This window comes from Cibotium barometz, chromosome 31 (assembly GCF_041138505.1).
Source record: "Cibotium barometz isolate CiBa-2024 chromosome 31, ASM4113850v1, whole genome shotgun sequence".
Taxonomy (NCBI): Eukaryota; Viridiplantae; Streptophyta; class Polypodiopsida; order Cyatheales; family Cibotiaceae; genus Cibotium; species Cibotium barometz.
Genome location: NC_141076.1, coordinates 42,870,540 through 42,942,628, shown reverse-complemented (window position 1 = coordinate 42,942,628; position 72,089 = coordinate 42,870,540). Strand labels below are relative to the sequence as shown.

At 40.0% G+C, this 72,089-nt stretch overlaps 2 protein-coding genes and 1 pseudogene across 3 annotated transcripts; 1 reads left to right on the top strand and 2 right to left on the bottom strand.

Annotated features, from left to right (window-relative positions):
• Nucleotides 1–5,819: 5,819 nt before the first annotated feature.
• Nucleotides 5,820–6,738, bottom strand: LOC147620890 (uncharacterized; annotated as a pseudogene).
• A 6,670-nt stretch (nt 6,739–13,408) lies between these two features.
• Nucleotides 13,409–18,485, top strand: LOC147620889 (pentatricopeptide repeat-containing protein At2g39620-like). 2 transcript variants are annotated; one of them, XM_086825156.1, is made up of 3 exons: nt 13,409–13,845; nt 13,948–14,008; nt 14,297–18,485. In XM_086825156.1, the coding sequence occupies exon 3, from the start codon at nt 14,405–14,407 to the stop codon at nt 18,278–18,280; it is 3,876 nt and encodes a 1,291-aa protein (XP_086681282.1). In that variant the 5' UTR covers nt 13,409–13,845; nt 13,948–14,008; nt 14,297–14,404; the 3' UTR covers nt 18,281–18,485. The 2 variants fall into 2 exon arrangements, with proteins under 2 accessions (XP_086681282.1, XP_086681281.1); XM_086825155.1 differs by having other exon boundaries at nt 13,438–13,845; nt 13,944–14,008.
• Nucleotides 18,486–62,997: 44,512 nt separating this feature from the next.
• LOC147620888 (protein DMR6-LIKE OXYGENASE 1-like) lies at nt 62,998–68,402 on the bottom strand. Its single transcript, XM_086825473.1, has 4 exons — nt 67,497–68,402; nt 66,762–67,003; nt 66,049–66,379; nt 62,998–63,580 (listed from the first exon to the last, which is right to left on the bottom strand). The coding sequence occupies exons 1-4, from the start codon at nt 68,034–68,036 to the stop codon at nt 63,311–63,313; spliced, it is 1,383 nt and encodes a 460-aa protein (XP_086681599.1). The 5' UTR covers nt 68,037–68,402; the 3' UTR covers nt 62,998–63,310.
• Nucleotides 68,403–72,089: the final 3,687 nt, after the last annotated feature.

Below are 72,089 nucleotides of genomic sequence, written 5' to 3'. Positions count from 1 at the left end.
TTGAATTTTTTGATGGAAAGTAGAAAAGTTAGAAATTGAACATGGAACTGGAATACTGAGGACTATGATAGAAACACTATGGTTTCACTCCAATTCTGTCTTAAAGAAGACAACTGAATCTGTGAAAAAGGTAATTTCATATTAGGTGTGTAAGTGGTGTGTCTATTTTGTATTTTGCTTGAGTACCGACTAGGGGGCCTGGGAACTCTTTTCCCTAGTACCCAAGACAAAACATAACCAAATTTTTATAAAGGATTCTTTCAATACAGTGGTTGGGGGGTTAGGCTGGATTGATGGATTCCTATAATAAAATTCAATTCTGTTCAAGTTACGATAGTTGAATTAAATCACGGATAATCCTTGTTTTATGGAAAAGAACTAGCAGCTTTGCCTCTTTGTGAGACGAGGAAAAAAGCGTTGGTCTCTATGATCCAAGTGCAAGTTCCTCCCTTGATCCAGCCATGTGACCCGCAGGTTTGGTCGGAATGCAAAAGGGTAGTTAGGGCTCTTGGTGACTACGTTAGAAGATTTTTCCTGGAGGAATCGCCTATGCTTTTTGGGCGAGTGGAGTTTTTTCTAGGTTCGTCGGTTTTGGAAGAACCGAGGGATTACAGTGATCCCTGACTTTGATATCTTTGTCTTTGAACTTTTTATTAAACCATTCATTCCTTGCACCTCAACCTTCAGCTATCATTCTATAGACAGTGCGCAGTTTGGCTTCTTTTAAGCGTTCAAGTTCAAACAATCGATTGGTAAGTATATTTTCTATCAATCTTTTCTTGACGGTGATTGTTAATCTGGGTACAAAGAAATCCATAGGCATGATGTCATTTGTTTCGTATATCAAGTTAAAAAAATGTCATGTGGACCAGCAAGGTCAATCAACCAGATCCATGCCCGAATTCAGAAAACAACTCTTACTCCTTGTTCCAATATCTTCCACGATGCACATGTGGGAATACAAGGATTCTTCAACAGTAGCAAACTTGGACGCTACTACAGTCCTTCAACTATGAACGTCTTAAAGGCTATAAATGTCATAAAGGTCAATATTGGACCATTCCTCGTGTGTAAACTCACCCCGTAAGGATCACTGCACTATGGAAATACAAGGATTCTTCAAAACGGTAGCAAACTTGGATGCTACTATGGTCCATGATGAAGAGATATCAAATTATCCGACTTCCCAGGCAAATCTGTGATGATTGTTCTTGGACGTGTGCCCGTATTAATGTGATGGACTTCCATGTGGCTTAGTGGTGCTACCTTATAAATGAATGGATTAGGTGGCATCAGCCCGTTGTACGGTCGCAAGTGGTAGAAGTGCTCACCTGTGAGTGTCTCGAGAGGAGGAATGTTCAATCGTAGAATTTTTCCATAATCCAAAAGGGTCCACTCCACCTTAGCTTTAGCTTCCCCGGATGTGGACCCACATCCGTTGACAGTTATTCTCTCTATAACAATCCTAAAACTATGCACTACATGCTCCATTGGCATCACAACATCAACTCCGTATGATGTTAGAAATCGGAATGGTGTATATTCTATTACAACTTTGTCCAATGTCAAGAGCACAACTATAATCTTATTTTCCCACAATCAGTTTGGATGGTGTTTCCCATGTTTGTCAATATAACACATAATATCTTGTTTAGTGCTCTCGGCCTTGCCATTTGCTTATGGGTAGTAAGATGAGGAGTGTTGATGTATTATTAAAAAGCCTCTCAATAAATGTTCTTGATGACCTCATTGACAAACTGTGACCCTTGGTCACAATCTCCAATGGGCATCCAAATTAAGAAATAAAGTGCTCATACAAGGAATGGTGGCTCTAGCTTTTGCCAACTTGGTAAAGTAGTCTGTAGCCACTATGATATATCTTACTTGGGTTTTGTGGGTGGAAGAACTGATGAGTCCCACAAAGTTAACTTCCCACATTCCTCAAAAGGTTGTCATACTATGATGGGAGAAAGGGCATCCATTCTTTTTGCCGAAGAATAGTAAATCTTTGGGATTCATTGTAACTCTTGATAAATTATGTGGCATCACCAAACAAGGTTGGCCACCATAAACCTATGTATTGCTATAACTTCTCTAACAAAATGCCCTCTCGCAATTCTAGAGTGTACATCCTCCAAGACATGTATAAATTCATATTGGTCCCAATATATGTGTTACCCAAAATTAGCATTTCAATGGGTTTAAGAATATTCGATACATTCGACACCTTAGAAACACCTTTCTTAAGCATGAAAGATGATCTTACATTTGGAATAAGGTTGAAATATTGTTATAGAATTTGTGAGTCCAAAGGGCAATTTTACGCTAATCTTTAGGAGCAATAGACACTTGGTTTGTAACCTAAGAAATTTTCCACTTCAGCTCTGGTGACTCTTTCCAACACATGCTCTATGTAAGGTAAGGGTAAATGGTCCTTATGTGTGGCCATTGACATTGTTTAATTCCACACACACCTTTAGCTTCCCATTCTTCTTGGGGACAATGAAAATGGGGGATACCTACTCAATATGCTCATTTTCATAGATGAACCCAATCACAATGTGTTATTCAATTTCCTCCTTTATAATTGCTAAATATTTGGAGTTCATTTAGTAAGGCATTTACTTGGTTGGTCTTAAAATCTTTGATAATAGAAATAGTATGTTTCATCACCTCTGGTGGTATCCCCTTCATATCGGTGTATGTCTATGTAAAACAATCCTTAAACTCCTTAAGAAGTTCCACTAATTCTTTCTCCTCTTTTGGAGTCAAATCTTTAGTTAATGAATACTAGTTTGGGATCCTCCTCGCATTTAGCTATGTCTACTTCTTTCACATCTATGAGGCCATCATAGGTCGTTCCTTTATTCATTGCCTTCCTTAGAACATTATGCTCTAAGGCAAAAAATAGGCGTGTTGTCAATGATATAAGATTTGGAATTATCAAGAACCAACCCCATAAATCTGACCCATCATCCTCTCCTTCTTCCTTTTTTAGGCCATGACCCTCTTGGCTTCTCTTTTTTCTTAACCAAGGCTCTATTTCTTCTTTGTCTTTTAGAGTTGGAGAGACATGGTTCAAATTTCTCTTATGGAGGGCATACTTGTTGGGTCTTGCCTTTGGCAACATGACTTTGTTCAGCTCTTCTCCCTAGTTATCCATGAAATCCTCATGAGTCTTACTGGCTTCAATGCATCTCAACCATTGAGCAACATCAGTCGATTTCCTTCATAACAAGCCATCACACTTGGAACAATAACACTTACGTGTCACTTACACCTCAACCATCTTCTGAGATGTTTTTCTTTTGGTTTCACCCCTGTATTTCAGATTCTATATTATAGAAAATGGTCGGCATTGTTAGGTTCAAACTCGTGAGGATATTCTAGCACGGATATTTACTTTCCTTCAGTAGTTCTTTGACCAAAATGTGAATGATCAGGGTAATATTTGGTGGAGGTGGTTGTGGAAGTAGGACTGGGCATGTCACATACCCTATGCATGCCCCATTCCTACTTTTGTCATTGTGTTTGTATAGGTCCTATTGTTGCCACATTGTTTTATACATATTTTGTAGATAAAGCTAAGGTAGGTCTTGCCACTATGGTAATTATGCTAGCAGTTGGGGACTGTATCTACCCATAGGAGTGTCATGGTTACCTAAATGTGTATAATTTGCACAATAAAGTAATGGCCTAGGTCTTAGATGAGGGCATTATGTGCATGTATCTGTGCTCATATGATTTTGTCTACATATTAAACACCAGATAATCTCTCTTCTTGGATATATGTTCCCTTACCTCCTTTAGCTTAACCTTTTCTATGATGGCCGAGGTTAATTCATTGATTGTTATGTTCTTCACTTTCTTCTTCATAACATCAACATCAGCATCATGATGATAGTTTTTCACATGTAACCAACTTTACTTCTAAAGTGCATATTTACTTGTAAGTGCATATTTACTTGTAAGTTCATATTTACTTCTGCTATCCTCTTATCCCTTTAATGATCTTAATCTCAGTGTTATTTTGGACATGATTATCTCAAGTTAATCATGTGTGATCAACTCCACTTGTTTTTCACATTCAAAAACTCTGCATATAAAGAGATAAGATTCCATTTACCACAAAACAAAGATTCATCTTTTCGATTCAAAATGGTTGACATATCTTAAACTCCAAAACTTCAAAATGTCATTGCTTAAATGAATCCTCATAGCATACATATTGAGACATTGAAATTTTTTCTAAGCTCCATGGCAAGCTTTGATTGGCATCCACCACCACCAAAAAAAGATCCATCTTTTTCCATTTGAAAGACATTTTACAGAAGTGAGATTGTAGTACAACTCTTACTTTAAAAAACAAAAGGCATAATCACACAACAATTAAATACAAACTAAAATAAATTAAAATCTTTTATTGAATCAACAATAAGAGCTGAGATTTGTCACCTGAACAAAAAAGCTCCTATTAACTTTTCTAATTAGACAAATGTCTTACACTATCAACATTCATTAGAGGTGTATCATGTGCTGCTCTTCTTTGGCCGCTAGATTGCCACATATCATAAGCTTCTTCATATGGAAAAAGACCCTAAATGAGGCTTTGTAACATAAAAGGCTGGGACAAGTATCTATATTTTATTTAAGCCTATTTGGCAGCTAATTTCATATGAAAGCCATGCTGCTAAAAACTCTCATTCTCAACAAACCCAACTATCATGGTTTGATACAAATACACAAGCTTAAAGTATTCAAACGTTCCATCTTGCAGAAAGACATTGAGGGTCAACTTGTCCCATAATCTTCTCATTGCACCTAGCTTTGAAGTCTCTTCCACGGTATTGTATTGTTGCACATTGTTTTTGCAAAAAGGTTTGCTTGATGAAGCAATTGTTTGGGGTCTAGCAAACCATCAACTTCAATACCATGTAGTGTTATGGGTTTTCCAAAGTGTTGAGATAATGTGTTTAATTTGTTTATAAAGTCAGCTTGCAAGCTCTTTCTCACATTCTTGTTATTCTAATATAAGGGGTGGACAATCGCCACCATAACTCATCCCTTGGAAACATATCCTAGATCTCACTTGTTAAAGTTTGGCAAGTTCTTATAAGCTCCTTTTTCACATGTGAAACGACCTGTTGAAAGTTTGACCGTTTCACATTCCTAATCTTTTTCTCTTCCTTTATTGTTCTCACCACATGTAGTTTGATGAGCTTGCCTTTCCCTTCCATGCAGACATCCCTTATTGTCATATTTCGAATAGCTTTCATCACTTTCATCATCAATACTCAACTTTCGATCCTTGAAATCTTTATCTTCAAAATCAGAGACTTCACTGTACAGAGACTCTAATTGAAGTGTTTCTTGTAAACTACATTTCCTTCAACCCTCTACAAAACACAGACTTTCTGAAAAATGAACTGACAAATTTCTCACTCAAACACAATCAGAAATAACTCACACATGCCAAATTACTCTGTGAATAGAAACTCCATTTCATCCTCAGAAATTCATATTGCAGAAGTACATCAAAGAGGAAACACTTGACTGACAAATAACTTGACAAACAAAAAACTGCCAACTGCTTACAAAACATCATTCTTCTTCCTCAGCGATTACACGTGTCTTCCTTAGCGATTACATGTGTCTTCCTTAGTGATTACATGTGTCTTCCTTAGCAATTACATGTTTAAGATTAAATTGAACCTTTGACAGCAAAATCAAAGATTGAGACACTTCAAAACCAAAACTTTGACCCTCCCAACAACTTTTGCAACTTCCCATTGATGAATTTGGCATTCCGCTTGAATCCTTCAACCATCAAAATTAGCATCTGGAAACTCCTCTGGTATTCCTACAGCACCTGAAATGTGACCATAACAATTATCTGCAACAACAACCATGCCTTGATGTACAAGAACGGATTTTTCTCTTGTTCAGCCATATTCCTCTGAAATACACCTGCTTGCTGGAAATTCTTCCCACTGGTTTTTTGATTGCAAAATCCGTTTATAGGGTTCAAATATCAATTCTGCAATATCTTTTGGCTGCAAATCCTCCTGTGCGGATCTTTCTGGTGGAAATTCTTCTTGAACTGACATATTTGCCAAAAATTCCTCTTCAGCAAATCTGATTTCAAGGAATTCCTCCTGAGTTGATTCTTTATCTGTAATTCCTCCTGAGTTGATTCTTTATCTGTAATTCCACACACATCATCCATGGAACCTAAAAACAACTGAATCACATCCTCCTCTTCATTCATCTTGGTATCCGCCTCTTCAATTGCACTTTGAATGACATGAATAACGTCATTGCTATGTATGATCTGCTTCTTCTCACAACATTCCTCAGATGCAAGTGACATATGTAACCTAATGTTGAGCAATGAATCTTCCTCTTCCACTCCACGAGCATACTCTAGTGGTAGGTTAGGGGCTCTTCTAGGCTCTCTTGGCCAACCTCCTTTTGCACCTCCTTCTCCTCCATCTTTGGTATCCCCACTTGATGGATTTCAATCTCCATGCCAACCCATCTGTCATCATTATCACTCGATTCCCCATTGAACTCATCCTCATGTGCATCCCTCAACTTCTCACATGCTCTTTGTAACTTCCCAATGCTTTTCCTACTTGAGCATGACCTTCGCCTGTCTCCTTTGTGATCAGCTAACCATTCATATGCATTCTCTAAGTCATCCTCAAAATCCGCCAACCTTTCAAATGCAGTCTCCATTTCCTCCCAAGATGATGCTTTATGCACTTTATGGATGATTTTATGAAACTTTGTGCATAGGTCAACCATACACCATTTCCTACATGCATCTTTATTTGAGCACTCATCAATTGCACATGGAAAATCATCCACCTCATGCTTCCTACTCATGCAAATCTTGCACTTCTTCTTCTTCTTCTTTTTACCTCCCATTATGATCACGTCATTAAAATACAACAATCATATTCAGCCCTCAAGAAAGATACACCACACTAATCTGAGACCCATTAAATTTGCTAAACGGAGAGCCACCGATGCTGTACCGGGATCCGCAAAGTTCATTTAATTGGATGCTTAAACTGATTGAAATATTTTAAGTTGATGATACTTTAATCATTCTTGAAAGATTTGCCATAAAAAGTTACCCCCTTTAACTTTGTGCATGTTGAATAATAGTCATAATCTGGACTTCTTGTTGCTGCTATGGTGACTTCTGCCCTATTAATTTCTCCAAATCAGGTTGTTGCTGACAATTTCTCTGCTGTTTGCTAATCAATTTCTCCACAAATCAGACTGTCTGCAAATCAAGTTTTGTCCGCAACTCAGATTCCATCTATAACTCACATTTGTCATTCAGCATTTGACTTCCAAGAAATCGTAACTGCTGCTCGGCGTCTTCTTGGCACTCATCCCCCTTACAGAAGAAAGCAAACTCGACCTTGACATTGCATCACAACACCATGAACGTTCACAAATTTGACTACTGCTGAGATTTGCATTGACAAATTAGAATCCATCTTCAAATCAAAATCTGCCTTCAAATCAGAATGTTTTTAGCACTCGCCATCAAAAGAAGAAAATGAATTCGACCATGACGACTTGCCAACAATCACCGTGATCTCGCCAATGTTTCTTGTAAACTACATTTCCTTCAACCCTCTACAAAACACAGACTTTCTGACAAATGAACTGACAAATTTCTCACTCAAACACAATCAGAAATAACTAACACATGCCAAATTACTCTGTGAATAGAAACTCCATTTCATCCTCAGAAATTCATATTATAGAAGTACATCAAAGAGGAAACACTTGACTGACAAATAACTTGACAAACAAAAAGCTGCCAAAAAACTGCCAACTGCTTACAAAACATCATTCTTCTTCCTCAGCGACGATTACATGTGTCTTCCTTAGCAATTACATGTCTCAACCACCTCAGCGATTACATGTGTATCAACTTCTACGCCAAAATAACTATATATCCCTAAAAAGTACTTCACACGACTTTCTAACTTCCAACCAGATTTTTAAAGGACACTTCACACTACATCCGATTATGACAAGTTAAAAGACTAAGGTTTTAGACAAAAATATCATCTAATATTCAGCCCTTAAACATGAAGGCATGCCATTTTACGCACAGATATATACTCCATGACATAAAAATATCTCATTTGAGCAACCTTGATCAAAAGGTCCATCTTACGTAGCATTAGTAGTAGACCCCCCCAAGTACAAGAATGTTTCCACATCTATAAGAAGTTGCATATGTCTTGCTCTTTGTTGTCCTTTGTCCTTTATCTGAGCCACCTTTGTCCTTTATCTGAGCCACCTTGTGAACGCTACCAACAACTAATCTGTACTTGCTAAAAAGCCTTTCCACCATACCAATTAGTGAGATCCATCTAGTGTCAACATGCTTCAACACATTTCTTCCTTCTGTGACTCCTCCCTCAACAAATGCGTTGAAGTAATTCTGTCGTTTTGTACTATTTAAAAAGAAGTGATAAGATTTACGTACTAAATCTTCAACTTTCTATAGTCCATGAAATTTCTTGAGTATCTTATATGCCAAGTTTGTTCTATGGGCCATGCAATGTATCCTAAGTGTATCTGACAATAAGAAGTATGTAATTGTACACAAAGTCATGTTCAATTGCCATACATTACTGAGCAACCATCAACCCCAACACACACAACCTTTTTGCATACATCCTCTAGAGTCATTCCACCAATACTTGCCAAGTTGTTAATTTATAGACTTATAATGGTCGCACTGTTTTTTAGTTTGAAGATACCCAAATACATAACCTAGCGCATGTGCTTTTCCACAAAATAGACATTCATTCATACCCATAAAGTGGTGTCATCCAAAGAAACAATGATGAAATTGGATTCTAATATTTTCTTTCACAAATTTCCTTTTACTATTTTAGCCACCATGGACCTTGCAAACTCCCATCCACTAGGCTCGTTCCAGTATTGGGTTGGAAATGTTGGAATAGAAATGCCAATGAATTTTAATGGTCCCTCCATTTTGGATAGCTAGATTGGGTTTCCCATACTCAAAATATGAAGCACTATCACAAACTTAAACATAGTAGCTTGGCCATATTTGATCACCTTTTCATCGAAGCGTCGAATAGATGCCCCAACCTTCTAATCAGTTTTGGTTTTTTGTAGATGAGCCTCACAAAGGGCCATATACTTCACATGCTGACACTCATCTGATTTCCATCTAATTGATCTAACTATTTTCTCATCAATTTCTTGCTCTTTGTACACTTTTCCAATATGCTTTTCTATTGTATCAAGTTTTAGTTCTAGTGTTACCTCTCTCGACCCAACTTCAAAGTACAAGCTAAGCAAGATGTTGTAGGCTCATTGTTTGGAGTTTTTGCTAGCAAAATGAAAGGAAACCTAGATACCCAATCAGCTTAAAATTTTCTACCCACAATCCATTATCCTTTTTCTAGTCTTTTTCTCTTTTCATCATCAAGTGCTTCTCCTTCATCTATATCCTTTGAACCTTCAGAGCAAAAATGCTTTTGAGTTCAAATGACTGAGTGGAGGATGATACAGAAGTACCTTGGCCTTGCTGCAATACACAAAGGGACATTTGATGTATTGGGAGCCCTAAAGACATTGCCCGCATGTGAACCATGTAAAGGGTCCTTGTGCAAATTACCACTCTTAAAGAAATTTGTCAAGCATCCTTTGTTTGATGCTACTTGTATCTTGTTTTTTTTTTGGAGGGATCGGAGAGACATAAATCACTCCTACGTTGAATAGAAAAAAAATCAAATGGGTAGAAAATAATAGGTTGATGGAAAAAAAACATAATTTTTCTACTATAAGCATAGAAAGCCCAATACCTTCCACAAAAAATTGTAGAAGAAGAAAATATATTTTTTCTTTACAAAAGGGCCTCTTCAAAGTTGAGCTTTGGGATGCCAGCTAGTTACAGAAAAAAAAACACCAAGTGAGAAAATGTAAGTACCCTCACCGATTTCACCCCTACTTTCTAGAGTCAACCAAAAACGAGCAGGATGCAAATGAATCACTATAGGGTGTGCCCTTGTCCAGGCTTAGTGCTAGGAGTAGAACCTCACAAAGACTACTTGAGATAATTTGTGCGAGGGAGATCAATATATATTCGAACACACACATACCCACGTCACGTAGCCCTGATGGCATCGAACCCAGGTCCTCTCGCTGGAACGCAACCATGGTCATTTAGGTCAAGGAGGAGGAGCTAAAGAAATTGCTAACAAGTCCACATACAATAAACACTAGTAATGCAATGAGAAGAGGAAGATGTGTGTGTGTGTGTGTGTGTGTGTGTGAGAGAGAGAGAGAGAGAGAGAGAGAGAGAGAGAGAGAGAGAGAGAGAGAGAGAGAGAGAGAGAGAGAGAGAGAGAGAGAGAGAGAGAGAGAGGAGACGAAAAAGGAACTAGAATTTTATGCTTCCAAGTGAGTGAGTGAGTGTGTGTGTGTGTGTGTGTGTGTGTGTGTGTGTGAGAGAGAGAGAGAGAGAGAGAGAGAGAGAGAGAGAGAGAGAGAGAGAGAGCCTGTGCGAGGTGTTAGGCCCTCGTCTACCTACTTGGAGGCACACTGGAGCTAGGCCATTTGGCTAAGCCTCAGCGAGATGCTCGAGATGTGGTTTTCATACAGACTCCATTTCTCATATTTTATGGCACTATCCTTATTCCAGAGCACTACTGGACAGATTGATAAGCATGTTGAGAGCCCGTTTTCCTTCACACTCTTTTAAGAGGAAATTCTGGATATTCGGTTGATATGGTCGCTGCACTTAGATTGAAGGTAAATTCTACCTGTGGGTTTGTTTCTGGGTGCTTTGGATGCTCTTGAAAGATAGAAACCATCATGTTTTTTTTTCAGGGATCACCACTTTTGAAACCCTTCATCTTTTTCCGTAGATCTTTGTAGCAATCATTATTTGAGTATCTACAAGTAGGAGATATAGATCAGCTTTCATATGACACATTGTGCCATTGTTTTTGAACTCCACTACAGTTATTCTACACATTAATTGATTAAACAATAGTTCCCAAAAAATGTGTGTGTGTATGCGTATGCGTGTGCGCATGACGCAAGCACGCACACGTGCACGTGCGTGTGTGCGTGAGAGAGAGAGAGAGAGAGAGAGAGAGAGAGAGAGAGAGAGAGAGAGAGAGAGAGAGAGAGAGAGAGAGAGAGAGAGAGAGAGAGAGACACTCCAAGATCCACCAATTGTTGCTAGCTCCACATTTCCAAGCCTCACCTCTTGTTGTCACTACACCACCTTGCAAGGACACACCTCTCATTCTCTACACCCTCTCTCATAAAAAGCATAGGGAGGCACATGTACTAAGAACAACAAGCTAATCCTTTGAACTCTTATAAAAAGCATAGGGATGCACATATACTAAGAACAACAAGCTAATCCTCTCAACTCTCTCTCTCTCTCTCTCTCTCTCTCTCTCTCTCTCTCTCAAACACACACAAGAGCAGGGAGTCAGAAGTACACAAGAGCTCAATTGGCACATTTAAGGAGGATTGTGTCTTTACATTATGACTCATGTACAAGTGACCCTTATTCACACTTGGGCACCCAAAACATAAATAACTGACCAGGTAACATGGACGTGGCTAACTTTTCTCATAAAGCTTACAATGTGTATGGTGCCTTTCATGACACTTATTGCTAACTCTCTTAGTGGTGAAGAGTGCTTTCTTAATCCCAAAATGGGGGCTGATTCATCCTAATCTCACATGATGAACTTATGTGTATACTTCCAAGCTTTCTAAAATAAGCCAAAGGTTGTTGCAATCGGAGTGTTATAGATATAGTTATGATTGATAGAGATAAAATTGCCATGGATTTTTGAAGCTAGATAATGTAGTTTGGGAATCATTTGTAATTAATATTGAACTCATCTTGGGATGAATTAGGCTTTCATAAAGTCTCTATGGATTTTTTGAAAAGTATATATAGATTATTTTAAAGATTTTGAAAAGAACATGTGTTGACGAATTTGTGAGGGAATCTTTCCCTTGGCAAAATTTGGCACAGTCTTGGATAAATATATATATGTTGTTATCAACAGTTTGATAAAACCTTTTTGTGAGCTCTCTTTTGGGGATGTTTTTTGGTTCATCAAGAGAGTTTTTTTTCCAGGATTTAATTGATCCAGGCTTAAAAATGGCATCTAGAATCCATATATGTGTATAGTTTGAGGGATTTACATGTAGTTTTGAGTAGAGCATTTCCTAAGTTCTAGGCTTACTTAAAGCATGCCTTTGGGGATTTTATGGGTTGGAAACCTTTGCTAATTGATGTAAAAGGTTTGGTCCTCAAATAATTTACATGGTAAAAGTACCTAAACTCTTAGGTATCTTATGAAGGGCATTTTCTATCATATAAAAGGTCTTTTCTATCTTATGAAGAGTCTTTTCTATCATATGAAGAGTCTTTTCTATCATATGAAGGGGTCTTTTCTATCATATCCCCTGTTAGTAAAGTGATTAAAGCACACTCAAATAATATATATATTATGCACACCTAAATTAAGAGTGAATATGTTCATGATCTTTTTCAGAGCATTAATCAACAATCGAGATTCCACTCAGGTTGAATGAAAAAGGGCCCCAAATGCTAAGGTTGATATAGTCGAGAATTGAAATCTTTAAATTTAGAAGTAAGTCATTGCCTCCTCAATGTGGCAAGCATGCAGAGTCTTGGTTGACACAAAACCACATGGTGTTTTGCCCTATAATAGCATTTCTCTGCACTCAACACTTGGAACTCTTGTTGTTTGTTGTCTCAAGGAGGGAAAGGCATGCACCTCTCTTTAGATCAATGCTTCTCTATCCATCTCTGGAATCACTAATGAAAGACAAATTGTCTGTCCTATAGCACATGCCACATGCATATCATATGTTGATCTCTTTCTTTGTCTCGCACTCAGAGAGAGAGACATTGTGTCTAATCTCTGTCGTAGCTTTCTTGGTGATAAGAGACAACCATGGCAAGAAGTGAAGTAAGATACAAGAGGAGGAGGGGGAGTTGTGGGGAGGTCATAGATTGTGAAGAGGGGAGTTGTGAGGGCTGCGAAGAGGAAGGCATTGAAGGAGCAGGGGTGTCTTGCTGCATGGCGATAGGGCTGAAATTTGAAGGCCTATTGTAACCTTCAATTTAAAGGCCATAAACTAGGTTGACCTTCAAAATATACATGTTTATATGTAAAATTTAGAGAAATTTTCAAAATAGTAGCCTTCTTTGGCTTTGATGCCGTCTCAAGGCTTCAAAATTGAGCACTCAGGAGGCTTGGTATGTTTTTACCTTGGCTTAAAGCTAAGGTTGTTTGATCCGGGCGGCAAATACATACAAATGAAGTAGTATTCTACCTTAGCAACTTAAACTCTCGGGAAAATATCGCCTGCTCACGCGATTGTCTCCCAGCGCTGAGCCTCAGCGCACAGAGGTAGGTCTGCGAGGAGAACGAGCGCAAGCTTCAAGGGTGGAAGGAAGATTGGTGTGGTATGGAAGCGGTGTGGGGACGGACAGAAGAGGAGGCGTTTGGTGTCATGTGGCGGTGGTGGTGGGATGGGGGGTCGGCGGTGGCGGCGGAGGGTAGAGGGGGGCGCTGCTGAAAGTGGTGGTTTTCACTCCCAAGTGTGCCGTGTTAGGCAACTCAGGGACCCAGTGGTTTAAGGACAAGTATCAGTTGCAAAACAGTTGGATTTGCTGCAACATGAGAGTGATCAGCCCTCCAGGCTTTTCTGCGTCTGCTAACAGTCTCACACCGCAGCAGGCAGTGCAGCGATCTTCTCCCACCTCAGGTTCTTTGCTTCTTCTCCTATTCAACTCCATTTCATGTGTTTGAATCTCATTCCATTGTATTTCGTCCTGCAACTCTTACCTGCTGTCTCTCCTGTAGATAGCTCACGTTCAAATCGGTCATGGCAATCTTCCAGGGACACGCCACACAACCGAAAGAGCAAAGTAAGTGGCCAATCACATCTAGTAAGTCAAGTCTAACTCTAAAAGCAATTAATCAGAGAGTAATTAGCTCGTTCCAAGGGAAAACCCTAGGGTTTTAGAGCAAGGTAAAGGCCCGTTTATAAGTCAGGTAGAGTGAACCAGGTTGAAGTTTAGGGGTTTGTTTTTCAGAGACACCCTAGCGGTTGCTTTCTTAGAGCAAGGTAAATTGCACTTGATAGTACTTCCTGCATCAGTCTAACCTGAAGGTCTGATTGGTTGCTCTGATGGGTCCATGATGATTTTTGGCAGGAAACCCACCCCAGGGTCATAGGTCTCAATTATAAATCTGCGGACGAGTTGCTTCCGGCAAACGGCAGTGGACAACACGATTTTAGATGGGTGAATGACATTCTTGACATGGGAAGCAAAGCATTTGAAGATGTAGATATAGACCTTTTCCTCATGGATAAACTAGGGTTTAGAACGAATCAAAGGCCAAACTCTAGGTCTATAGAAGAATTTTATGCCCCTCCACTGCAAAAGAATACTGATTGGGAGATGCTGAGCATAGAGGACGCTGTAAATTCTCTGCACCATATTGTGGAACCTCCTTCCATGGAGAATCTAATCTGCATTCTGCAAAAATGCAGAAAAAAGCAAAGCATAGCACATGCCAAACTGCTGCATTTGCATATATGCAAGCATGGGCTGGAAGTGCATATAGCCCTTGGGAACCACCTTGTCTCTGTGTTTGTGGAATGCGGAAGCATGCCGGATGCATGTCGGGTTTTCAACATGTTGGATCGCCGGAACGAGCATTCTTGGACTTCTCTCATACAAGGATATGCAGATTGCTGGGAATTGAATTCCGCTGTTGATCTGTTTTGGGAAATGCAAGAGGCTTGTGCACATCCTAGTAGCTACACTTATGTGGCCATGCTGAAAGCTTGTGCTAGGATGAAATGTTTGGAGAAAGGGCAAACTGTACATGCTGAAGTTTCAAAAGAGGGACATGAAGGAGACCTTATTGTTGGAAGCACTTTGGTGGATTTCTATGCCCGATGTGGCTTGCTTGAGGAAGCACAGGAGTCCTTTGATGCGCTGAAGGTCCGAGATGTAGTGTCTTGGACGGCTCTAATGGCAGGGTATGCGGAGGGCGGGCTTGGTGAGGAGGCCCTGAGCTGTGTGGAGCGCATGCAAATGGAGGGTGTTTCTCCCGACGCTCATACATTTGTCTGCAGCTTGAAAGCCTGTAGCAACTTAGGGTCCCTTGATAGGGGCCGAGAAGTACATGTGAAGATTGTTGTAGATGGGTTTGAAAGAGACCTTTTCATTGGCAACGCGCTGGTGGATATGTATGCCAAATTTGATTTGCTTTTAGAGGCCCGGGAAGCATTGGATGAGCTACCTGTTCGAGATTTAGTCTCTTGGAATACACTTATTGCTGGGTATGCTGAATATGGGCTTGGCGAACAGGCACTAAACTGTTTCAAACAGATGAAACTGGAGGGCATATCTCCCAACGCCATCACGTTTGCTTCCATGTTGAAAGCGTGTGGCAGCCTAGAAGCTGGCCAAGGAATACATGGTGAGATGGTAAAAAAGGAGTCTGAAATTGATGATTTTGTGGGCAGTGCTTTGGTAGACATGTATGCCAAAAGTGGCTTACTTGCAGATGCACGGGAGGTGTTTCATGAGCTTCCTGGTCAAAATGTGGTGTTGTGGAACACACTGATTGCTGGGCTTGCTGAACATGGGTTTGGGGAAGACGCATTTGATTGTTTGAAGAAGATGCAGCTGGAGCAGGTATCTCCAGATGCTGTCACTTACATATGCTGCTTGAAAGCTTGTAGCGATGCATGCTCCATAGTTAGGGCTCGAAACATACATGCAGAGATCATAAAGCAGGGATTGGAAATTGATTGTTCTTTGGGCAGCACCTTAATCAATACATACAGAAAATGTGGCTTCTCTACAGAAGCAAAGGAAGTGTTTGACAGTTTACCAGTTCGAAATGTAGCCTTGTGGAATGCACTGATTGCAGGGTTCACTGAACACAATCGTAATGACGAAGCCCTGAACTGTTTAAAGCAGATGGAATCAGATGGAGTTTCTCCGAATGCTGTTACCTATGCTAGCTGCCTGAATGCATGCAGTAAGATAGGGGCCTTACAGAGGGGCCGAGATGTCCATGAAGACATTGTGAAGGAGGAGCTTGAAAGCGATCCTTTTGTCATATCTAGCTTGGTGGATATGTATGCTGATTGTGGATCACTCATAGAAGCATCGGAAGTATTTGATGACCTTCCAGAAAGAGATGTGATAGCGTGGAATGCGCTTGTCAATGGATACATTAAACATGGGCTTGCCATAGAAGCCCTCAGTTTTTTAGACCTGATGCAATCAGAGTGTGTGTCCCCTAGTGCTGCCACTTACGTGTCCAGTTTGAAAGCCTGTGGCATCTTAAAAGCCATAGACAAGGGCCATGAAATGCATGCAAAGATTACCAAAGAGGGCTTTGAAGTAGATATTTTTGTTGGAAGCACCTTGGTTGATATGTATGCTAAATGTGGCTCCCTTGTGGAAGCACGAGAGGTTTTTGATGAGATGCTGGTTCAAAATGTTGTATCGTGGACTGCGTTAATTGCAGGATATGTTGAACTTGGGCTTGGTGAAGAAGCATTGAGTTGTTTTGATCAGATGCAATTGGACGGCATGTCTCCTAATGCTGCTACATTTCATTGCAGCTTAAAAGCTTGTGGCAGCATAGGGTTCATATGCAAAGGGAGGGAGGTATATGCTGATATTGTTAAACAGGGTTTTGAAATGGAAAGCTCGATTTGTAGTGCTTTAGTGGATATGCATGCAAAATGCAGCTCAGTTGCTGAAATGCAGGAAGTTTTTAACAACTTGCCTGTTCGAGATGTAAACTCTTGGAATGCATTGATTGCACTGTATGCTGATTACGGTCTTCAGGACAAAGTGCTTGACTGTTTGGAACAAATGCAAGTGGAGGGAGTGTCACCTGACACTGCCACCCTAGTGTGCAGCCTGAAAGTATGTGGGAGCATAGGAGCCACAGAGAAGGGTCAAGAGGTAAACAGCCGGATTGTTAAACAAGGTTTTGAAAGCGATTCTTATGTTGGGAACACATTGGTTTACATGTATGGTAAATGTGGCTTACTTGAGGAAGCACATGCAGTGTTTGATAAGCTGCCGGCTGCAGATGTAGTCTCATGGAATGCGCTAATGGTAGGTTATGTTGAACACAGTTTTAGTGACAAAGCTCTAACGGCTTTCCAAGAGATGCAACTGTTGGGCATTTCTCCGAGTTTGGTCTCATGGAACATTTTAATGTTGGGTTATGCTGAGCAAGGAGAAGGTGAGAAGCCTTTCATGCTCTATGGACAGATGCAAGAGCAGGGTCTATTACCCAATTATGTGACGTTTGTGATCATCTTAACTGCTTGTGGCAACACGTCAACCCTTAGAATTGGCAAGGAAATACATGCTCGAACTTGCAATGGACCTTTGTTTGCTGAAGTTATTTTGGTAAACGCCATTATTGACATGTATTGTAAATGTGGAAGGATGGTTGATGCTCAGGAGGCATTTAATGAGATGCCAACAAGGAACCTTGTGACATGGAATGCATTGATTACTGGATTTGCCCGCCAAGGAGAGAATGAACTCATTTTTGAGTGGTTTGAAAGAATGAGAGAGGAAGGGACTCGACCTGACGAGGTCACGTTTCTCAATGTTCTTACTGCATGCTGTCATACAGGTCTCTTAGATAAAGGCCAGAAATATTTTGAGGAAATGAGCAAAGGGTATGGCATCATCCCAACTATTAAACACCACAATTGTATGGTTGATCTCCTTGGCCGTGCAGGCCGGCTTGATGAGGTGTTGGTGATGTTAGAGAACATGCCTGTTCAACCTGATCTTGTTACACGGAATATTTTGTTGGCCGCTTGCTGCAAGTGGGGTAGTGTGGAGCTTGCTAGGCATGTCTTTGAGTCTGCAGTGGCCTCAGGTGAAAGACATACCTTTGAGTCTGCAGTGGCTTCAGATGAAGGATTGCCAGCTGTGGCATTCACCTCAATGTATAACATCTATGAGGATGCTCAACTGTGGGATAACGCTAAGGAGGCTGAGGCCAAGAGAAGTAACACACAAGCATGTTTGGAGCTAAGAAAGGTGCACAGTGAGCTTGGTGGACTTCTTCATACATCTGTTTTTGCTGATAAAAGACACCTAAGTAAAGAAATATACACACATTTGCAATTATAAGTGCCTCCATAAATCTATTTCATGAACAAACACCTGTTTTGGAATACATCATTATTAAAACATCATGAAAGCATTGTCTATTCCGTCCAAAACAAGGAAGCAACATTGTTATAGTATTTGTTCAAGGCGAGCAAGAGTTAATGAGAGAATTATAATACTATGTAATTATTCAAAGTGTATTAGCCTTCTCAATTCTTTTCTTTTAGTTCAGACTAATGTTTCTATCTATCACTTGCACACCTTAATCCAGTGCCATGTAGACATGATCTTTCTTTGCAGCAGCCTCAGAGAAAAAGTAGGTTGACAGAGTTGACATTCCTATAGGTGCTCAAGGCATGCACCAATGGTGTAGGCAAGTATTTCGCACAATATGGACACGTTTAATAGCATTTTTTAATGAATTTTCTTGCTTGAAATGGGTTGGCTGACTTGAATATGACTTGCTATCACAATCCCCATATAAAGGTAGGTCGAGGGCCATTCATGAGCATTCAAAGACAGAGGTTGCAAAGCCAAGACCAAGGCTAAGAGAGCCAAGACCAAGGACATGTAATCAAGGACACCTCCAAATTATCAATTTTTATTAACGCATAGAGGAGGACAATAAGCATTAGTTCATGCATAGCATCAGTCTGACATAGTGTTCAGAGCTCATATTTGATTTGGATCTTTGTCAACCATTGTAATTATTTATTTATTTAGTCTATAGAGAAGAGAAATATACACTCATTAACGTGGAGTACACACGTGTGCAATCTCATATGGGAGAAGGACACCATGGAAGCTTGTAAGAAGCAAGATGTGTAATCTTGATTAGTAAAATGATTGATACCAAATTAGGCTAATAGTTCCCTTTTATACTTGAGCCCTCATTACACACTACATTATTGTTGTCCACCCTTGTGGCCTTGGCCCTTAGCTAGCTCTCTGTCCATATGCATTATTAATGACCCATGACCTTTGGCCCATATAGGTATATATAAATCAAGAGTAACCACGTTGCAAACCATCTCGATATAGTAGGAGTAGGTTAAGTAAAGAGTCTCTCTCTAATTCTCTCTACTTTTGTGTCATCATTGTGCATGTGATTAGTGTTAATCTTTGTTGCTTAGTGTTAATCATCATTAAGCATATTTTTGGATAGAAGTCATGTTACATTGGTATCAAAATTAGGGTTTTCCTATTTTGCATTAGTTCAACCCTTATATTAGTGTTTTCATCCTTGTTTCAGCTTGCATAGCAAATTAGGGTTTGTGTTTTTGCATAGGAAACCAAATTAGGGTTTGTGTTTTTGTGTTAGGGTTCTTTGCATATATCTTGCATGTAGCATTAGTTTGCATGTAGAAATAGGTCAATTCTTAGTGGATAGCCTATCAAAGGTGCTTCTCTCTTCATGGATCCCATAATAGAATGGTATCAACAACAACGAGAAGACCGGAATGAACTATTCCACTAAGAATGAGAAGGTGGGTGAAGTTTGAATCACATGGGAAGAAGAAGAATGTAAAGCTCGATACACATGGAAAGATGAAGCAACCAACAAGGAGCAATAAAAGGAATGCAAAGCTCAACACACAAAAGCAGAAGTTGAGCATCAAGCAGCATGGCAAGAACATCTTTGAGCATCTGAAGGCCATAAAGCTTTATGCCAGAAGAGGAGAGAACCAAGGCAGATTCCTGAAGTCGTTGGGAGAACATAATGATAGCCATGAGGCCAAGTCCAATAAAGAAAGAAGTGCTAGTAGTAAAAGTTAATAAGAGTGCCGTAGTACTCCAAGTTTAGCAAGAAAGGATGTCACGCGCACATGTCATGTAGACATGATTAGTTCTTATTAGAGGTAAAGTTTAGAGGCCGTATATGGGTATTTGGAACAAATTTGATAGCCCTTTTGATTCGCGGGTAACTATATGCCAACAAAACTTGAAAGAAAGAACCAAAATAACACGACCCACATACTATGTGGGTCCTATAGGTAAATGCACATACTTTGACGTGCCCTTTTCAATTGCATACTTTTTAATATCAGGGGGAAAGATCTTTCTATTCATCTCCATAAGCTAATCCCTATATTTCTCAAATCTTCTCCATATAAAATACCTCTTGCCTAATAAATTGGGCATACTTTGGAGTTCTACATGGAGTAAGTGGAGTACAAGACAACCTTGAAGGATCATTGAAGCAAATATCAACAAGGAGGAATCAACAGAATTGTTCTTCGATATTATAAAACCAAATGAAACAGATATGCAAGATTTAGACTTTAATGATTATGAGGATATGGAAACGAAGGAGATGAAAGAAAAAATCTCCAGTATAGAAAAAAAACTTGAGAAAATGACAGGTCTTCTTAGCTCCTTGATGGGAGGGGAAGAATTGGAAGTAAAAGATATGCAAGATTTAGACTTTAATGATTATGAGGACATGGAAATGAAGGAGATGAAAGAAAAAATCTCCAGTATAGAAAAGAAACTTGAGAAAATGACGGGTCTTCTTAGCTCCTTGATGGGAGGGGAAGTAAAAGAAATATCTAAAAGTAACATTGGTGAGGGAAGGAAAAAAGCTCTAGAAAAAGGATTGAATGAAACTATAATTGAAGAGGGTCCCAAAACTAGAGACCAGGATATAGTATTCGAAGATTTAAAGGAATCCACTCTTAGCGGAGAAGAGGAGGACATAAATAAAGAAGCGGTGCATATTTTTCTACAAAAATGGCAAGATTTGCATCTTTTAAGAAATGTGCCTAATCATAACCGCCCCATATGAAAAGGGAGTACAAGAAGGAAGTTCACTCCAAAGAGCCAAAAAAACTTAGATGAGGCTATAAGATTTGTAAAATTTTTTGACGATACCATGGGTAATGATAATCATAAAGAAAAAGATAAATTTTTTTGACGATACCATGGGTAATGATAATCATAAAGAAAAAGATAAAATTTTCATATAAATCTCATGCAGAAAATTTTGGCTCTAAAAAAAGATAGGGTTTTTTCTTTAATAATGAAGAGCCTTCAAAAAAAGCAAAAAATCCAATCCTAGTAAGTTTCTAAAAAACAAGATTTTGAGAGAGCAATTAACTGTGTTTCTCTTGTCTTGAGCTGGGACATGATAAAAAGCATTGTTCTAAGTCCCAAGGACAAGAAATTATTGGGAATGGTAATGATAATCCTAAAGGAAAATCAGTGCATACTATTTAAGTTTTGACAAGTGCACACTATTCAAGTGTTGGCACTTAAGGATTCTCCTAACTATAAATCGGTTGAGATTTGTCATTCTGATAAAAAGCATTGTTGTATGGTGGCAAACTCTACGTGGGAACCATCATTTGGACCACATGATTGGGTTCGAGTGCATGTAAATATTAAAGATAAAAAAGTTAGAATCCTCATAGATGATACGGCCACACATAACTTTTTAAATTACAACTTGGTTAAGAAACTTAAGTTGCCTCAAGTCCCAAGTTCTCATAAGTATATAGTATCATTAGCCAATGGCTATGATAAATATGAGTGGAATAATATGGTAAACCAAGTTGGGATAAAGATTCAAGAGTATGAAGTTCTTTTGGATTTTCAAGTGATGCGTCTATCAACCGCTGGCAGATATAATTCTAGGGAGAGAATGGTTATTTTCACTGGGGGAAACACTTTTGAGAAGCTATTTGCATAATACACTAACATTTGAGCATAAAGAAAAATTTATTACATTGTAGGGAGAGCTCAATTTACCATCTTCTCCTTTGATATGTAATATTGAGCTCCAAAAGCTTCATCAAGATAATGAAATAGAACAAATGTTTTTGTGTTATGCAATCCCTCAATTAAAAAACTATTGTGAAAAGTTTGATTCAAGTATTTGTGAAGTAGTTAATTCTTCTTTGAACAATTTATTACAAGAATTTAGAGATGTTTTTTTTGAAAACATTGCCAAAAGGTTTATCCCTTCGGATAAAGGGATAAATCATCCCATAGAAGTTTTAAAGGATTCAAAGCCAATTAGTAAGCCACCTTAGAGAGTAAGTTTGACTGAAAGACAAGAAGTTGAAAAACAATTGGTTGAATATTTATAAAAAGGCTTTATTAGGCCAAGTAAGTCTCCTTGGGCTTCACCAATATAATTGGTGAAGAAAAAAGATGGATCTATGTGCGTGTGCATAGATTATCGTGGATTGAATGCAATCACAAAAAAAATCTATTCCTAGGATAGACGAGTTGTTTGATCAACTCAAAGGCACTAAATATTTTAGTAAGATTTAAGTTATATATATCATCAAGTAAGAATTAGAATTGAAGATGTGCCTAAAACAACATTTAGGACATCTTTTGGGCACTATGAGTTTTTAGTTATGTCGTTTGGTCTAATAACTAATGCTCCCATTATCTTTATGACCATGATGAACACTATGCTTCATCCTTATTTATGAAAATTTGTGGTGGTTTTTATTGATGATATACTAGTCTTTAGTTAAAATGAACAAGAACATATTGAGCACCTTAGAAAAGTATTTCAATTATTGAGGAAAAATAAATTATTTGCTAAAAAATCTAAATGTGATTTCTTCAAAAAAGAAGTGCAACATCTTGGACACAGTGTGTCCGAGGAAGGGATTTGTATGGATCCTGATAAAGTTGAAGCTATATTGAGATGGAAGGCCCCATCTAATATAGATGAGTTACAAAACTTTTTAGGACTTGCAGGGTTTTACCGAAAGTTTATAAGGAATTATGCTAAGATAGTTGTTCCAATGACAAATCAGCTTAAAGGAAAAGGAAAACAATTTAGTTGGACTCATGATCAACAAACTAGTTTTGAAAAATGGAAAGTAGCAATAGTAGCTACTGCTCCTATTTTGCAAATAGTGGATCCAAACAAACCATTTGTATTGGAAATGGATGCTAGCAATTTTGCTATAAGAGTAGTATTATTTCAGAAGGGAAGGCCAGTTACATTTGAAAGTAAAAAGTTGGACAAAGCTCAAAGTAACTATTCAACTTATGAAAAATAACTATTTGCAATTGTGCATGCTCTTAAAAAGTGGCGTCATTATTTGTATGGTGCCAATTTTGAAGTATTATCTGACCATGAAAGTATTAAATGGTTAAATACTCAAAAGAAGTTAAGATGTAGGAAGGCTAGATGGGCTAAAATCCTACAAGAGTTTGATTTTCAAATCAGATATAGAAAAGAAAAATTTAATGTCGTGGGGCAAATGCTCTAAGTCGAGCATCGATGATAAATGAATTGAGTTTTACTCAACTAGAAAGTGAATTGCTGGCTCACTTAAAATATGCTAATGACCCCAGCTATCAAGTAGTTTGGAATTACTTGATTAAAAAAGATAACTCTCAAATAGAGAGTAAAGAAAATGCAGCTTGTGATATAAGGGTGTCACTTAAAAAAGATAGTGGTTCAAAGAAATCACTTAAAGAAGGATCAATAAGTGAAAAAGATTGTTAGAATAAAATTTCCATCGATAATGGGTACTTGTTATATAAAGGTCACATTTGTGTACCTAAAAAGAAAATATTTTAAGAATATTTTACTAGAATGTCATGATAATCGAAGTGCAGGGCACCCGAGAATTTCTAAGGCCTATGCACTTGTTAAAAGATAGTTTTATTGGGTAGGCTTAAAGAAGGACGTCTAGAATTATGTTATAAAATGCCCTAAGTGACAAGTCAATAAAGCTGAGTGCCTAAAAGTAGGTGGAATATTACAACCACTACACTATTAATACTTGGGGGTAAGGGGGAAAGTATTTCTATGGATTTCATATTGGGACTACCCCAAACAAGTAGAGGGCATGATTCAATGTGGGTAGTGGTGGATAGGTTAACAAAGTTGGTACACTTTATACCAACTAAAAAAGAAGTAAAAACACCAGAATTGACTAGAATGTTTATCCATCATCTACACACATTGTATGGATTGCTAGCAGATATAGTAAGCGATCAAGACACAAAGTTTACTAGAATGTTTATCCATCATCTACACAAGAATTGACTAGAATGTTTATCCATCATCTACACCAGAATTGACTAGAATGTTTATCCATCATCTACACACATTGTATGGATTGCCAGTAGCAGATATAGTAAGCGATCAAGACACAAAGATTACAAGCCATTTTAGGAAAGAAGTGTTTAAAAAATTAGACACCAAACTTAGTACAAGTACATCTAAACATCCACAAAGTGATGGACAGATGGAAAGGGTTAACCAAGTCCTAGAAGATATGCTTCAAGCATATGTTAATCATAATCAAAACAATAAGGATGAGTATCTTCCATTATTAGAATTTGCTTAGAATAGTGCTAAACATTCTGCTACCGGTTTTAGACCATTATGCTAATGTATGGATTTCAACCTAGAGCACCCATAGCAGTTGGGTTACAAAAAGAAAAATTGCAGTGTAAAAGACTTTCTCAAAGACATACTAAACATTACAAGAAGCAACATTAAGAGGTGGAAAAGTTCCAAAGATAATTCCAAGGTATTGTGGTCCTTATACAATACTTGAAAAAATTTGAAGTGTAGCTTATAAGGTAGCTTTACCTAAGGGTTACATAGTATATCCCGTCTTTCATGTTAGTAGACTAAAACACAAGATGAGAAACAATGACAATATCATTGGAAAAGAAGCAATAGTGGAATTTATATGAACCACCTATTCTTCCACATGGGCCTGAAAAGATTCTCAAATATCGAGAAAAGGAAACTAGACATTTTGTGTTTAAAGAATGTTTAGTAAAGTGGAAAGATAGACCAGAAGAAGGATCAACTTGGGAAAGAGTGGCTATACTGAAGAAAAGGTTTCCTGAGTTTTTTTTCAAGGATGAAAACTTTTCTTTCAAAGGGGAAGAAATGTTATGAGACTGATAGGAAACACTAAAATGTAAGACTAGAAAAGATTATTTATATATAAAAGGTTTACATATAAATAAGGTTTAGGGGGAAGAAATGTTATGAGACTGATAGGAAACACTAAAATGTAAGACTAGAAAAGATTATTTATATATAAAAGGTTTACATATAAATAAGGTTAGGGGGATTTCAAATAGAAAATACCTAAAAATGGTTAATAAGCATTGAAGTTAAAGTAAAATAGGAAGTAAATGGTGCACAATGGTGGAAGGCCAAGGGACACAGAAGAGGGTGCCCCCTTCTAGGGGTAGTTGAAGAGAGGCATTGGTTAAGGAAAAGGCAATGTCTAGCCGGGGAAAGGTCAAGGGGCTGAAGTTGGAAGGCCATGCACTTAGGCCTATATAACCATGAGTTTAGGGTTCATTTGGGATATGGTTGGGTGGATAATCAAAGTACTAGTCTTACAAGTCCTCAAGCTTATAATGCAAGGAGAATTACACTCCCCCTCCTTCATCCCTCCCTCTTCTCCTCCAAATCTTTGGGCCTCTGTCTAAGCTCCCACTCCTTCATCCCTCTTCTCTTCTCCTCCAAATCTTTGGGCCTCTGTCTAAGCTCCCACTCCTTTGACCCCTCCTCTACTCCTTCTTGCTTCCATCCCTCTACCCTCTTCTCCAATACCTCTCTGTTGAGTTCTACAACACCTCTTCACCTCTTTGAGGTCTACAACACTCCTCGAGCTTCTGTACCTCTCTAAGGTCTCCTAAACTCCTCTAACCTTTGCAACACCTCTATAACCTATGCATACTCCTATACCCTCTCTATAACACAACTCTCTCTAACATCTTTCATTGGTTTACAACACCTGTTAGCACCCCTCTAAGATCTACTTTTTCTCCCTCACACTCTTTGTAATCTGCAACACATCTTATTGGTATGTGTTAGCACATTCATCCCCAGTTTCTGCCCATTTTTGGTGTCCTTTTGGTCCCATTTGTATGGCCCTTAATTGTGGGTTGGCCACCCCTATTTTACATATTTTTCTGGGATTTTTCCCAGCCCTTTTGGTATTTTATAAGTCGGCCAGCTCCTCTGCTCAAGTCGACCAGCTCCTCTACTCAAGCCGGCTAGCTTATTGAGCTCTAGTCGGCCAACCCTCCTCACCTATAAATAGGTGGGACTGGCCTCTTATCATTCATTCAGTCTTGTACATATTTTGCTCCCTCACTTATGAGACTTGTAGTGTCTCTTGCTTGGGACTATTTTGCTTCAGTATATTCGGCATAGTTTTCTCCATATCTCTCTCTCTCTCTTGCACTCTCTGTTCATCACATTCTAGTGCCACTCTGCTTCAGCTCTGTGCACTCTTCCATGGTATCATCACTCCCGATTTAGCAACCTCTTTGCTGCCCCAGATTGAGCACTGTTTTCAGCACCTCCTTCTCTGCGTTTTCCTTCAGATCTGCAGCTCTTTCATGCTGCGTTTTTTGGACTGAACCTTGTCACTTTGCCTCTATGTTTTTTCTCTAAGATTTGCAGCTTCCTTTGCTGCGTTTTCTAGACTGAACCTGCTGGTTGCTGCACCCTTCAGTTTGGCTTCATCACCACAACCTTCTGGTACTGTTTGACCAGTTTTCTTCTCTTCCACGTGGAGTTTGGGACATAGGCGGCCTGTTTTCTTCAGGACAGTAGCGTCCTTTGCTACATTTTTTCTCTCCCGTGGGTTTGCTCCTTTGCAGAGGGGGTCTTTGGTGTTGCAGGCTTTGGTGGCATTCTTGGTACCTATGGAGGACACTTCTACTTCAGAGTTTGTGCATTTTTCTTGAGGAGAGTCCAAGCTATTGTCCTTGTTGTTGGCTTTCCCTCTTGCACCCTCTTACAGCATATTCTCAGGTACTGTCTAGCCTCTTAGGGTTGTGTTTTGGTGGGAGGAAAGACCCTATATCAGCGTTTTTTGATTTGGACAGATTTTATCTTTTGAGGGTTGGTTCTCTTGATTGGATCAATGATGACAACTTTAGATTTAGCTCTCGTACCACTCTCTCGTTGTTTCCTTGAATGAGGCAGACAAGTTGGATGGTGGTAACTTTTAGTCATGGAAGTTGCACGTTACTTCTATTCTTAGGGAGTATGGTTTGATGGAGTTTCTCTCGTACAAGAATTGTTGCTTGCTAGACCTTGCCTCTACAGAGGATGTGTGTCGGTGGAGGAAGATTGACGGATAGATCTATGGCTTTCTCCTCCTGAATTGTCAGGATTCGGTTCTTCGACACTTCATCTATGCTCCTAATGATGCTTCTACCTTCTATGTGTGGCAATTGCTTTGTGACCTCTATGGTGATGCTAATGATCAGCAGATGCTTTCTGCTTCTAGGTGCTCTGCAGCCAGTGATCTTATGGATACTTCTTTTGGAGATGTTCTTGCAGCAGTGAAGGATAGTGGGCCAGTTTTGCTCATTGCATCTAAGGAGTTTGTTTCTCCTATTGTCCTGCCTTCAGTTTTGCTCATTGCATCTAAGGAGTTTGTTTCTCCTATTGCCCTGCCTTCAATTTTTGTGCATACTTCTCCTTGCCAGGATGATATCTCTGGTAATGTTTTTGAGGAAGACAGTGGGCTATCTTTGCTCACAACTTCTGAGGGGGATTTTTCTCCTATTGCTTCGTCTCCGATTCTTTCTTCGTCAACCAGTGTGACCAAGATGTGTTGCTGGTCCCTTTGCCTTCTATGGAGGAGCCTGCTTCTACGCTATGTGATGCTATTGAGGAGGCTACTACTACTTTAGTTACCACTACTGTGGATGTTCCTACTTCCCTTACTCTATGTGAGGATTTTGGATTGTGGTCAGGTGTGTTCGTGACCGGGGCACAATGGTACTTTCAGGGATTGAAGGATTGGGATTTGGGCGTGTGGAGTCCCGACATCAGTTTTTAGAGGGGGTAGTTGAGTTCTTACATTTGGCGATGCCGACCTTGAGGAGGGTGCTATTATACAGCATTTGGCTACTCTTGGTACTACACAGTTGGACTCTATTTCTTTTGAGGGTATTATCTTCTTGGAGCTATAGGCTTCTAGGGATTCCTGTGACACTGTGTTTATATTTGGTTTTGGCACTGATATTTGGACCAGCACGATGCAACCTTCATGGTTGATATCTTCTAGAAGAACAGTGTACCTGGCAGCTTGTTCTGCTACTTTTGTAGGTGTGTTGCTGTGGAGATTGCTTGTGGAGCTTTCTTGGTATACCAGTTGTTTGCTGCTTTCTTTTGTCTTTGACAGAGGACAACTTCTTCGGCTTCCTCGGAGAGTTATGTTCAACATCTGGGGGTGTTAGCACATTCATCCCTAGTTTCTACCCATTTATGGTGTCCTTTTGGTCCCATTTGTATGGCCCTTGATTGTGGGCCCATCTCCTCTTAGCTTATTCAAATTACAAATAGACCAGCACATGCAAACACATTTATGCATTACATCTATCACATCAATGCTAACAAAGGAGACCTTTTGAAACACAATAGAATTACTAGTGCTCCAAACTTCTCACAAATAACAAGCTCTTATTAAGTTAAACAGTGACCTTTCATTTTCATCATCATTGAAGGACCATTTCCCAAGAATTCAGTCCCCCCCAGAAAGCTTGAATTCCCAGACATTGCTTAACCCATTTAGCAATCTTGGCCGCCATACACCTCTGATGGCTCGACACTCCCAAAAAGCATGTTTGCCATCCTCTAAAGCGGACTTGCACCTGGGGCAACATCCACTAGAGATATGTTTTTGAAGCAGTTTGGAGCCAATAGGAAGGGTCCACATGCCAATCCTCCATAGAAACACTTGAAATCTCCTAGGGATCTGAATCTCCCACAGCATCCCCCATCTCTTCTTCCAAACATCAGAACTTCATCTCACCCTCCAGATCTTATTGCAATAGTCTACATTTCCTTCATCACATCTCATTATAGCATAAAGGTCTTTGGCTTTACCATTTACTAGCTTAACACCATTGAACCAAGACCAGTCCTTAATCCAACACGTCTCATCAACAGTTGTAGAACACCACCCACTCCGAATCTGATTAATGGCCTGTGTAAGCAAATCTCTCTCTCTCTACTAGACAGATGGAACTCCCAAATAATGTGGTCCAAGTCTTTCCACCCAACCACACAGACCAATCCTAATAGTCATTAAGACACCTTAGTCCTTTATCGCTCATCTTCTTAGCAAAGGTAATGTCAAGTGCACTAAAGGGAGGGTTGAATTTATGTGTCCACCAGATCCCCAAGCTGAGCATAGAATTTCTAGTCACTCTGCATCCCCCATCCCAAACCATCAAGCACAGAAAGTCTTTCCATCTTTTACATAACATCTTGTAGAATGCAGAGATTGTTAGTTTATCTTTCCAACCCAACTCCAGCCATCTACCTTTAGCATACACCTCAGATAATTCAACTAGTTCCCTAACCATTATGGACCAGGATGATTCAATCTGCACAGCAAGCATTTACGCAGCAACAAGGCACTCCTTGCAAGACAGTGAGTGGGCATATGTAAAATGGTATTGCCCCCATCTCTGTTAGGGACTGACAGTTTGTTGTCCCTAGCCAACCAAGCTGGGACCCTTTTGGATACTCCGCGATTCCTCCATAATACATCTGTGATAGTGCCTATTATCTTTTTCCGGTGGCGCTTCCCAAAATCCAACACTGGGCATAAAAACATTATGTAAGCATTCAGCATAGCATTACAAATATCAATCCTGTTATTATAAAAAGGAACTCTAATACCTTCCCATTTCCTCAACTTCTCCAAAAACGTATGAATAGCCCACTCAACCATCTGTTTGTTAGTGACACTAACTCCAAAAGGAATTCGTAGTAATCTAACAATTTGTCCCTTATGCACCACCTCACACCCCCATCTCTGCATATTAAAGTCATTTTCTTTTGTCAAACTAATAATTCTGGATTTTTGGATATTACATCTGGATCCTAAAGCTACTACAAACTCTTGTACAATGTCCGAGGCCAATCTTACATTGTTGTTCTCAACTCTCAAAAATAGCAAAGAGTCATCAGCAATAACCAGCTACTCACTCTATCTTAACTTCAACCCTGAGATGCTCCCATCTCTGTAAGCATTCTCCAGTGACAACAAGAGGGGAGCTAAAGGACAACCTTGTCTAACAGACATGTTAATCTCAAACCCCCCCCACACTATTCTCCCATTTAGTAACACCTTGGAGTACCCTCGCCAAGACAAAGTGTATATACAAGTTGCCATTTTAGTGCCAAATCCAAGCCTCTCCATAATTCTTGCTACAAAAGACCAGTGAACCCTATCATAAGCCATTTCTAGATTAAGTTGTAGCATAATGTATTTCTGTTGAGTTTTAAGAGCCACATCTCTTCCTAACAAAGTTGCAAAGATGTCATATATTGATCTACCCTTTATGAACCCATGTTGCTTCTTAGACACAACTTCTTGTAAAACTGGAGTAATTTTGAGGGCAATCACCTTGGCTAATATCTTATACATCACAATCAACAGAGTAATGGGTCTCCAATGACCAAATTTGTTAGAAGCAGCATGTTTTGGAATGAGCTTCACATGACCTTAGTCCTTATCCAAGCAACTAGAATTGAAGGCTTTCCTACATACTTTCCCAACAATATCCTTCAAAGAAGGCCAAAAAGAAATAAAGAATTTTGTAGAAAGACCATCCCAACCAGGGGCTTTGTTCCTTCCTAATTTCAAAAGAGCAACCCAACATTCCTCAACATCCACATCTCTTTCTAATTTATAAAGTTTAAACAAACTACTTTCTGGTTTCCTTCTATTATTGAAAAATTTCCATTTGGCCCATTTTTCCTCCTCTCTAGCACATCTATCATCCTCCTCTTTTAGGCCAGATTGACATTTGAAATACAAGTTGGTTTCTTCAACATTAAGTCCAACAGTTTGTCTTTTAATCTCTGTAACTTCTCCACTTATGATAAGATAAAGCAGAGATGTAATCAATAGATACCCTCAGAGTATGGGGAACCCACGAAGCTTGTTAGCTGAAAAACACCCTCCTGTGAATTTTGGAGGAGGAGGAAATGTATTGCAGGCTAAAATATGTTTGACCCGGGTTATCTCTCCAATCCCCTAGATGCCAGCTATCTATCAGACCTAGCTCCCTTCTTAAATACACCCACATCTATCCACAATGCTATAAGCATAGTGCTTCCACCACATCTATCCACTACCCTTTCAACCATGTTGAAATCTCTCAAGAGGATCAAAGGAACCTGATTATTTAAATTAACAATCCAATTCCACATCTCTCTCTTGGTTTTATGATTATGATTGTGAGCCCCATACACATTAATGAGCCAAATTATTTCTCCCCCTACCAAAACCTCTACCACAAGAATCCTACCATCAGGGTGATTAGCTATTATGCTAGGGCTTAGATCATTCCTTACAATCGTCATCACCCACACTATAACCCATACTTACATCCCCATACAGGATTGACCCATACTTACACCCCCATACAAGATTGACCAATCTCTGAATCTATCCTTTCTAGGAAATTTCCCAAAAAGATTATACTGCTGTATAGCCAAAAGTAAGTAACCCCATAGCTTAGGCAACCCCCAAAAAGAGGCATTCTTTTTTTAATCTTTTATCCCTTTTACATTCCACGTGCACCTAGAGAATTCAGTGTATTTATTCATGACGGTGTAGTTTTCGAAACCATATCGACCTCTTCCTCATCCCTTGTACAACATCTTCTTTCTAAATCCCTTTCCAAGCTTCTTCAACCATGAAATCAAATCTTTGTTCCAAAGAGGGGTGACTCAGTCTCCTTCAAGGGGTTATAGGGATTAGAATACATACTAGGACTCAGACTATCACTCTTGTTGATATCGAATAGGGGTTCAAAGGGAAACACATGCACTAATCTTTGGTGCAAGAAGAGGGGACCCTTGGTAAACAGCTCAGTCACCGACTGTCCTTTAACAAACAAGACATTAAAGAACCCTTTTCCTAGGTAAAAAATTTTAGACACCACATTTTCATGTAGAACAGATTCTTGCAACCTCCTACCTAGCTTGGACCTTGGATGGCAGTCTACTCGGGCAAAAAATGATCACGCTACCTACCTAGCTTGACCTTGGACGACGGTCTACCTGGGCAAAAGACAATCACGCTACACATGGAGAAGAGTGACTAACTCGAGATTAATCCCCAGGACACTTCACACCAATCCCCAGGACCACCACTCGCCTCGCATGTGGTTCCACTCTCTCACCACACAAAGGTATAGAATTTTATCATCAAAAGAATGCGAATTACAAGCTTAGTTAGCTAGTAAAAGAATCACAGAGATGGCGAATTACAAGCTTAGTTAGCTAGTAAAAGAATCACAGAGATGACTAAATGAAGTGCTCTATCTGCAGCCATGTGCATTAAGTAGAACCTCAGTTGGCCAGACAGTCGTGGGGCAGTTGATGGGCGGCATGCAGCACAAAAGAGAGACAAAAAGGAGAGCCCGAAGAAAAACAGTCCCCCTCCACATGCAGTCAAAGGCATAGCAGACGACGACGGAATTCCAAGTGGAGCAGAAGATTAGCATAACAGATTGCGGGGGTTTTGAAAGATATATCCACAGATGATGGCACCAAAGCTGGGGTTGGCAACATTGCCATTGTAGATGGTGTTGAAGGTAGGGTTTTGAAGGAAACATGGCAAAAACCCTTTGCTAATGCTAAAGGCCTCAACCTATCCTAGGAGCTGTCGCTTGGCTTGCTTTGACTGAAGCCTACAACATTAAGGTCTCGAAGACACAAAAAAAACCCAGAAAGAGTCGTTCGATAGGAGGAAAGGGTGGATGAGTTGGTGAGAGTCATGGAGAAAGGGAGTGGTGGTGGCCATGGTGTGATAGGGGTTGGGGTCGAGAAAGGGGGTTTGGGCCGAGTTGTGAGAGAGGGGTGGGAGGAAGCGAGTCGTGAGGATGGGCGAGTGGTTGAGGGGGTGAGAGAGGGGAGATAGAGGGGTGGGGCTAGAAGAATTTCTTCTTCTTCGGTGGAGGTACTCGTGTGCTTGCTTGCATGTGTGTGATTTAGTGAGAGGGGAGATAGAGGGGTGGGACTAGAAGCATTTCTTCTTCTTTGCTGGAGGTACGCTTGTGTGCTTGCTTGCATGTGTGTGAGAGAGTGAGTGTGTGATTTAGTGAGAGAGGAGAATTGAGCTTCCATTGGAGTGCGGTGACGGTGTTGGAGCGGAGCTTGGAGTGTGGCTGCATGGCAACAAGGTCTCCTATGAGAATCTGAGCACACGCAATCAACGAGGTGAGTGACATATCTTGTTTATGCAATTGTAGGCTAGGTTATGATACATTAACCTCTCGGTTTGAGTTGTTTCATGCTCCCGAGTCTGGTGAGACAAAGCCCCATGACATTGGCTAGTCCATGCACTCTTTCTATGGTGCAAGCTCTTTCCATAAATGGCGCTGCTGCTGGGGAATAGCCCTACTGCATATCCCTAATGCATTTTGAATGCGTGTGTGTATGCAAGAATTTTATTTTAATTCTTATTTTTGCTTTTACAAGAAGGGTAGAAATGAATATTATTGAATTTCTACATGTTTTTCAATTTCTTCTTGTTTTTCATTTCCCATGACTACAACAATTAGTGCATTTACATTAATTCTTCTCCCACATTTCAATTGCATGTCAAGTTTTGATTTCTGCATTTTTTGGTTTTTGCATGACATGCAATTGCATTTCAATTGCATGTCAAGTTTTGATTTCTGCATTTTTTGGTTTTTGCATGTTTTTTCAACTTTGAAATCTAAAAACTGTCATTTGAGTATCAAATTGAAAGAATTGGGTAAAACAGACCATAGAATCGGTTTTCTAACATAGGGGTGATCCCAATTTTTACTCCTTATGCAGAGAATTTGGGATAATAGCAGAAATTAGGGGGTTGGCAAACACAAAATTTTTTGTGCTTTCTGCATTTTTGCATTAGTATAATTAATGCGAGTTAATTACACTTAATCCTCTCCCTAATTTGGGGTATCTTGATTGGTTGGTCGCATTTAATGTGTGCAAGCTTTTAGGCCACTAGCCAAAAATTTATAAAAGTTTATTTTGTGTGGCTGGACGCATTTAATGCGTGTAGGTCCCAAGTCAAAAAATTTAGGAAAACCCCCCTTTTTGGTGAAACCTAAAAGTAAAACCAAAAAGTGAAATCGTAAACATTAAACAAAAAAAGTAAAAAGTAAAAAACAAAAAATAAAAAGTGAAAAGATAAAAGGTAAAAGGTGAAGGGAGAAAAAATCAAAGTAAAAGTGAAAAGGTAAAAGGGGAAAGGTAAAAGGTCTTGCAAGGTCGAGTATAGAAACTTTTCAGAAAGTGCTCGCACCACAAACATGCCTAATATATGTTTTAGGCTGTTTTGATCAAATTGACACAACTTGTGTCACTTAAAAAATTTACAATTTTACATAGTTGAGTTTCCTTAACTATTTAACTATGGGAGCCAGCGCCTGCAGTGCTTGTGTTGACACCCAAAAAAAATACACTATTTCTAGTGCTAGGCGAGTTAAGAAACACAATATACGTGTTTTGGTAAAAAATTTGGCCAATCCAAAAATGTTTTTTTATAAAAATGAAAATTTTTAAAAATTTCCAAACTTGTTCGGGGTATCTGTAGGACATTCTTGCACCCTATAATCGCATGCACCTATGATTTGGGCATGTATTAGAGGCCGAAATAGACAATAGTGCATCTATCAAACTAGTTATGTAACTAGCGCTGCATTGGGCTCAAGGACTTTGGTCGAAACCCAGTTTAGTATTGTACAAGGACCTATACTAGGGACCTGTGATACATTGTCAGATTTTGACTTAATGGAAGGATCCACAGTCCCAAGAAGTGAGAACCCTAACTAGATCTCACGAGCCAAGCTAGCTACCAGTCTTTTTGGGCACGTAGCTAGCTACCTCCAGAGGTCCGACCTTAACTGCTACCTTTGAGCCAAACCTTACGACCTACAGGCCATATGATGAAGGAGTTGAGGTTAACTCCAGAGAGACACCCTATATACTCTCATCGTTATAAGCAGGGAGCGTACATGTTGATATCCTTATCCATACAGCTCCTGTTGCTCCTGCTGAACTATGACCATCGGACCACCCCCTGCACAAGTGCTTATGCCCGATGGGAGGACATTAGAAAAAGTGTAGGCGGTAGAGGCATTGATCCAAGATGCTAGAGAAAAGAAAGGAGAGACTTTGCAATTGGCACAATAACGATTAGCAACCCAATCAGCCCAATACGAGTCTCATGCAAGGACTGCATTAGTAGAGCCCGCTGATAGTCTCGATATAAGCAATAACATTATGTCTACCTCAGGGAAAGAGCTATGCATGGGATCAATGTCTTCTCACAAATGATTGGGAGTATGAAGCATCCATAGAGACTCTTGTGGATTTGCCACAGGCCAAGCATATGGTGTTAGTTGTTGGGAAGGGATTGTCCAATCCATATCCTGGGCCACAACATAGGAGGAACGATTGCAGGGTATCTGCGATTGTATATATAGGGTCATTGAACATAAAAGGATCAAAAGACCCATGGCTCAAGTTGGGACGTCCAAACCAAGGATGCCCACAATGAGCGAAATGGTAATACCTCCTATGAGCCTAGCGGATCCTTCTTTTGTAGTATCACCTGGCTATACCATGGACCAACCCACATCCTCTAATAGTTGATTTTGTAGCAATGTGATGAGCTATGGTGGATCAAATGCAAATTTTACATGATTAGCAAGTAATTAGAAGGTGATTAAGATGAGATTAGTGTACAATTAATCTAATAGCTTAATGTAGGCATGGATACTAAAAAACGAGCAATTTCTCATTAGGCCAATGCCTCAATTTATAGGTTTTACATCCACAAGATGCCAAGCATCTAATCCCATTGATTTCTCCTTGATTTGTGCCACCTCCCTGCATCTGCAAGCACCTTTTCCTAGAAGAATCTTTCCACACACCTATATTCACTCATGTTACCCTTGATTCTCTCATCAGTAGATTCTTCTTAACATATTTCACTGCCACCCACTCAATTACAGACTCCCTTTTATGATCTCTAGCTAAGGTCTTGTTCCCACACACACCCATTCACTTTAATATTTCAACACCTCCCCTCAAGTGAATAACTCTAGCACACCTCGACCCTATACCAAGTTTCCCTCTTACTTGTTGGTAGCCCGCGAGACCAGTGCCTCAAGTCCCTCACTCATAGTCCTTAACACTCTCTCTCTATGTGTCCAAGGCTAATACAAGTGCCTATGACCTTTACTAAAGCGCTCACATGTACATCTACCACATGGCCTACATCATCGGTGGCTCAGAGGTGGTTTTACTCTATTGGGGCAGGTTACATTGGGTTGTGGGGTTTCTCTCTCTTTCTCTCTCAGAAAAGATGTCATGACTCCTCTACCTTAGGAGTCTCCATGAAGTTTGTCGATGCTGATCCTTCTTCATTTGGTTTGCTGTAGTAGCAGTCTCTAGCCATGTGTCCTGGCTTCCCATAGTTGTGTGGCAAAGTGAAGGTCCTTCCTCCTCCCCTGCCTCTTCCTCGTCCTCGTCCTCGTCCTTGTGCGAGGCCTCCTTGGGTGTAGAATTATTTCTCCTCTCCAGTTGTTGGTTCCAATCCTTTCTTCTCTTTGACCTTGTTCTCTTGCTCTAGTAGAGCTCCTTCTATCTCATGCATCTTCAAATTTGGTACATTCTTTGAGGTTGCGATGTTCTCATACTCTCCCTTGTCCACACTCTTTAGAAGCACTGCTAGTGCCTCATCATCTTCTACTTTCTTCCTAATGGGGGCTGCAAGTTTTTGTTTGATGCTTTTGTATTTGTTCAAGTGTGTGGTTAGAGGTTCACTTTCCTTCATGTCAAGTTTGTAGAATTGCATTAGCAGATTTATCGTTGAATTCTTTGCTCGGGGGGGGGGGGGGGGGGGGTCACTCGTATAAATATGTAAGTATCATGTGGGTTCAACAGAAGGACATTTTAAATATTTAAAACTTAGAAAAATATATTTATAGAGGGGATTTATTTATTGTATTTTAAAAAAAAATTACAGATTTGAATAGGAAAGGATACATTATATTCACTAAAAAATTCACAGATAAGGGACTTTTTAAATAGGCCTTGAACGCACGTGATATAGAGGATTTACATATAGTGACCCCCCCGAGATTCTTTGCTTGAGTGCCAAATAATTTGTTAAGTTCATCCCATCCATCTTTAGCTTGTTGTATCCCTGCAATGTGGTAATGATTTCATCATTTAAGCTAAGTGCAATGAGCCCTAATTCTTTCTCATTTCTGTTCTTCCACTCATTCTCCCCATTCTCCACTAGACATTCATCTCTTCCCTCAACTAGCCCCCATAGATTCTTCCTCATGAGCAAGTACATGGTCATAGTTTGCCATGTATGGAATTGATCCCTATTAAATTTAGCTATTTCTTATGCAGTGCTCATGATGATGTGAAGGGGCCTTACCTCTTAATCCAATTCAAGACTCAAGGGCAGTGTCTACCCTTTTACAACTCCATTTTTGTGTTAAATGATGATTACAACATATTTACAAGCATGAATACACCAAAAATTGCATAAAGCCAAGGGTAATTGATTTGTACTGGATGGTTGGGATATCAAACCAACTTCAAATTGCAATCTAAAGTGATAGAGATCTGTATCAGATACCTAATGATAAGTTTGAACCATCAATTACACCAGAATGTAGTGATTAGTGCTAGTTAAACACTAATTAGTGAAATTAATTCCTTGTTTTGTGTGCAAAAAATAGAGTGTACGGGGAGGCCAGATCTAGTGCCTTAGAGTTCAAATGAGCTCAAATACTTTCAAGGTCATTAATAGCACTTAGTCTAGTAGAGGATCAAGCCCAAAAACAAAAGATTTGACCAAACATTGAATGCTTAATCTCTGTTTTACCAGTCACTGTAGATTTGATGCAGAGCTTGATTCCACTTCTCCTTGAAGAATTTCTGAAATCAGAGTTCATAGGCTTGTAGATAACCCTTGAAAACCCCTGGAGCTAAGAGAAATTAGCTTGATTCACCTTGTGTGAGTGTAGATCTAGGGTTTTCTCCAAAAAAGGCGCTGACGAAATCGCAAAAATCAGCAGTTCTGAGCGGCGATTTGACTAGCTGATTCAATTCAACGAGCCGATGCGTGGGGAGTATGGCTAGGTGTGGTTTAAAGCATTTTGCCTAATGTCGAGGCTGGAGGGAGATCAAGCCCCTCCACCAGCTGGGGGTGCAGAGGATAGTTGAAAGAAGACTAAAAAATGGGATTAACTTCTAATCATGATTAGTAAGGTAATTATGCTTAAAAATTAGATGAATCCTAGGCTATGGCTTTGATACCAAGTTGATTTTATAGCAATGTGATGAGCTATGGTGGATCAAATGCAAAGATCAACATGATTAGCAAGAAATTAGAAGGTGATTAAGATGAGATTAGTGCACAATTAACCTAATAGCTTAATGTAGGCATGGATACTCAAAAACCAACAATTTCTCATTAGGCAATGCCTCAATTTATAGGTTTTATATCCACAAGATGCCAAACATCTAATCCCACTGATTTCTCCTTGATTTGTGCCACCTTCCCTATATCTGGGGGCACCTTTTCCTAGAATCTTTCCACACCCCTATATTCACTCATGCTACCCAGGATTCTCTCATATCAATAGATTCTTCTCACCATTTCATTGCTACCCACTCAATTACAGACTCTCTTTTATGATCTCTAGCTAAGGGTTTGTTCTCGCCACACCCATTTACTTGCATATTTCAACACTAACCCACAAGGCCATGCTATAGGAACACAACACAAGCGACAAGATTCCAAGAGACAAGGCTACAAGAGGAACAAGAGCACTTGCACTACTCCAAGAATACTGTTACATGTCCTTCACTATATCATGCACACTTAGCAGAGGTCACAGTGAAGAGGATGACACACAACTCAAGTTGATGAGTGACAAGTGAGTGTAGAACACATGATACAAAGTGGTATGAAGGATGAAGCATGAAGGATGTCCGATGATGGGTGAGGGATGAGTAATTTCCTTCAGGATGAGTCGAGGGTCCATATATGCCTGAGGTCGAGTCAGTGGCATCCCCTATCTCTGGAAGATGCCCTTGGAGTGGCAGCCTTTTGGTAGAATCTCCTATCTTTGGGAGATGCCCGTTGGAGTGTTAGTGTGGTGTCTTCAATGCATGCATCGCGACTACTGAATGGTTCCTTTGGGGTTGACCCACTGTGTTATAGTGTTACGATGTGACACTGACGATGTTCCAGTGTGTCACTGTGTGACACCCAGAGATGGCACCCTTGGTGGCTCTACAGGTTGCTCACCACTAGAGTGCTCATCGTCCTCGATGAGGAGATAACAATAAATGGCCTCAAAGAAGAAGAGAGGCGAGCATGCTGGTGTGCAGGTTAAGAAACACAAAAGACGTGTTTTGGTAAATAATTCGGCCAATCGTGTAAGATTCCTCCCTCCAGCTTTTGAGGTGTGTAGGTGTAAGAACCTCCCCTTCTGATCTTATAATTATTCCCCTCTCTGAAATAAAAGAAAGATCCGTTTTACCCTGTTTTGGCCTGGAGAGAAAAAATGTCTAGAGGGAGGTAATTCAAAATTGAGATATTTTTGGATATAAAAATTCTCCTAGTGTCTAAAAGGATTTCCCCTGAAACGAAAATTCAAAAAGAACTTTCCAATGTGCAATTGGAATAAATTGAAAATAGGTATAAAGGACCTTAGCCTAAGGGTCCAAATTTTCAGAAATTTTTAGATTATGGTCCAATTAAGGTTCCTATGTACCAATTAGATTAATCCAAATGTAGGGAGGAGATAAATTGAAGAATAAAAGAATAACCCCCCCCAAAAATGAGTAAATGCTCACATAAGATGAAGAGTGGACTAAGGATCAAAGAAAACAATTAAAAAACTGAAATTCGACACCTCAGTGTGGGGATCTCCCCTCATGAAGTAGGTGCCTTTTTTCTCATCATTACCCCAATTCTTAATCAATAAAATGAGATATTTTCATCTCTCCTCTCTCCTATTTCAAAACTAGATCCAAAAAGTAAGTTGAACTGACCCAAAAATGGTTAAAAATTGACCAAACTGATCTGGAAAATTCTACAATCAGTTTGCTTGGTTAGAGGCTCACTTTTTCCTATAAATAGAAGCCTCCCCCTTTGTAAAAGCTTAATGGTGTTTATGCACTGTTACTCTACTCCTGGTCCTGAGCCATCTAGATTGAATTTCTTAATAATTCAATTGTTTTTGGCCTAATCCTCTCCAAAGTGAATTGGTGGCCACTCTTGCTTCAAACAAGAGTAGAACCCTCAATCCCTCAAGCCAAAGGAGAGCTTATAAGCTTCATATAGGCTAATTTTCTTACTTATTTATAATTTTTAAATCTATGGTTTCTTGATTTTTATGTTTTACAGTTGATTGAATTAAATTCAAATGCTATGCCTTTGAGGAAAAGGCCACCCCCTTCTCTTCTTTACATTCCAGTCTTTCTTAATCCTAGAAAGATTAACTAAGGGATTAATTAAACTCTTCTTATTGTTTACTCTCTTGAATTTAGAAAATTGTGTAGATTAGAGTTCTATGAATCTAATTTGGGTTAATTTAAGTTAAAAATAGAATGATAAAAATGAGAAATGGTGAGCCATACAAAGGAGGTTATGGCAAAATTTTCCAGAATTTTGTGGAAAAGAAAGTTTGCTTTTATGTTATTCCAAAAGAGTAATTCCCACCATTTTTAAATCAAAAAGAAATATTCTAATACTCCATGTACATGTGCACCTATGAATATGCATGGATATCATTGATATTAATTATTAAATTTAATTTTTATGCATAGAAAGATTCATAAAGGAATTTTTTAATTACAAAAGTGTTATTCTCATTAAAACTAATTTCTATGCATAGAAAGATGCATAAAGAATTTTTTTATTACAAAAGTGTTATTCTCATTAAAGTTTGATTTTTATGCATAGAAAGATGCATAAAGGAATTTTTTTGAATTACAAAAGTGTTATTCTCATTAAAATTGATTTCTATGCATAGAAAGATGCATAAAGGAAATTTTTTTATTACAAAAGTGTTATTCTCATTAAATTTGATTTCTATGCATAGAAAGATGCATAAAGAAAATTTTTTTATTACATAAGAGTTATTCTCATTAAATTTGATTTTTATGCATAGAAAGATGCATAAAGGAATTTTTTTTATTACAAACATGTTATTCTCATTAAATTTTGATTTTTATGCATAGAAAGATGCATAAAGGAATTTTTTTTATTACAAAAGTGTTATTCTCATTAAAATTGATTTTTGTGCATAGAAATATGCATAAAGAATTTTTTTTTAATTACAAAAGTGTTATTCTCATTAAATTTGATTTTTATGCATAGAAAGATGCATAAAGGAAATTTTTTAATTACAAAAGTGTTATTCTCATTAAATTTTATTTTTATGCATAGAAAGATGCATAAAGAAGTTTTTTATTACAAGTGTTATTCTCATTCAATTTGATTTTTATGCATAGAAAGATGCATTTAGGAATTTTTTTTATTACAAAAGTGTTATTCTCATTAAAATTGATTTTCATGCATAGAAAGATGCATAAAGGAATTTTTTTAATTACAAAAGTGTTATTCTCATTGAATTTTGATTTTTATGCATAGAAAGATGCATAAAGGAATTTTTTTTATTACAAAAGTGTTATTCTCATTAAAATTGATTTCTATGCATAGAAAGATGCATAAAGGAAATTGTTTTATTACAAAAGTGTGACTTGAGCCTTGAATCAGACTATGACCTATTGCCAATGATGCCATAGGTACACCGATGAAGGAAAAATTAGAAATTAGGATTCAACATGATATTTTGGAGGATTATAATCAGTGATACTATAGTTTCATTAATAGATTGTTTTAAAGACAGCTGAATTTGTGAGAAAGGCAATTTCATATTGGGTGTGTAAGTGGTGTGACTAGTTTTAAGTTTGCATGAATATCCGGCTAGGGGGCCCTGGAAACTCTTTTCCCTGGTAACCAAGACAAAACCTAACCAAATTCTTAAATGGATACCATCACTACAGTGGTTGGGCGATTGGCTAACCCACGGGACTAGATGGGGTTAGGCTGGACTGATGGATCCCTAAAATGAGACTCAATTCTGTTATAGTACGATAGATGAAGTAAATCCCCGATAAAAATTATTCCATGGAAAAGAATCAATGGCTGTGCCTCTCAATGAGCAAAAAAGCATTGGTATCTATGATCCAAGTGCAAGTCTTGTCCTTGATCTGACTATGATACTTACGGGTTCGGTCAGATCAGTTCAGTTAGTTAAGGCTCTTGACTATGTTAGAGTAAAAATATCCGGAAGGAATCGCCCGTGCTTTCCGAGCGAGGGAAGTTTTTCCGGGTTCGGTTTTGGAAGAGCCGAGGGATTAGTCTCTTGTCCGGATATGCGTGGGGGTGAGGCCCCAAGTGAGGGACCCTGCCCCGTGCAAGAACTGCTACTCCTACTGCTAGCACCCCTAAATTCGTTACGCGGAGGGGACAGGGATCTTTCAAATCCAAAAATGTTTCGATTTTTTTTTATAAAAATGAAATTTTAAGAATTTCCAAACTTGTTCGGGGCATTTGTAGGACATTCTTGCACCCTATAATCACATGCACCTATGATTTAGACACGTATTAGAGGTTGGAATAGATGATAGTGCATCTATCGAACTAGGTACGTACCAACACGTACATTGGGCTCATGACCTTTGGTTGGAACACAGTTTAGCATTGTACAAGGATCTATACTAGGGACCAGTGATACATTGTCAGATTTTGACTCAATGGAAGGATCCCTAGTCTCAAGCAATGAGAACCCTAACGAGGTCTCACGAGCCAAGCCAGCTACCAGTCTTTTTAGCCGCGTAGCTAGCTACCTCAGAGGTCCGGCCTCAACCGCTACCTCTAAGCCAAACCTTACGACCTACAGGCCATATAATGAAGGAGTTGAGGTTAACTCCAGAGAGACACCCGATATACTCTCATCATTGTAATCAGGGAGCATACATGTTGATATCCTTGTCCATACAGCTCCTGTTGCACCTGCTGCAACTGTGGACGATCGGACCACCCCCTGCAGCACAAGTGCTTATGCTCAATGGGAGAACATTAGAAAAAGTGTAGGCGATAGAGGTATTGATCCAAGATGCTAGAGCAAAGAAAGGAGAGACCTTGCAATTGACAAAACAACGATTAGCAGCCCAATCAGCTCAAATACGAGTCTCATGCCAAGACTGTGTAATCGATAGTCTTGATACAAGCAATAACATTACGTCTACCTCGGGGAAAGAGATAGGCATGCAAATCATGGATCAATGTCTTCTCACACAAATGATTGGGAGTATGATGCATCCATCAGTCCTTAATCCAACACGTCTCATCAATAGCAGTAGAACACCACCCACTTTGAATCTGATTAATGGCCTACGTTAGCAAATCTCTCTCTCTCTCTCTACTAGACAGATGGAACTCCCAAATAATGTGGTCCAAGTCTTTCCACCCAACCACAGACCAGTCCCAACAGTCATTCAAACACCTTAATCCTTTATTGTTCATCTTCTTAATGTCAAGTGCACCCAAGGGAGGGTTGAATTTATATGTCCACCAGATCCCCAAGTTGAGCATAGAATTTCCAGTCACTCTGCATCCCCCATCCCAAACCATCAAGCACAGAAAGTCTTTCCATCTTTTACATAACATCTTGCAGAATGCAGAGATTGTTAGTTTATCTTTCCAACCCAAGTCCTGCCATCTACCTTTAGCATACACCTCAGATAATTCAATTAGTTTCCCAACCATTATGGACCAGGATTCAATCTGCAGCAAGCATTTAGGCAGCAACAAGGCACTCCTTGTTGCAAGACAGTGAGTGGGCATATGTAAAATGTCCCCATCTCCCTTAGTAGGGACTGACGGTCTATCCCAAGCCAACCAAGATGGGACCCTTTTGGATACTCTGCCATTCCTCCATAAGAAATCTCTGATAGTGCCTATTATCTATTTCCAGTGTGGCACTTCCCAAAATCCAACACTAGGCATAAAAACCTTATGTAAGCATTCAACATAGCATTACAAATATTAATCCTGTTATGAAAAGGAGCTCTAATACCTTCCCATTTCCTCAACTTCTCCAAAAACCTATTAATAGCCCACTCAATCATCTGGGTTTTAGTGACACCAACTCCAAAAGGAAATCCTACTAATATAACAATTTGTCCCTTATGCACCACCTCACACCCCCATCTCTGCATATTGAAGTCATTGTCTTTTGTCAAACTAATAATTCTAGACTTTTGGATATTATATCTAGATCCTAAAGCTACTGCAAGCTCTTGTACAATGTCCAATGCCAATCTTACATTATTGTTCTCAGCTCTCAAAAATAGCAAACAGTCTCATCAGCAAAGCATTGTATAACCAACTACTCACACTGTATCCTAACTTCAACCCTGAGATGCTCCCATCTCTGTAAGCATTCTCTAGTGACACCACCAGAGGGTGAGTGGCTATAGCAAACATGAGGGGAGCTAAAGGACTACCTTGTCTAACAGAGCTGTTAAGCTTCACAAGACCTTAGTCCTTATCCAAGCAACCAGAATTGAAGGCTTTCCTACATACTTCCCCAACAATATTCTTCATAAAAAAGCAATAAAGAATTTTGTAGAAAGACCATCCCAACCAGGGGCTTTGTAGAAAGACCATCCCAACCAGGGGCTTTGTCCCTTCCTAATTTCAAAAGAGCAACCTAACATTCCTCAAAATCCACATCTTTTTCTAACCATCTAGCCTTGTCTGGATCCACATTTTGATTAATAAGCCCCAACAATCTATCTTCAACTGAAATCTTCTCTCAAGGAGCGGTCCTCCTTCAGACTAAGGGTAGAAACCAAGTAATCTACCCATTTCTTAGTCATTATTTTCAAGTCATTCAGAGGTTTCCCATCCTCATCTAGAATATTCCCCATCACCTCTCTATTATTCCCCCCTTTAGAGAAAGCTTAAACAAACTATTTTCTGGTTTTCTTCTATTACTAAAAAATTTCCATTTGGCCCATTTTTCCTCCTCTTTAGCACATCTATCATCCTCCTCTTTTAGGCCAGATTGACATTTGAAATACAAGTTGGTTTCTTCAACATTAAGTCCAACAATTTGTCTTTTAATCTGTAACTTCTTCAGTTGTGTTGCCCATTTTCTTCTTACACACCTCCTTTCTTTTGCTCTCAGTTACAACTCTAATAACCCCTTGCATTTCATTAGCAAAGTGCCTCCCTACACCCTCTGACACCCCTCTCCTTTTCAGCCTTCTAATAGCTTCCTTTGTATATTCCACAAATAGAACATCCTTAAGGAGAAGATTATTGACTCTCAGCTTCCTTATGGGAAACTGAGAGAGAACAAGGCCATCCCCATCATTGACAGACCAACACCACTTCAAAGGCATATGATCAGATAAAGCAGAGATGTAATCAATAGATACCTCAAAGTATGGGGAACCCACAAATCTTGCTCTGGTTGAAAAACACCCTGTCAATTTTGAAAAAATATAGGGGAGAAGAGAGCTTGAGCTCTTGCACACACTCACAAAAACCTAAAAGAGAACACACAAGGTGAGAGGTTGAAAATCTTCTTCTTCTTCACACAACACTCAACACACCAAATCTTCTTCTTCTTCACACAACACTCAACACACCATATACAAAGATAAGAGTACACACAATATGAAAGGTACTCAACCAAATACATACTAGGGTTCTCTATAGTGTGAACCCAACTAAATGAGCTGGCGCTAAAACTATGCCAGTCTCTAGAATGGCTGTCACACAGCCTGTCATCCTACTAGCTGCATATCACCCATGATCTCACCAACCATGCCACTGGTGTAAGTGTGGGGCCTATCCCCCAGGCGGTAGGGTCATCAGTGTCCACCACTGCCTCACTAGATGAGCTCGATATCTCAACACTCCCCCTCGAGCTCAACTCCATCTCATGTACACCAAGTGAAGCCCTAAATCTGTGGAGGTTCTCTGTACTCAATGCTTTGGTGAAGATGTCAGCAACTTGATCCTGTGTGCTGACATAAACAAGGTCAACGTCTCCTGCCAAAACCTTCTCTCTGATAAAATGGTAATGGACATCTATATGCGTCATGCGAGCATGAAAAACTGGGTTCCTAGCCAACTGTATACTACTGATGTTGTCACAGAAAATGACAACTTGTCTATCCACTGATAGACCCAAATTTGCAAAAGTAGCTTTCTCAACCAAGCTACGTCACATGCTGCCATAGCAGCACCTCTGTACTCGGCCTCTGTGTAGTATTGGATAGAGCAACCGTAGGCTGCTTCTTGTTGCTCCAGGTCACAGCAGCACTTCCCAAAGAAAACATGAAGCCACTAGTAGATCCTCTATCTGAGATACTACCAGCCCAATCAGCATCTGTGTACCCATGTACACATATCTCTATCCCAGTTTCATAAAATAGTCCACAATGCAAAGTAGACCTCACATACCTCAGTATGCATCTCAATGCATCCAAATGCAGCTTCTGAGGAACCTGCATAAACTGACTCACCAACCCAACAGCATAGCTCAAATCTGGCCTGGTGATCATCATGTAGCTCAAATATGGCCTGGTGATCATCATGTAGATCAAGCTTTCTACTATGCGCCTATACATAGTAGGATCCTCCAAAATCTCTCTTGAATCTGCACTCAACTTGCCATTCTGATCCAATGGCACTCAAATAGGCTTACAACCTGTCATACCATACTTGGACATGTCCAAGCCATACTGTCTCTGCAGTAATCCAATACCATCATGTGGTGACCTAATCACCTCAATGCCCAAGAAATATCTGAGCTCCCCCAGATCCTTCATCTCAAACTTCTGTCTAAGCAAGATCTTTACATCAAAGATCTCTGCATCATTCCCCTGTAATGATCAGGTCATCTACATAGATGACAACAAGCACAACCCCTCTATCTTCACTGTTGTGTCTCACATACAGCGAGAAATCTGCATTGGCTACATGAAAGCCAATAGTGACAAGATATTCAAAAATCTTATCAGACCATGCTCTTGGTGCTTGTTTTAAGCCATACAAGGCTTTCTTCAACTTGCAAACATGCTCGGGGTGACTCACATCCTCATAACTAGGTGGTTGCAACATATACACCTCTTCTTGCAAATCCCCATGCAAGAATGCATTCTTTACATCCATCTGATGTAAAGACCATTGCTTTGACGCAGCCACTGCTATCACAACTCTCACTGTTGCCATCTTGGCAACTGGACTGAAAGTTTCCTCATAATCAATGCCATATGTCTACGCATATCCTTTGGCTACCAATCTAGAATTGTACCTGCTTATGCTTCCATCACTGTTATGTTTTACTTTGTACACCCACTTGCATCCAATGACTTTCTTGCCTTCAGGCAATTGCACTAAATCCCAAGTCTCATTTCCATATAGTGCATCCATCTCCTCATCCATAGCTTTCTCCCAACATACATTTCCAACAGCCTCATCAATGCATGTGGGCTCTACAACCTGTACAACTTTTGCCATGTATGCATAGTGATGTGCCACATAACTATCATAGGTAAACCTCTACACAGGATTCTTCACTCTCCTAGATCTTCGCAGCTTTGCATTCATGGCTTCCATAGCCTTCTTTACACTAGGTGTTCTCATAGCTGGTATCCCAAGATCCTCATCAAGGCTCATCTCTGAGCCACTAGACTCTCCATCAACAAGAGAATGCCCTGCAGAAATGTCAGGCATACTAAGGGGCTTAACCACTTTCTCTTTGCCTTTATGTGATATACTAATCACATTTGCAGGACTGGTATTATGACGCATTAGCTTGCCACTCCATGGTCTATCACTGAACCACTAGATGAGGATTCTCCTGGTCCACTCAAAGACTGTGATTGCTGACTTGCATTCTGTGCAACCACATTTCCACTCACATCAGCCCTAACAACTTCTTTTTTAGCAGCTGCTCATCTCATCAAAAACATCCTTGCTTACCCTCAACTCACGTGTAGCAGGGTTATAACACCTATATCCCTTTTGCTCAAGGGAATACCTAATAAACACACATTTTTTAGCTTTTGGATCCAGCTTAGTTCTCAGCTCATCTGGCACATGCACATATGCAATGCATCCAAAGACTTTCAGATGAGATAAATCAGGTTTTTTGCCAGTAAACCTCTCCTCTAGAGTTACATCATGTATGGCTGCAGTTGGAGTCCTGTTCATGATGTAAACTGTTATAGAAACAGCCTCAGCCCAATAGCTATGCGGCATATTCTTCTCTCCCATCAATGCTCACGCAATCTCAGCAATGTGCCTGTTTTTCCGCTCAGCAACTCCATTTTGCTACGGAGTGTATCTGCATGTAAACTGTCTCCGAATACCATTCTTCTTCAAAAATTCAGAGAACTCATTGGAGAAGTACTCTCCCCCTCCATTTGACCTTAGGCACTTTACATATTTCCCTGTTTGCTTTTCAACCATAACTCTGAAATTCTGAAAATGAGTGAACACCTCACCCTTCTCCTTCTTCATGAAGTATACCCACACTTTCCTTGTGTGGTCATCATCAATAAATGTCACATATAATACCTACAGTCTCCCATAGACATGGTCTTCATCGTCGTAGGACCCCATACATATGAATGCACAACATCTAGTGCATTTCTGCTCACATTTCTATCATGTGGAAATACATGCTTTGTTTGCTTTCCAAATTGGCATGCTTTATATATTTTCTACATACCTTCAACTTTAAACTTTGGCAGCCCTGTCACAATTCCTTTAGTCTGCATAGACTTCATTCTCTGCACATTTACATGTCCAATTCTTTTATGCCAAATGTCTGTGTTTGCAACAATTCTTGAACCATTTGCAAACATCGCAGCACTCACTTCAAGCATGTTTACATTCAATGTAAACATTCTGCCCACTTTGTTGCCTTTTGCAACCAACCTGCACTTGTCTTTAAAGTCTTCAACATAACAACCATCAGGGTTAAACCGAACCTGCAAACCCTGCTCAATCATTTGGCTAACTCAAACCAGATTCTTTGTTGGTTCGGAACATGAAGTACATCTGCAAGGTACTTCACTTTGCCATCCTGCATAGACAATGGCACATCTCCAACATGGGCAATTGGATGAGCAGTGTCATCCCCTGTTTCCATAAAACCTGGTCTTTCAAGGTTTTTCATCTCCTTGAACCACTCCCCATGACTTGTCATGTGGTTCGAAGCACCTGAATCAACGTACCATACATCATCTTTATGTGCTGCTTTAGCATTTTCAGACATGGCATTAACAACATGTTGCATAACAAACAACCTTTCATTATCCTCATTGTTTCTGCTCGAGGATGCATAGTTATTTTGTTGCAATTTTCCATTTTGCATGTCAGCCTGCTTCTTATAACAATCTGCCTGCACATGTCCAGGCTTACCACAATAAAAGCATCCACGTGTATCATTATACTGCCTTTGCCAATTTCCACGACCTCTTTGACTCCCCCTGCCTCTGAATTGGCCTCTTCCACCTGCGTGTTGTTGTTGTTGTGAATTCTAGGACTGTTGTTGCTGCTGCTGTGGCCATAATTCAGATTACCTGTTTGGCCACCTCCTTGGCCGCGTCCATGGCCTCCTCTACCTTGTCCTCTTCCTGAACTTGTGTAGAAGGCCTGTTGCTCTGAACTATTTTGTTTTGTGAAGACTTTTGGTCTTCACCCAAGCTCTTCTCTTCTATAATCAACATAGACACCAAATCTGTGAAATTGGGAATGTTTTCCCGAGTCCTGAATAGACGTCTTGAACGCCTTGTATTGTGGCCCGAGACCACGTAGACAGACTTCCACCTTATCATCATCATCTACTGAAACGCCAATAGATGCAAGGGATTCCACAATACCCTTGATCTTCAATGCATAGTCATTCACAGACATACTCTTTTTCTCCACAATATGAAGTTCATTCTTTAACTATATCTTTCGTGCCTTGGTATTCATTTCATAGAGTTTTACCAAGGTGTCCCACGCCTCCTTTGGGGACTTGGCATTCTGTATGTGCCCAATCATGGTGTCCTGTTTACTGATAGAGAGAGCCAATACATAACTTTTCTAGCTCCTTGGTTCCAATCCTTGAACTCTTTCACATCTACAGCAGTTGGATTGATCTTCGGTATCTCCGGTGCCTCTTCATGCTCACCTTCTATATAGTCCCAGTATCCCTTTTTCATCAGGAAATTTGTCAGCCTGAACCTCCAAGCATGGAAGTTGTTCTTATCAAGATTCTCAGCAATAATCTGGTTTATGCCATCATTTGACATCTTGCCAGATACACAAATTTACCAGAAACAGCACTCTGGTTTATCCTGCACAAACTGCTGTATTTTCTAAAGCGGTACTGTACTACACTCAAATGTCACAACCAGTGACCTCAATGTGCATACATACACCCAATGGCAACTGTTGACCTCCTTACAGCACACACAATGTCTGCACAACCAATCTGTCTTCCTGCAGTTCTTAAAACAGAGTTCTGTAGAGAATTGATGACTTGCCCGCAGTGCTTAAAATCGCCTGCTTTCTGAAAACGGAGGTCCTAACACGCCCGAAACGCGTTTTTGGCCCGAAAAACAAAGTCCAATAGGGCAATATAGTTTCCCTATAGCTTTACTCCCACTAAGAAAGCTCCTCAATCAGAGATCGTTTGCCGATGCCTCCCGTAGAGCTCCCGACAAGGGTGTAGTCAATCACAGGGTGTAGTCACCAACACAAATAGGGAAGAGTAGATGAAGCTCTTACCCTCGTATCGCTTCCTGTGCTTCTCTTGCTTGCAGCTCAGCCCTTAGCATGAACCAGGCTCTGATACCATGAAAAGATGTAGGGGAGAAGAGAGCTTGAGCTCTTGCAAGCACACACACACTCACAAAAACCTAAAAGAAGAGAACACACAAGGTGAGAGGCTAAAAATCTTCTTCTTCCTCACACAACACTCAACACACCATATACAAAGATAAGAGTACACACAATATGAAAGGTACTCAACCAAATACATACTAGGGTTCTCTATAATGTGAACCCAACTAAATGAGCTGGTGCTACAACTATGCCAGTCTCTAGAATGGCTGTCACACAGCCTGTCATCCCACTGGCCGCATATCACCCATGATCTCACCAACCATACCAGTGGTGTAAGTGTGGGGCCTATCCCCCAGGCGGGTAATCAGTGTCCACCACCTCACTAGATGAGCTCGATATCTCAACAAATTTTGGAGGAGGAAATGTATTGCAGGCTAAAATATGTGTGACCCGGGTTATCTCTCCAATCCCCTAGATGCCAGCCATCTATTAGACCTAGCTCCCTTCTTAAATCGACCTACTTGCCTTTTTCCTTTGCCTATAAGCATAGTGCTTCCACCACATCTATCCACTACCCTTTCAACCGTGTTGAAATCTCCCAAGAGAATACAAGGAACTTGAATATTTAAATTAGCAATCCAGTTCCACATTTCACTCCTGATTTTGTGATTGTGATCCCCATACACATTAATGAGCCAAATTCTTTCTCCCCTTACCAAAACCTCTACCACAAGAATCCTACCATTAGGGTGATTAGCTATTATGCTAGGGCTTAGATCATTCCTTACAATTGTCATCACCCACACTATAAGGCATACTTACACCCCCATACAGGATTAGCTATTATGCTAGGGCTTAGATCATTCCTTACAATCGTCATCACCCACACTATAACCCATACTTACACCCCCATACAGGATTGACCAATCTCTGAATCTATCCTTTCTAGGAAATTTACCAAAAAGATTATGCTCTTGTATAGCCAACACTAAGTAGCCCAATATCTTAGCTAACCCCCAAAAAGATTATGCTCTTGTATAGCCAACACTAAGTAACCCCATATCTTAGCTAACCCCCAAAAAGAGGCATTCTTTTTATAATCTTTTATCCCTTTTACATTCCACGTGCACCTAGAGAATTCAGTGTATTGATTCATGACGGTGCAGTTTTTGTCATCAAAACCATATCGACCTCTTCCTCATTATCCCTTGGTACACCATCTTCTTTTTAAATCCCTTTCCAAGATTCTTTAACCATGAAATTAAATCTTTGTTCCAAAGAGGGTCGACTATCACTCTCCTTCAAGGGGCTATAGGGATGACAATACATACTAGGACTCAGACTATCACTCTTGTTGACATCGAACAGGGGATCAAAGGGAAACACATGCACTAATCTTTGGCGCAAGAAGAGGGGACCCTTGATAAACAGCTCAGTCCACCGACTATCCTTTAACAAACAAGACATTAAAGAACCCTTTTCCTAGGTAAAAAAATTTAGGCACCACATTTTCATGCAGAACAGATTCCCGCACCCACCTAGGTAGGTCTACCTAAGCAAAAAATGATCATGCTAAACATGGAGAGGAGTGACGAACTCTCCGGATTAATCCTGAGCTGTTTATTCTGAACTCACAGCTGGCACCATTGCTAAGAAAAAACAGCACTTCCCAACAAGAGATACAAAAGTGGTTCACGTATTTGAACATGCTCGAGGTTACACTAGTAATTCTTCTATACGTATCAGGGTATGTTACTTCTCTATGCCTTAGTTTTAGACATTTCTGCTTTTGCAAGAACCATTGGAGCCTTGCATGTATAGAATTGGATAAGAGAATTGTGTGGACCCTTAATTCAATACCAAGATCACATCTTAAGTTAGGACTATAAGTAAACATCCAAAGCACCTTTCTCTTGTATCTTAGAGTGCTTGAAGTTGGCACTGTATCTTATTGCAAAAGCTTGTTTGTTATGCAGGTGTATAAAAAGGCTTCTTGTTGTTCTTGGTGCCCAATATGGAGACAATGAATTGTACAAGTCAGAGATCAAGCACGCTCAAGTGCCCAAGTAAGGAGATTCACACTCCTGTGGTTGGAGAGTGATGATCCATGCAGAATATATTCTCCAGAGTCTCTTCTCCATGAATCCCTTCATGTCCAAGATAAGTGGAAGAATCATCGGGTGGACATTGATTTAGGTAGATTAGTTTGACATTGTGAATTTTGTGTATTCCAAACCGCATTACGAAACTATGATAGCAACTACATGGAGCAATATAGAGTGACCATGGTACGTTTAATACTACAGAATGCCATAGAGATTACTGATAACAACTAGTCGGACTTCCCGAATGCTGCAAACGTTGAGATGCTTCTTCAGGATGAAGGGGGAGAGCCAAAGCCTTCTGAGCAGATAGAGCCAAAGCAAGCTGAAAGAGACAGAGCTAAAGCCTGAAGAGAAGATAGAGGCAAAGCAAACTGAGAGACAGAGCCAAGGCCTGATGACGAAGTGAACAATGGATAACCCAAGGCTGATGAGGATCCCAAGCCTCATGAAGATCCCAAGGCTAATGTGCCTGATGTAATGTAACCAACTCAATTTTAACAATTGTTTTTATTAAGTTCTTCTTGTCCCTTAATAATGATTATAAGTTTCAATCATATTAATAGTGATTAGAAGTATGAATCATGTTAATAATGGTTCCAGACGCTGAGGAGGCTTATAATCTTGGATGTGAATGGATTGCTGCTCAAGAGACAACCCTTTGGACCAAGTGTTGTAGGGACTTACAAAGTCAGGGGCATGCATGTCATGCTAAGGCCCAAACTGTATCAATTCATCAACTTTGTAACTAAAGCACTTTAGATTGGCCATCTAGTCCTCAATGATGATGCATAATTTGAGGCCTCTTGTCATGCTAGTTTTGAGAGAATCTAAGATCGAGGAGACAGAATTGTATTTTGTATATGACCAAAGGCATTGTTATCGTGACCCAGGTGTTTGTCATCCCAACAAACCTAGGGTACTATTACATATGAAGCAATATGAGAATATCCAACATCCCTATGACCCCACAAATACATTATTAATTGATGATACCCCTGAAAAGGCAATGTATAATCCCATTGGAACATGGATATCACCCCTTCCATTCAAATGTAACCCAGATAATATTTATTTGGAAGAACAATTGATTCCATATTTAGATGGATTGTACAAAAGACTCTGTACAAGATTATGTAATGAGAAACCCATTTTTGTAATGTAATGTTTTCAACTATCCTATTCTCATTGAAGTAATGTGTCCTGAAAAATAGTATACATTGTCTTGTTTTTTGAAAATAAAAGTCAGACAAAAGGCTCTTGATTAATTATGTTAAAAGAGTACATTCAAATGGGTAATGTCAAGTAGGAGTGTCATTTACAAGATAGACTTCATTAATTATGTGAGAAGAGTACATTGAAATGGGTAGAGTCAAGTAGGAATGATCTTGACTGTGTTACCCAATTCTTTACATTGTATTAGTTGCTCCCTTTCTAAGGAGGACCTTTCTTCCATTGTGAATAAAAGTAAAGTGTGCAGGCATTTCTTGCAAGGATTCTTCGATAGTATCCTTCCTTAGCTATTGTAGATTGCATTTCTCCTGTATAGAAACAATTGTCACCAGTGTTGAAGCTTCATCAATCACTTCAATGTCTATGACTTTGTTGTCCATTGCACTTGCGGCTTCTTGATCCATTGGCGCCAACTCTCCATTGATGTAACGGGACCTGCTATACCAGAAGGACAAGATAAAAGTCTGAGTTGCAATCATGTACTTTGTAACTATTATCTCCAGTGCACTGTTACAATGGATATCGTCAAAAACTTTACTCTGCCATCCCTCATCAAGAAGTGTTGCTGAGAGGAATGTATCCAAATCTTTGTAGACGAGCATGGTTCTTGCTATCTTCACCTGGAATAAGCTAAAAAGCTTCACAAACATAGTAATTAGTAGGTAAACCACAATTTTCACTACACAAGTTGGAATGCTCCCTTGTAGAGAGCATTGCACATCCTTGAAGAGCTTGGTCCTTGTTGCTGACTCCATTTTTACTATAAGGAGTCTGGGATAGGCCAATCCATGTAGTTCCACTCAGCTTGCAAAGTTACCTCTTCCAAGCGGCCACAATTGTGTTTCTTGTTTAGCAGATGGTAGAAATGATCATGGAAAAAGATACCCGCATCTACAAGGCTTTTGTTGCTTCTACCCTCATACTATAGCCGACCAATGTGTGCATGAACCACATTCATAATTCCAGTGATGCACTCAACTGGCTCCCACTCCTCATAGGATGGGAAAAACATTTGCGACCATAGAGATGGAGAGTTTACATAGTTCATGAGACCATTATGAGAAACAGAAGATTGACAAGCGATATATTAACTTACAGTTTGGTCTATGCGAGGGCAAAGATATGTCATCTTGAAAAGATGCAGGGCAAAAGAGAGCTTCAGCTCTTGCAAGCACACACACACTCACAAAACCCTAAAAGAGAACACACAAGGTGAGAGGCTAAAAATCTTCTTCTTCTTTACACAACACTCAACACACCATATACAAAGATAAGAGTACACACAATATGAAAAGGTACTCAACCAAATACATACTTGGGCTCTCTAAACCCAACTAAATGAGCTGGCGCTATAACTATGCCAGTCTCTAGAATGGCTGTCACACAGCCTGTCATCCCATTGGCCGCATATCACCCATGATCTCACCAACCATGCCAGTGGTGTAAGTGTGGGGCCTATCCCCCAGGCGGGTCATCAGTGTCCGCCTCACTAGATGAGCTCGATATCTCAACACTCCCCCTCGAGCTCAACTCCATCTCATGTACACCAAGCGAAGCCCTGAATCTACGGAGCTTCTCTGTACCCAATGCTTTGGTGAAGATGTCAACAACCTGATCCTGTGTGCTGACATAAACAAGGTCCACGTCTCCTCCCACAACCTTCTCTCTTGACAAAATGGTATAGTGGACCTCTATATGCTTCGTGCGAGCATGAAAAACTGGGTTCCTGGCCAACTATATACTGCTAATGTTGTCACAAAAAATGATAACTTGTCTATTCCAAATCTGCAAGTAACTTTCTCAACCACCAAGCTACCTCACATGCTGCCATAGCAGCACCTCTGTACTCGGCCTCTGTACTGGATAGAGCAATCGTAGGCTGCTTCTTGTTGCTGCTCCAAGTCACAGCAGCACTCCCCAAAGAAAACATGAAGCCACTAGTAGATCTTCTATCTGAGATGCTACCAGCCCAATCAGCATTTGTGTACCCATGTACACATATCTCTATCCCAGTTTCATAAAATAGTCCACAATGCAAAGTAGACCTCACATACCTCAGTATGCATCTCAATGCATCCAAATGCGGCTTTCGAGGAACCTTATACATAGTAGGATCCTCCAAAATCTTGCCTGGATTTGCCATTCTGATCCAATGGCACTGAGATAGGCTTATAGCCTGTCATACCATACTTGGACAACATGTCCAAGCCATACTGTCTCTGTAGTAATCCAATACCATATGTGGTGACCTAATCACCTCAATGCCCAAGAAATATCTGAGCTCCCCTAGATCCTTCATCTCAAACTTCTGTCTAAGAAAGATCTTTACATCAAAGATCTTTGCATCATGGTCCCCCGTGATGACCAGGTCATCTACATAGATGACAACAAGCATAACCCCTCTATCACTGTGTCTCACATACAGCGAGAAATCTGCATTGGCTACATGAAAGCCAATAGTGACAAGATATTCATAAATCTTATCAGACCATGCTCTTGGTGCTTGTTTTAAGCCATACAAAGCTTAAAACAAGATATTCAAAAATCTTGTCAGACCATGCTCTTGGTGCTTGTTTTAAGCCATACAAGGCTTTCTTCAACCTGTAAACATGCTCGGGGTGACTCACATCCTCATAACCAGGTGGCTGCAACATATACACCTCTTCCTGCAAATCCCCATGCGAGAATGCATTATTTACATCCATCTGATGTAAAGACCATTGCTTTGACGCAGCCACTGCTATCACAACTCTCACTGTTGCCATCTTGGCAACAGAGCTGAAAGTTTCCTCATAATCAATGCCATATGTCTGCGCATATCCTTTGGCTACCAATCTAGCCTTGTACCTGCTTATGCTTCCATCACTGTTATGTTTTACTTTGTACACCCACTTGCATCCAATGGCTTTCTTGCCTTCACGCAATTGCACTAAATCCTAAGTCTCATTTCCATATAGTGCATCCATCTCCTCATCCATAGCTTTCTCCTCCAACACACATTTCCAACAGCCTCATCAATGCATGTGTGGGCTCTACAACCTGTACAACTTTTGCCATATATGCATAGTGATGTGCCACATAACCATCATAGGTAAACCTCTGTATAGGATTCTTCACTCTCCCAGATCTTCGCAGCTTTGCATTCATGGCTTCCATAGCCTTCTTTACACCAGGTGTTCTCATAGCTGGTATCCCAAGATCCTCATCAAGGCTCATCTCTAAGCCACTAGACTCTCCATCAACATGAGAATGCCCTGCAGAAATGTCAGGCATACTAAGGGGCTCAATCACTTTCTCTTTGCCTTTATGTGATGTACTAATCACATTTGCAAGACTGGTATTATGATGCAGCCTGCCACTCCATGGTCTATCAACTGAACCACTAGATGAGGACTCTCCTGGTCCACTCAAAGACTGTGATTGCTGACTTGCATTCTGTGCAACCACATTTCCACTCACATCAGTCCCAACAGCTTCTTTTTCAGCAGCATACCAGTTGCTCATCTCATCAAAAACAACATCCCTGCTTACCCTCAACTCACGTGTAGTAGGGTTATAACACCTGTATCCCTTTTGCTCAAGGGAATACCCAAAAAACACACATTTTTTAGCTTTTGGACCCAGCTTAGTTCTTAGCTCATCTGGCACATGCACATATGCAATGCATCTAAAGACTTTCAGATGAGACAAATCAGGTTTTCTGCCAGTAAACCTCTCCTCTGGAGTTACATCATGTTTGGCTGCAATTGGAGTCCTGTTTATGATGTAAACTGCTATAGAAACAGCCTCAGCCCAATAGCTATGCGGCATATTCTTCTCTCCCATCAATGCTCACGCAATCTCAGCAATGTGCCTGTTTTTCTACTCAGCAACTCCATTTTGTTGCTGAGTGTATTTGCATGCAAACTATCTCTGAATACCATTCTTCTTCAAAAATTCAGAGAACTCGTTGGAGAAGTACTCTCCTCCTCCATCTGACCTTAGGCACTTTACATGTTTCCCTGTTTGCTTTTTAACCATAACTTTGAAATTCTGAAAATGAGTGAACACCTCACCCTTCTCCTTCATGAAGTATACCCACACTTTCCTTGTGTGGTCTTCAATAAATGTCACATAATACCTGCAACCTCCCATAGACATGGTCTTCGTAGGACCCCATACATCTGAATGCACAACATCTAGTGCATTTCTGCTCACATTTCTATCACGTGGAAATACATGCTTTGTTTGCTTTCCAAATTGGCATGCTTCACATATTTTTTGCATACCTTTAACTTTAAACTTTGGCAGCCCTGTCACAATTCCTTTAGTCTGCATAGACTTCATTCTCTGCACATTCACATGTCCAATTCTTTTATGCCAAATGTCTGTGTCTGCAACAATTCCTGAACCATTTGTAAACATCGTAGCACTCACTTCAGGCATGTTTACATTCAATGTAAACATTCTGCCCACTTTGTTGCGTTTTGCAACCAACCTACACTTGTCTTTAAAGTCTTCAACATAACAACCATCAGGATTAAACCGAGCTTGCAAACCTTGCTCAATCATCTGGCCAACTGAAACCAGATTCTTTGTTATGTTTGGAACATGAAGTACATCTGCACGGTACTTCACTTTGTCATCCCCTGTTTCCACAAAACCTGGTCTTTCAAGGTTTTTCATCTCCTTGAACCACTCCCCATGACTTGTCATGTGGTTGCGAAGCACTTGAATCAACGTACCATACATCATCTTTATGTGCTGCTTCAACATTTTCAGACATGGCATTAACGACATGCTGCATAACAAACAACTTTTCATTATCCTCATTGTTTCTACTCGAGGATGCATAGTTGTTTTGCTACAATTTTCCATTTTGCATGTCAGCCTGCTTCTTATAACAATCTACCTGCAGATGTCCAGGCTTACCACAATAAAAGCATCCACGTGTATCATTATACTGCCTTTGCCAATTTCCACGACCTCTTTGACTCCCCCTGCCTCTGAATTGGCCTCTTCCATCTGCGTGTTGTTGTTGTGAATTTTGGGACTGTTGTTGTTGCTGCTGCTGGCCATAATTTTGATTACCTGTTCGGCCACCTCCTTGGCTGCGTCCACGGCCTCCTCTATCTCGTCCTCTTCCTGAACTTGTGTAGAAGGCCTGTTGCTCTAAACTATTTTTGTTTTGTGAAGGCTATTGGTCTTCACCCAAGCTCTTCTCTTCTATAATCAACATAGACACCAAATTTGTGAAATTGAGAATGTTTTTCCGAGTCTAAATAGACGTCTTGAACACCTTGTATTGTGGCCCAAGACCACGTAGACAGACTTCCACCTTATCATCATCATCTATTGAAACGCTAATAGATGCAAGGGATTCCACAATACCCTTGATCTTCAATGCATAGTCATTCACAGACATACTCTTTTTCTCCACAGTATGAAGTTCATTCTTCAACTGTATCTTTCATGCCTTGGTATTCATTTCATAGAGTTTTACCAAGGTGTCCCACGCCTCCTTGGGGGACTTGGCATCCTATATGTGCCCAATCATGGTGTCCTGTATACTGATAGAGAGCCAATACATAACTTTTCTGGCTCCTTGGTTCCAATCCTTGAACTCTTTCAACGTGTAGCAGTCGGATTGATCTCCGGTATCTCCGGTGCCTCTTCATGCTCACCTTCTATGTAGTCCTAGTAACCCTTTCCCATCAGGAAATTTGTCAACCTGAACCTCCAAGCATGGAAGTTGTTCTTATCAAGATTCTCAGAAACAATCTGGTTTATGCCATCATTTGATATCTTGCCAGACACACAAATTTACCAGAAATACCACTCTGGTTTGTCCTGCACAAACTGTTGTTGTCCGATAGTCCAATAAGACAGTATAGTTGCCCTATAGCTTTACTCCCGTGCGAAGAAAGCTCCTCAATCAGAGATCGTTTGCCAATGCCTCCCGTACAGCTCCCGACAAGGGTGTAGTCGCCAACACAAATAGGGAAGAGTAGTTGAAGCTCTTACCCTTGTACCGCTTCCTGTGCTTCTCTTGCTTGCAGCTCAGCCCTTAGCATGAACCAGGCTCTGATACCATGAAAAGATGCAGGGGAGAAGAGAGCTTGAGCTCTTGCAAGCACACACACACTCACAAAACCCTAAAAGAGAACACACAAGGTGAGAGGCTGAAAATCTTCCTCTTCTTCACACAACACTCAACACACCATATACAAAGATAAGAGTACACACAATATGAAAAGGTACTCAACCAAATACATACTAGGGTTCTCTATAGTGTGAACCCAACTAAATGAGCTGGCGCTATAACTATGCCAGTCTCTAGAATGGCTGTCACACAGCCTGTCATCCCACTGGCCGCATATCACCCATGATCTCACCAACCATGCCAGTGGTGTAAGTGTGGGGCCTATCCCCTAGGCGGGTCATCAGTGTCCACCGCCTCACTAGATGAGCTTGATATCTCAACACATCTTAACTCTCAAGCACAAGCTCATTATGCATATATACATGATGCTGCACTAGGACCTCCTTGATGGTTGTCCTTCTAGCCTCTATCTCGAAGTCTTTTCCTCTTTCTTTCCATCTTTCTTTCCATGACGCCCTGAAGATCTTCTTGTTGCTTGTCTTTCTTCTCTTCCTTGGTTTCATAAAGGACCCAGGTGCCCTTGGTGATTAGCACTTCAGTCCACTAATTTTGCGCATTGATAGAGTTGGATACAAGTATGGCAAACACTGATGATCTTGGTCTCCTTGCCGCCCTAGGAATTGTATTATCTATGATGGCATTAGTGGGGTCGGGATGATAAAAAATGAGATTTGCTACCCATCGTTTCAAGAGGAAATGGAGTGTAGAAGGTTGAAGCTTGGGGAAATGTAGTGTAGAAGGTAGAGGAAATGAAAAGAGCGCGAGAAATTGTTTAATCCCAAGGGAAAGTTTGAGAAGGAGAGAATTTTCCCTCCTCTCTGCAAAGATACGTGTATTTAATATATGGATAGGAATAGAAGTTTTCCTCTTTACAAAAGTGTAGGTGTGTTTAATGCATTCGGGTGTGAAAAGTGACTATCAAGTGTAAGTAGAATGCATTTTTAGATTTGGGAAAAAGAAATAACCTATTTTTTAACGTAATGTTGCCTTCTTTTTTATTGGATGCGCTCCTTTTTCTCTCTCTACAAAAGGCCCTACAAATGACCTCCAAAATGTCCTAATGGATCCTCTTTTTTTTATGAGGTCGCATTAGGTAGCACCTAGTTGTTAACCATTCATGAAGTCAAACCCTACATGCCTCAATATAGCATGAATATATACATTATAGAATATGCCAATATATTGAAAAATGTACATTTCAAAGAGTAAGCAAAAAAATTAATAACGTTTCACTCTACGAAATACAACCCAACTTTAAAGGAATTTTTCTTTAAAATATACATGACGTAAGAACATGTTAGCTTTCTTTCATACAATCTCTAGCTCAAGGTACATACAATTGAGGTAAAGGGAACACAAACTGTTAATGGGAAACACTGTGTAGTAGCAAAAGAATCCCAACAAGGAGGTAGGCTATGTGAGACAAAGAACCTTTAACTTTTGCAAAACATGAACGTATGCGATGTGCTCTTACCTATTTCATGTAACCTCATAAACTTTTTTAAAATGTTTCAACATCTGCCATACAATATTATGTTTATATAGATTATTTGTACTGTGTCGTAAAAATGATGTTCAAATGCGTAACCACTCACTAAGCATCGATTTAGCCAATTCCCAAATTATAGCTCCATAAGATCATAAAGTGCATTGAATTGACAAAAAACAATCATGGGCTCACATGTGCCTTGTGGGTTCTCAATCGATTACGAAGTGGGTGGGCCTCTTCATTAGAAAGAAAGTCAACATGCATGTTGACACTCATACATTTGTAAAGTTCATCACATATCTTTGTAGAGATGTTGATATGTAAAGCGAGAGAGAGAGAGAGAGAGAGAGAGAGAGAGAGAGAGAGAGAGAGAGATTGGACTTGTGAATTAAAGTGCAATGAGATATCACCAATGTTTTTGCAAAGAGATGTTGGACTTGTGAATTAAAGTGCAACGAGATATCACCAATGTTTTTATAAAGAGAGAGAGAGAGAGAGAGAGAGAGAGAGAGAGAGAGAGATGTTGGATTTGTGAATTAAAGTGCAACGAGATATCACCAATGTTTTTACAGAGATGTGTATATATATATATAGAGAGAGAGAGAGAGGTGTTGGACTTGTGAATTAAAGTGCAACGAGATATCACTAATGTTTTTACATCCTAGGTGTGGAGGGAGAGAGGGAGAGAGATAGAGGGGACTTGTGAGAAAGGTGCAACCAAATGTTACCAACATTTGGTTGAGAGAGAGAGAGAGAGAGAGAGAGAGAGAGAGAGGTGCAACCAATTGTTACCAACATTTTCACATTCGTTAAGATGGATAGATGCTACGTGTAGATGGAAAAAAGAACGCAACATGTCCTAATACTTTAGCATGAATAGTAAGAGAGAGAGAGAGAGAGAGAAAGCCCAAGTGTGTGGCGCGCGAGTGGCGAATCGTGGCAAGAGTGAATCTATAAAGCAAGATTTTCCTTGTGATGTTTGTAAGCATCTAAAAAAGATGGGGTGCGGCCTGAGCTTATCCGGATTGAGGTGGACACGAACTTTCATTTGTCTTCTTGGGTAGGCCGGGGGAAGCTGTTCAGATGCGGGAGTCTCTGTCCCATCATCACGCGACACGACAATCAGGGCTCTTGTTGAGGGGCAACAAAGAAGCTGGCAAAATCGAGGCTCGATTTGCTGGAAGCCAGCCCGTTGTTGTAGAAATTCGACACGTAATCCTTGTACATCGTTGCCTTGTACAGAGGTCCACCTTGGGGCCCCACCAGCTCGGGCAGTGGGCCCACAAGCGTATCGTCCGAAGGCCCGCAGAAAGTTGCTACGGAGATCCGCGGCCTCTCTGAATTCGTGATCACGCGGTGCTCCACACTTTTGTATTTGCCATTTGTCAATATCTGAGTACACACACACACATACACACGTGTAAAAAGCAATGTCCCCATGCAAGAATCGATCCACTCACACAACAAAAGCTCTCCTCACAGCTCCCAACACTCTCCCCCATCTCAATCCATGCTATAAGTTTCCTCATTTGCCACTTCCTACCATGGCCATCAGCAATGCATGCCATTGGTCATGTCTTTCATCAATCCTTCTCCACTCATTACAAGTAAGACATCAAACCATGGCCATTAGCACTGAAGGCCATTCATTGGTCATGTCTTTCAGCATCCCTTCTCCCCATGGGTTGAAAACTCATTGCTGCAAGTAAGACATCAAGCTTCCTATCGTGGCCATTAACAAGAAAGGCCATCGGTCATGACGTGTTCTTCCTTCTTGCACCTTTTTGAGATTGTTTTGAACTGGCTTTAGGTTAACCTAAAGTGAAATGATCTTTCCTAAAACCCTAAATTGAGTAAAAAGACTAGGCCTTAGCCAATAGCCATGGAGGAAAGGCACATTTAAAGACCAAACCTTGGCCCTAGAGGAAAAGCACACTCAACGACCATACCTTGTCCATTGGCCATGGAGGAAAAGCACATCTAAAGACCATACCTTGTCCATTGGCCATGGGAAAAAAGCACGGCTAAAGACTAGATCTTGTCCATTGGCTAGGGATGAAAAGCACAACTAAAGACTAGACCATTGGTCATGGAGGAAAGGCATATTCAACGACTAGACATTGGCCATTGGCCATGGAAAAAAGGAACATTTAAAGTCCATGTTCATTGGCCATGGAGTAAAGCCACAATATTCACATTCCTTTATGGCTATTGACCATAAAAGCACATTTGACTATCATTGCGATAAGCATAAAGGTTTACTTACCTCCAAAGATCATGGCTTGTAGCCACATAGTAAAGCCATCCTCGTAGGAAAGTCACCTTCGAAGAGCATAGCCACTAGCCATGAGATTGTACAACCTTTGTTTCTCCCTTCTAATGTTATTAAAGATGCACATGGTACCTTATATAGTATTGGAGCTTTTTTTTGGGTAGAATGTTCAATTGCCTTAGTTGCTTCTAATAAATAGAGGCTCTAGAGTCAATACATTAAATACTATGAAAATGAAGACAACAAAATCATGTAAATTCAACATGTAATGTATATCTTGTTTTTCTAATGTTGAATTTACAAGCAAGGATCTCAAATATGTGTCTTATGGTGTGGATTCGGAAAAGAACAAGTTTGCAAATGAATATTTTTTTATTTCACATATGCCATGGTGTGGAAGAGTGAAGAGAGAGTTATGGTGGACTACAATGGGATAGATTAGGTTACTTGAAGCTTGTAGTAGTAGCCATCCCTACTTTTGTTAATTATGTTGTCATTTGAAAGTTCTACTACGCATATACGAGCTTGGACTGAAGAGCTTACAATGAGCATTATGATAAGTTGTGCATCTTAGGGTCCAACTTTTTCCATTTTATTAAAACTATGTCATGGTAATCCACACATCCCATACACTTGAAATGAGATTGAAGAATTGTGTGGAGAGTGTTGTGTGTGTGTGTGTGCGCGTGAGAGAGAGAGAGAGAGAGAGAGAGAGAGAGAGAGAGAGAGAGAGAGAGAGAGAGAGAGAGAGAGAGAGAAGTTACTTTTGACACTATAAAGATAACATGTGCATGTACATACAGAGTCATGATGTAAATACATAGTATGTTTTTAGTACATATAAGCATGTGCCTTTGTACGCATATGATGCACTTTATATTTGTACTGTGAATAGTGAGGATTATAGGTTGTGGAGTACCATTGTGTTTAGTATAATGGCAGCATAATGTTAGCATAAAGTAGAGATGTCACTTGATTCCTTGAACTCCATGTTTGTGATTGCATTATGAATGTACTTCATCATTATAATGCACTTCAAACAATTATGAATGCACTTAGGAGTGTACCTATATATAATACAATTATATTATAGCATATGGATGCCTAAATAATATCAGAATTGGCATTTTGTAACTTTGGTAGTTTGGGTTATTAAGAGGAATGTATGATGGACAAATTATAAGAGGAATGTATGATGGACAAATTATAAGAGGAATAAACGTGTTGAATTTTGAGCATATGAACCAATAGAATTTAGGAATGATAGATGTAGATCTCTATCATAGCATGGCATGATAGAGGTAGATCTATATCATAGCATGGCTGCATGATGGTGATAATAATGTGGAGAGGTAGATAAAGAGAAAATGCTAAGAATGATGGTACATGTAGTATGTGAAAATGCTAAGAATGATGGTACATGTAGTATGTTCATATGATAGGATGAGATGATAGTAATGATATGGATACACTCTCTCTCTCTCTCTCTCTCTCTCTCTCTCTCTCTCTCTCTCACACACACACACACACACACACACACACACACACACATACATTAAAGTGAGGTGAAGATCAAAATTGTGTTTACCTGCATTTGGTCGCCAATGTTGACAAGGAGGGAGTGGGGGAGGGGGGTGAGGGCAAGCCAAGCGCCATCTTTGAAGAGTTGGAGGCCATGCACGTCGTCGAGGGTGGCGAGAACCGTGAAGAGGTTGGGGTCCGAGTGTCCGCTCAAACCAAAAGTTAGCTCGGGCTCCGGACACGGTGGATAATAATGCATGTTCACGTGTATTACCGCCACCCTCTCCCCCATGCACTTCTCCAAATAATCACCCCTTAACCCTAAACTTTCCGATAACCCCTCAAAAATCCTTCGCCTTAGCACCCTCATCTCCTTGCAATACTCCATTGCCGCCTCCCTGCAGCATGCATTAGCATAATTCACAGTCAATTCGCAACATTAAGCATTAATCATCTCGGACAATATTAATTCATGCACTTTGTTTTTCAGTACCATATTCAAATGATCTATAATTATTAGTTTTTATCATGCATTACTTGCCATCAGAAGATAAGGTAATTAGTTCATAAGATGCATCAAGCTTATCGCATTAAATGATCAGTGATTTATAGTCATCATGCGCACTAGCCTGCTATAAAGTAATTAAGCTTATGGTAATGTTAAATGTGTTGACACATATCAATGACATTTGAATGAATTGAAGTGTGGGAGCTGTCCTACCATAGCAATGCAAAAAAATTAAAGGAGATTAAGTTAAGCTAGCTATGAATAATTATTACCGGCAAATGGGTGGCAAGCTTTCAAAGTTCTCCATATTGGTTGGAGAGTAACGGAATCTCAAGGAGTCCTTCCAATTCAAGAGCTTCTCTTTCTGCCGGTTGAAACTTGTCACATAAGCAACTGGCTTGTTCACATCCTCCGAGTGATAAAGGGCCCTCTCGCTTGATGGCAGATGGAAAAAACCCTCCACTGCTTTAATCATGTTCTCAATCGTGCAATCCTTAACCCCATGGTTGATCACCTGAAATTCCATTATTTCATGCAACACATTACCCAAAAAAAAATTCAATACCAATGATTCGTAGTAGTCTACGAATGCTGTTTGATCAATTTCACCAATTATAGCAGAATCCAATCATGTATACCTGTAGTAATTGATAGCACTAACAGTACAGGTAACGCTAGATTAACGTAAGATCTAGAACAATCACACCCATAGTAGATTGGCAAATTATAACACGCTGAATATAGATTAGGGTAATCTCTGCGGTTAATAACTCGACTTATACTAGTAGGGTAAAGCACTCAAGTGCGTAGGTGAAGTAATAATTAATGCATAGTTAGTAGAATTGTGGGTGCTTACCCCTGCTAATAGTTGACATTTATGTGTACTAATAGCAGGGGTAAGCATCCACAATTCTACTAAAATATAGTAGAGCTGATTAACCATAATGTGAATCAGTGCATTCTTAAGGTATAGAACGATGGTCAAATTAATGGCCTAATTCACTCACTCGAAATATACCCCATTCTTTGCAGGCATGGCCAATTGCATCTACAATTTTATCATGTTGAGAGCTGTCCAAGAGGCCCTCCATATCTATAACCGGTACTTCGAGTGTATGAGTTACTTGAGACACGCTAGGCCTCTCGTCAGGAGGCCTTATATATGGTTTAGGTACATAATTGATTCCACCATCAACCAGATCTTTAATACTGCTAAACACCCCCTCATTTGAACCAAGGCCTCCCAAGAAATCTCCTCCTTGTTTTTCAAGCGGTGTTTCACCAGGTGGAGACAATAATTTAGATGATAATCGCCTCCTCTTCTCCAAAGCGCAGCTATTAATCTCTCTTGTTAATGCATGATCGAAGTTGGCTACAACAACTTCCTCCTGAATTGTGATAATGTCTCTAATTTGATGGGAATCAGTATTGATCTCCTCTAGAGTGGGCAAGTTCAATTCACTCTCCAAAGCAAGGCTAGCTGAGGTTTGCAAGAGACTAACATGGGTTGTTGGAACGAGTGAATCGGAATGGATAGAGGGAGCCATAAACGGACGTAGCTTAGAGGGGTAATTAAGGAGGGTGTCTAAGGCAGCTAAAGCGAGGTTAAGAGATTGAGGAGTTAAATTGAGCGGAAAGGAGAGGGCGGAAGGGTTTGATTAAGGATAGGGAAGAGGTGGGTGGCGATTTATAGAGAGGGAGGGTGGCAACGGAGGTAGTCTGTATGGAAAAATGGCCGGGTGCTTACTGTCTGGCCAGCAGATTGAGTGGAGGGAGTTGGGAGTGCGCGGGGTCCTACTGTCTGTGTACGACCATACTTGAATGTAGTGATAACTGGGCCTGTGTTGCTGATCTTACGTGAAGCTTCCTTCTGATTGTGTGTCCCATCCATGTACATAGTCTTGCCTCCCTGAAGGATGACTCCCTCGACTCCCTTCTCTGCTCCTCCAAATGTACGAGAGAGAGAGAGAGAGAGAGGGGGGGCGGGGGGGGGGAGAGAGAGGGAGCGCGAGAGCGCGCGCGCACGCGTGCTTGGCTACGGTTTAAACGTCAACGCCACCATGACTGCTGGAATACGAACCGCCTGTCTTTTCATATAAGTCGTCCGGTGTGTAAACGACAAGAGAGAGAGAGAGCGCGCGCGCGCGCTGAATCCCCCCCCCCCCCCCCCCCCCCCCCAAAAAAAAAAATCAACAACATAACCCTAATTTAAGGAGGTTTTAAAAGATTCATCTTTTTTTCATAAACTATTACATCTCTATCTCTATAAAAAGAGTTTCACAAAGCTTCCACGTGGCAAGAATTTGGAGGTTCAGGAAGGGAAGGAAGAGGTTTGAAGAGGTTCGGGTAGCATTTGATTTTGGAAGCCTCAAAAAACGTGCGAAGCACGGGTTCCCAACTAGTATATATTATTCTCTCTCAAAAAATACTCGGGTTTCTAAATTGTGATCTCCTTAAAATTCGGACTTGGACACTCCTCTCTCAATTAAGAAGTCTCATCATTGTTCACGAAGAATATTTTTCTTCTTAGATCTTAAAACTTGCAATTTTAAAATTTACAAGTTTTTCTTCAATGTTTACAAGTTTTCCCACTAAAATGCTTAAAATTTTATCAATCTTTAAAATTACAAAAATAAAATTTACAAGTGAGATCAAAATTTTATAGGTGCGTTGTAAGTGGGTTTTTTGTGAACGCTGAGTCTCTTGTGTAATATGAGAGAGAGAGAGAGAGAGAGAGAGAGAGAGAGAGAGAGAGAGAGAGAGAGAGAGAGAGAGAGAGAATCTTTTCCATGGAGAAATTGGCATGATCCATTTGAGTGAATAGGTGTGAACCCAAATTCTCTCAATCAGGAAACATTTGTGTGTGTGTGTGTGTGTGTTGGAGAGAGAGAGAGAGAGAGAGAGAGAGAGAGAGGTTTATTATTCTTGTCATGTGTTACCCCCCCATTTCTTTCTCTCTCCAACTTGACTCCATTCAAGTTATTCCAATACAATCCCTCAGCATTTGTACATATTCCAAAACCACACTCATTGTATAATGGTTCAACTTTGTCATTCTAAATTGGCGAGCGTACTACTTCACATGACTGGTAGCTGGACATTGGTATGCTTAGCGGGACAAGAATTTCTATTGTGGTTCTGCCCAAGTAATATGTGAAATATTTTATTGGATGACAACAACAAACCAAGTATGCTAGGGGTGCGGTCCCTCAATCACATGTTGTGTCTTAGGTACTATAATGTGTCATAACACCAATAGGAAGTTGGAACACCAGTAGGAAAGTCATCCATTTCCAAAGTAAATTATATATACAAATTTTTCCATTAACAATGCTCAATGGGAAGTTCTCTTAAATAGTTTAAGATGCTAATGCGCATCATGACACATTAATTGGTAATTTGTAAGCAAACATTTTACGAGATAGTAGGATGTTCAAATTTGAAATATCTTGTTTCCACTTGTAATGACGAATATTTGTATCACGCCTATCAAACAACACTTATTATCCAGAATGTGGGTGGTGGAAAAAAGCTATCATTGCCTCCTCATCTCTAATCAACATCCATACTTATAAATGTGTGGCTTTATTACATAAGATTAGGCATCATGGTACCAATGGTACAACCCTTACCATGCTCTCCAAGAATTTTATGCTACACCACTGCCTATGCTTTTTTCTTGTATATGTAGATATAAGTCTAGATACTAGATATATCTAGTCGTCACCATAGTGGTTCACCGTCAATGTCTTGCCTTTAGTGTTTTCGTTGCCTTTATTCCTTTTCTTTTGCATTTCTATAAGAAAACATGGCGTCGCTTCACTCATGGGACTCACTTATGAGATCTCATGTTTCAATTTTTCCAACAATTGAGTGTCTAGAGCCTTGTCACTTTCTTTGTTGAAAACATTTGTATGACCTTTTAAAGTAGAATATCAATGGAGATTTGCATGCTCATTCATTTTACTTAATATTCAAAATAATTGTACCAAATTTTTCCTAAAGTTATTCTAACTTTGTTTCATATGATTGCAATAAACTATAGTTGCTTAGTACATTGGTACTAGCAATTAATTATAAGTATATCTTACACACCATATAAAATATGTTTAGCACTAATAGAATTATATTTAGATTTGGCCAATCATTCCCTTTGTGCGCAAAAAGGTCACAATTTTTAAGATATTATTTCATTGTTCAAGAAATATTATTTGATTCACCTAGTCATATCCAATAGGTCGATGTAATTTTAATTATTTAATGTGTCTTATAAGACCAAAAACGCAAAAGAATTATGTAAGCACTACAAAATCTCATCCTCAAATAGATTTATTCTGAATTTAACATTGACTAGAGATAATCGGACAAGCATAGTTTTGATATTGTTAGAAGTTTTTATTCATCAACTAGTTTTTTACTTATTCAAAATTATTAGGTTATAAAAATGTAGCCTTTGTTAAGATTCTAGAAATGGGATTGATCATGGTGAAGGACATAGATTAAGCATAAGATTAAGGTGGATTAAACCACACTAAAAACTCCATGACTAGAGAGAGAGGGAGATTGCACACTCAACACTATTCCCTTGTATTGCATATCACAATGAACCATACAATGATATAGGCTCTCTAGCCTTATTCCACTTTACATGTCATCATCCATGTGGCAACTCCTTTTCCACTCTTTTAGTCAACACTCACACACCATACAATATTACATGTGGCATTCCATCTCACCACAATATCTTGCACTTCTAGAGTGCTTTCCCACATACACACAACACCGCGATTATATCTCTCAACACCCCTCTTAATCGAGGTGTTCCACAACTCACCCATCATCCATCATCCATACAATGTAGCATTGCACAAACGCAATCGCTATCTCTCAACACTCCCCCTCAATGATACATTGGGGTGTCTATCATCCAAACATGTATGTCCGTGTCTACCATCTTAGACACCTAATCCATTTTGAGCCAACTCGCTCACAGCGGAACCACTGAGTCCGATTTGAACATGGAAGTTCGGGTGGGAACCAACCCATGCGCATGCACCTCACACGTGCATCGCTCATGCACACATCACAACAACAACCATTTCGAGCTTCTAGGTGAGCTCGGGCATGGTTACCCTCATACCATGGATGATTACACAATTTTTTTCGTTTTGAGCACGCATGCTCGTGGACGATTTGTCCATCATCATTTTTGGGTGAAACAAAAAAAAGAATTACAAAGCCTTTTTGGCCAAAGCAGGGCGGCGGACCCTTATGTGAACATCATCTTTGGTTCATATTATCTTATCATATAACCACGGATTAAATCGAGAATGTGTGTTGTGTGTGAATGTGCCTTTAAGTTTCTAAACCAAGTCCATGTGAATGTGCCCTTACAAAGTTTGAATCTTTCATTTTTTAATGCTTTTGAAAAAAGACTTTTTAAAATCGCTGCAGGCTCCTCTGTGCGCCGATGATTCTGCTACAATCGTCAGGCTCCTTGACACACACAGGGTCTTCTTCTCTTTCCTCTCGATTCTGCACAGTAGCTATGGCGGGTACCGCCCCTCTGTGCGAGTCAGCGCTTCTGTTGCCCTCAACTT

Excerpts from the sequence above, each read along its gene's own strand:
- LOC147620889 (XM_086825155.1), top strand. The coding sequence starts at position 13,758 with ATGAGAGTGATCAGCCCTCCAGGCTTTTCTGCGTCTGCTAACAGTCTC. Across the intron at positions 13,846-13,943 it reads GCGATCTTCTCCCACCTCAG|ATAGCTCACGTTCAAATCGG; the intron begins GTTCTTTGCTTC and ends TCTCTCCTGTAG. Across the intron at positions 14,009-14,296 it reads CACACAACCGAAAGAGCAAA|GAAACCCACCCCAGGGTCAT; the intron begins GTAAGTGGCCAA and ends GATTTTTGGCAG.
- LOC147620888 (XM_086825473.1), bottom strand. The coding sequence starts at position 68,036 with ATGGCTCCCTCTATCCATTCCGATTCACTCGTTCCAACAACCCATGTT. Across the intron at positions 67,004-67,496 it reads AAGAATGGGGTATATTTCGA|GTGATCAACCATGGGGTTAA; the intron begins GTGAGTGAATTA and ends ATGGAATTTCAG. Across the intron at positions 63,581-66,048 it reads ACATTGGCGACCAAATGCAG|ATATTGACAAATGGCAAATA; the intron begins GTAAACACAATT and ends GTGTGTACTCAG.